The sequence below is a fragment of the Megalops cyprinoides genome, chromosome 25, assembly GCF_013368585.1.
Source record: "Megalops cyprinoides isolate fMegCyp1 chromosome 25, fMegCyp1.pri, whole genome shotgun sequence".
NCBI lineage: Eukaryota > Metazoa > Chordata > Actinopteri > Elopiformes > Megalopidae > Megalops > Megalops cyprinoides.
In genome coordinates, this window is record NC_050607.1 from 2,483,785 (window position 1) to 2,555,873 (window position 72,089).

General features: G+C 45.9%; 1 pseudogene; it reads right to left on the minus strand.

Annotated features, from left to right (window-relative positions):
• Nucleotides 1-6,827: 6,827 nt before the first annotated feature.
• On the minus strand, nucleotides 6,828-48,607 carry LOC118771906 (annotated as a pseudogene).
• Nucleotides 48,608-72,089: the final 23,482 nt, after the last annotated feature.

Genomic DNA, 72,089 nt, shown 5'->3' on the forward strand with positions numbered 1-72,089 from the left:
GGCAAGTGTCAAATGAAATGAATCAGGGATCCACCTTCTCACTGTTCTGTTTGTGAAGTCATACACCGCTGCCTGAAATGTCAGCATCGGCCTCGGTCTCGCATGCTTAGAGAGCTCTCTCTGAAAGAGACACTGGAGAGAGCAAACTCCTCACTTTACCTGCAATCAAAGGCAGGCTTCTGGATTTCACTAGATCATCTACCTTCAGGTGAGTTAAACAAATCAAAGGCATATTGCATTGGGAAATGTAGCTGTGCTTTTTTTTTTGCCCTCCTCAACCTTTTGACTATTATGCACACCCCAGGAGGTAGGATAGGAGGCAGAATCTCATCATCTCTTACAACAGCTGGAAACATCCATCTGAAAGGACGAAAGACGAGGGTGGATCACTGTTCCCCTCAGCAGGACAGTAATGCACAGACCACAGCCTAATCCTCTATGGAAAGGAGAAAGGGAGAAAAGAGAGAAGCATTGCTGGTACATCTTACTGACAGCAAATCCTAAACTAGCACAACATTAAAGGTTTGCCAACCACCACCGTGCAAATCCTGTTCTAGTGTAAAATTGCACTGCGATAGCGGCATAATGGCATTAATATAAAAAAAAAAATCAATTACCTTCTAACATGCTGGGATTAATCAGGTTAAACCCGGTCTAACGATGCCGCCATTACCAAGGAGATATCTGTGGGGGATAATGAGAAGTATAGAAGCAGTGTTTACATTGGATAATGGATGTAAAAGTGACCTTCTGCTCGGGGTGTCAGATTGTTATTCATTTTAGCACTCGGCAAGGCCGAAAGCTGGGGGAACGAGAGGACAACACATGGGATTGTTGTCATTTCTGTCACTTAATGAAGACAGATTTTGACCTGTATTTCATGAATAAGTCAGGCCGTCAGCCCCCTAGGAGGCAAACAGGATAAATTGATAGGGAACTGCTGTAACAAGGACTACATCATTACATCCACCACGCTAAAAGTTAACAACAGATATTTTTCTTCTTTGAACAAATCATCAGTGTGGAAAAATATTCTGCATTGGAACTGTTTCTAATACAGAGAATGGAAACGATAATGACTGGCATTTATATAGTGCCTTTCATCTGAGGATCTGAAAGCGCTTTACAGTAGATGAGAGCCAATGAAATCCAAGACCAGTAGGGTGTTCTTCACTCAGTGATTACAGGCAACCGTTTTGGGTCACAATTCTAGACACACGTAATTTGCAGTGAAACAAGTTTGCATTTTAATTGCCCAATTTTGTTTGTGATAAGTGCCCATGTGGCCACATGATCTTAACTTAACAGCTCAGAGTGTTTTTTAACTCATTTTGATTAACAACAAATATTATCAGCATAGTCATTATCAAGACTGGTAGCATTCTTATTACGGGTGGGCGCTGAGTGTCACATCACTTTGTAAAGATGTGAAACCTATTTATGGATAAATTGGAAAAGTTATAAAGATAAGCAGAACTTTGAGTAAAGGCTCCAGTGGTTATTTTCTGATTCTATGATTATAAGCAAAGCTCAGAAATACCAATACCAAGAATGCATAAATGAGACATTGAATAAGTTTGCACTTGGAGCCTACGCTTTTAAAAGAAAAATTCAACTGTAGCCATCGTTGTCATCGTTGACAACAAAAGCCACAAATATACCCTGAAGTCCATTAATCATGTACTGTTAAAGAATCTAAGATTATTTTTCAGCGAGAGGAAATTGTCATTGGTGGGTTCACTGCAACAGTAAACTCCTATGTCTACAAACGACATCCTAGTTACATTATGTGGACCATATGAATAGCTGCATTTTATGCTTTTAATAAAGAGGATAACATTAAAAGACACCAAGGTCCTCAATCAAATTTTAATTACTTTTTTGTAAGAGCAATTTGAATGGAGGAACTCGAGGTAGTCATTTTAAGTGGTGTGGAACATATCAAGAACAGCTCTTAAAGCTGTAATAATAAAAGAAAAAAAGAAAAGAATTTCATTAATTCTAATACATAATACATGTTAAATCACTCAGTTTTACTGCACGATGAATGAGAAAATAGAGGTTCAGTCATTTCATGGGAAATGAATTGTAATTAGATCTTTAATTACCATAAAATATTCACAGGCTTTGGCTTAATTGGTCCTCCTCTAGTTTGACTGGGGTTGAAAGGAAACAAATGACACAGTCCGGGGGAAATAACTTAAAGCTAAAACGAGAGGGACTTCACAGCAGAATCGGGAATCTCATCTATCTCCCCAGTGAGCTGAGCTGCGTCCTCCTCTGGGTTGTGTGAGGACTCATAACTCGATGAAAAAGCCCCATGTGTCTTTGTGTGATTCACTCTCTGTACTGTACCTCGCCACAGTCTCCTGGTCCAAGCCTCTCACCACCTCTCAGATCAGCATCCTGGAGAGAAAAAGCAATCAGAAAAAAATTAATAAGCAGCCCATCTGCATCCACTGCAGCATAATATTCCTTGTGTTGCTGTTATCAAAGACATGGCTGATGGTTCTTGATGTGACACAACCGACTGCATTGGATTAATTACATCCACATCAAAATACAAGCTGCCTCATGCATTTAAGATCCCTCGCTGACTGGCTTGTTGTACATCGACAATGACCTTGACTGGGATTGTCTGTGTTTGGAACAGATGTCTTTGAGAGGTGACTGTGATATGTCAGCAGTCTATACACTCCATCCTGTGCATTAAAGCGTACTTACCTGAAATCTGAGTCATGGCACGGGAGATTGAAACAGCCTTATACATCCAGAGACACGCGGAGAGGGACACCATTGTGGGTAATTACTGCTTTCTTATCCTTCCCATTTTAACACGAGGCCTAAAAACTCAGGGCAAGTATTGGGGAGAAAGAGATTGCTCCTCCGTGAGAAAGCAAGCATCCACAAATTGAATCCGCTCTCTGGGATAATGAAAAAAGGAATTTGTACTTTTCGCTGTTGGAGGGAAGCCGAAAGGTTATCAGCGAAAAATTTATAATGGAGCGGGTGCCTGAGAACTGGGGATGATGGCTGCGCTATCAGTTTGACATTTCTGTCAGGACGGCTATTTGAACCAGCGGATGAATCTGACAAATGCCAGCGCTGTCATTGGCCGGGTTTTAATTACACCTCACAGGGTGTTTCGGTGGCTGAGAGCGGGATTTAATTAGCCAGAGCAAAGGCTGCCGGCGCACTGGCCCTGCCGGTCGGAGCCGCCCACGCAGCTCAGCGCCACTGCGATGCCGTTTTAATGGCCTCCGTTAAGGAGAAACAATAAGAATTAACAAACAGGTTTTAGGTGTGTGTGCTCAGGGGCTGACTGCCATGCAGACTCCGCCGTCTGCCTGGATGTTAAACGCAAAGCCGTTCCTCTGAATGGGAACACCTGTATGGTGGCAGGTGCAGAAGCAGCAGGAATGAGTTCCGTTTAGCTTCTGCTTCCTAATGCTCGTTTGGCACAAAACTGATTTTTTTTTGGCGGTATGGTGCATTCAGATTTGCATGTAGTTGTCAAGAATCCAGTGAATTCTGCAGTTTTCCTGATATCGATCAGCTCCTTACCCCAGAACACAGCCCTTAAACAAGTGGCAGGGGGGCTAAGTTTGGCCTGCCTCAGACTTCCCCTGTGCTCATTGATTACTGGGAAATAACAACAAAAAAACGTATTAATATTCATCAAAAATTGTGACCACTGGGATCTCCAGCATAAGATTATGCTATATGCCTACTTTTTAATATGCACTGTTATTTCTGTTATTTATATATTATTTATATATTATTTGATTTCCTAGTCACTATATTTCATTAAATATTATTTTTACAGTGCTTTTTTTAAACACACGTACCTTTTCTACATTAATCCTTTACTATACATGAGCTATGAACAGAAGAACCATAACAGAAGGTAATGATGATACTTTAATAGGGTGCTTATCTACATGTACATACTACTTTTCCACTGAAGTGGTAAATGTTTGGCCCACCTGCACCATTTTTAAAAAATCTGGCCCCTAAGAAAAGACAATTGAAGAGCGCTGGCCTTGAAGGGGGTATCGTATCCATTTAATACTTTACTGCCAATTGTTGCTCTGAACATGCTTTTTCATCCATTTGATATCTTCTTTTAAAAGAGGTAACACCTTGAGTGGATGGCTCATTCAGGAACATTGTGACACTGACTGAATTCAGGGTTTCTTACCCAGCACCAGCACTGTACTAGTTAACATATAAAACAGATTACCATATTAAGCACAAACAAAAACATCCACAAGAAGGCAATGACTTAGGCTTTGAGATTTCAGAGGATATTAAAGATTTGCATTTGCAGACCATACTTCTTGGGGGTAAAAAGTAAAGAATAAACATTAACAATAGGGCTGACCCAGGCATCTTGCATGATTTGTGTACAATCGATTCACACAAGCTTATATTAGTCTAGTCAGAAATTGGCAATCAATATTCCATTTCCCTGGTTCCTATTCTCACCAAGGTGTTTACTTCCTGATCTTCAGGAAATATCAGACAATCCAAGGAGAGTGAGAATGGAGGGAAATGATTTTTACAGTTTCCAATGCAGCAACAGGACTGATAGACAATCTGTCACCCTTACTTTAGGGTATGCATCTAACATGCAGGAAAAAAAAAAATCTGAAAACAAACATCTTCTTTTCTTTGTTCAAAAGCAAACTCTGGATGAACTTTCAAAAAAACACACCATCAAAACACAGTGTCCAGACATTATATTCTATAGGGAGTCATTTAAACAAAGTGAAACCATATGCCCGAATCATTGCTTCCTCATGGTTAAAATGTATAGGGAGCCGTATATTAATATGTATATAATTTGATATTGAGAAATAAAGGAGGGTGGGATGGTGGGATGTTCTTCCACAAATGAAGAAGGGTTGAGACAGTGGGGCTATTGAGGTGATTTAGGGGGCGATACACATTAATGAACTGAACCCGCTCAAGCAGAAGACAATTTTCATTGAAATCTCCCTCTGCTTTGGTGAGGTTAAGATTCATTAAATGAGCACAGCTGAAAAGGAGGTGGGCACACTTCCGAATGTTAAGTTGAGAGCCTTTCTATTAAAACAAAAAGATTCTTCTACTGTGAGTTTGCATCCATGAATCTGTCCTTATTTCAAAAATGAAAGAGAAACCAAGAAAACAAAATGAAAAGATAACTTGTTTTCCAGGAGACCATAAAAGTAAACTCAAAATTTTTCTCTTGGCTCTTAGTTTTTAACAAATCACAGTTACATATTTCCTCCAATGTCCATCACCACATTGCCATCATTGAAATATAAATTTCACAAGTACAGTGTGCACAAGAACGAGCAGCTTGTTTTCTTTTAATCTCCGGATATCTCTATGTCAAAGTTCCATCTTTGAGAAAAGTGGCAATCGATGCAGTGAAATTGTTGCATATAAGAAATGTGACTAAAAAGCAGCATTAATATCTTGCATTATGGAGATTACATATCAGGCTGTGACATCATGGAATGATCAAACAGACTGATTTTCATAAAGATAAGCAATAATTTATTATCATTTATATTCCAATGAGCACAGTTACCACACATTTACCTGTCTATATGTATGCCTACCACGTGTCACTTCAAATAAGACCATCGACATTGACTTCGAACAAATACATGGTCAATTTACACTTTTCATTTACAGTATGTTCCTGAAAAACCAAATATTATATTAAAAGCGTATGAAAGTTTATGCTCAGCCATATGGCAGAGCAGACGGTAATTTCCAGTAGTGTTTCATTGCTGGATTGAAACAGATGAAGTAGTGCAGGGTGTTGTTTTGGCATTCTTGACAAGGTAGAAAAATGAACAATATAAAAAACCCTTAAGGCTCGTTACAAAACAGAACATAAATGTACATTACATCTATACACGCGGACATTTTAACAAGCCAAATCTCCTGTCCTTTTGAAAAAGTCACCAGCTAATATATAGCAATACCTCACAACACAACTCTGTGACATTGAAGCAATGCCATAACATTGCAAGAATGTCATACATCTGTTGTGAGAACGCTATGTCTGGGTATTAACTGTGTTAATAGTGTCTGGACAGCCCAACCTACACTAACCTACATTTGGACAAGTCCGACACCATTCGGAGATTGAAATAATAGATTTTGTACTTAGTACTGCAAGTGGCCTTTTATAAAGCCATCCCCAATTGATGTATATGTTAATATGCAGATTACTTGTAGATTTTATTCTGTGAGTAAGGATGTAATAATGTAGTTCTATCCTGGTAGGATTCCGTCCCAAAGCTTTAAACTACTACAGCTACTGAGGCTTTGAAACAAATCTAATTTTGATGAGCGTTTCAGATGAACAACACAAAAATACTGTCGGGGTACCATTGGTCTTTGATCACAGATTCCCATTGTGAGCGGGACACTTGTCTTCAGATGGGACCATGTTAATGTGTGAGCCTGTAAGCGTGAGACCTGAAGGATTAAGCGCTGGAGACTGCAGAGAATGCCATCCTTACCCATTGTACTTACAATGCAATCTAAAGGGAACAATAATGGAATAACTTTGTATAAAAGTACTTACGACAAAAAGAGAAAAAGGGAGAAACACACACACACACACACAAAAAAATACATTGAAGAAAAATGCAATGAAAAACCAGCTGGAAACAAATTGAGTATAAAATGTAGTTCAGGTTTACAAAGTGTGAAAAATATCTCTAGTTTTGTTTCGTTTGTTTTGTTTTTTTTTTTTCCTCATAAAAATGCCACATTGAACGAGGCAATTAAGTGTCGCCGCGGAGGGCAGGGCGGGGCCCTCACACGGTGGTGACGGACAGGAAGGCGTTGTGCAGGCGGGCGTCCTCGCGAGTCCTGGCCCCGTGGCTCATCAGCTCCTGGATGGTCATCCAGTTGTCCAGGATCTTCCTGTTGCGCTTCTTCATCATCTTGCGGTGGCTGAGCTCCAGGATGCTGAGCTCCTTGCGGCCCTCGCCGCCGCTCTGCGGGCTCTCCCGCAGGCTCTCCAGCCGGCTGCGCATCATGAACTCCCTCCTCCGCCGCTGCTCCCGCGCCCGCAGGAGGTGCTGCTTGCGCTCCTCCTTGCTCCAGTAGCGGCCCATCTTCAGCTCGCTGGCGGCGTCGTCGTCTGTGGTGGTGCCGCCGCTGCGCTCCTCACGGATCCGCAGGGCCCGCTCTCGCAGGAGCCGGTCCCGCACGGGCCGCTTGGTGATGTAGCGCGTGCCGTCGGCCCGTACCTTCACCTTCCACTCGGTGCGGGGCTCGGCCGCCCCCCCCACGCCCCGCGGGCCGTCCCGCGACACGCTCAGCAGGCTGAGCTGGCTCTGTGCGTACTCCACGGCCGAGCGCTGCTGGATCAGCTGCATGTAGCTCTGGTAGTGCCGCGCGTGCGCCGGGATGTTGGCGTGCCGATACTGGGAGCTGTGGTAGGGCGACAGGTAGGGGGCCGGCGGGGGGCGGGACTTGTCCCGGTCTCCGCCAGCAGGGGGCGCCCGGCCCGGCTCGGAGGCCTCGTCCCGTCTCGGGCTGCCGGGTTTGGGGGGGGGCGGCGGGCTGCTGGGCGTGGACGACCGTGACCACGCCGCACAGGTTCTTGCGGTTGGTGGCGCTGACCATCCGCTGCAGGGAGTGGTCGGGCGAGCGGTCCATGGCCAGCGGCGTGGAGCGGCTGCTCTCGGCCGTGTTGTAGGCGCTGGAGCTGTCTTTGTCCGAGCGCTCGGGCTGCTCGGTGACGGGCTCGGCGGTCTGCGGCGGGGCGGGGGCGGGGGCGGGGCCGGGGGCGGGGGCGGGGCCGGGGGTGGAGCCGGGGCGGCGGTGGCGGGCCTGCCGCAGCTGGTGCGCCTGCATGATGCTCTGGCACTCCCTCTCGATGCTGCGCAGCTCCTCGTTGAGCAGACGCAGCTCGCGCTGCACCCCCTCCTGCTCTGTCAGGCTGCACTCGATGGTGCTGCGCCGGCTGTACAGCAGGTCGTACTCCCCGCTGTTCCTGATCGCACACTTCAGCTCCAGCAGCTGCTGGAAGCGCTCGCACTCTTCCTCGTCCTCCTCTTCCTCCTCCCGCGCGGGGGGGGACTCGGAGTCCCGCCGCCCCCCCGCCCCCGGGCTCCGGTCGCTCTGCGTGTCTGTGTCTGCCGGCGTGTCCCGGCTCCGCTCCCCCCCGCGCCTGTCCCGCACGCACTGCGACAGCGTCCTGTGGACCCGGGCCAGGACGTCCTGCCCGGAGCTCTCCTCCAATCGCCCGCTCTCGCTCCCGGGCCCCGTTCCGCTATTCTTGTCATGGCTGGCGGAGGAGCAGTTGCCAGCGTCCGTTAAGATGAGATCTCCCTCCTGCGTTTCGGCCTGAAATTACATTACATTACATTATTGCCATTAGGCGGATGCTCTCATCCAGAGTGACTTACGTACAGTAGGTTACAGTTTTATCCATTTATGTACTGAGGCAATTGTAGGTTAAGTACCTTGCTCAAGCGTACATCAGCAGTGCCCTAGCGGGGAATCGAAACAGCACCCTTTTGGTTACACACCCAGCTCCTTACCACTACACCACACTGCAGTGACACAGCGTCAGAGCATGTCAGACATGGTGGCCAGGCAGATGCTAAGAGCAGCATCACTGATGGTATACAGGAGACCTGAGCGCAGTGCATATTTACTGCATATTTACAGCATAGTTACTGCCTCTGCACTCTGAGCCAACGCTGCTGCTGTGCTGCTGTGAAGCTTTCAGCACATAAAACTTAATTTTATCAGACTACAGTTAATTGATTGTTATGCCAACTGTGGTAACTTTCCATTCAAAGTATGGCGCTGTGTGCATAATTGAGAGATGTCTAATATTAACCCACAAATGTTTAATAATAATAATAGCCTTTTACTTAACAAATCCTTTCATTTTCAATATTGCAGTCATTCCAGTGGTTGTGAATATCCAATTCTTCTGATGTATAATATGCTAATAATTTTAAGAAACCCAAGATTTTAAATTATGATTATCAATGGTATGGTTTTGAGGTACTCACCATTCTAATCCATATATATTTGTATATCACAGGGAAGTAAATTTCTCTACATGTTCAAAGCCCTATTTGAAATTCTCATTGGCTAATTAAAAATTCCAGCCCTCTTTTTATCTACTGACAATAACCCATGATATTTGTCATATCTTTTACGAGCAGTTGAGCCATTAGAGTAAAAAAAAAACTGCATGCAAAATATTTCAAATAAAGAAACCGTGCAGGGCATGTTGTCTGAAGTGAACCATGTTTTCCGTTATCCCACTGTATTATTACATGTGAAAAGCTGTGTGTGAGACATGAATTTAACCTCTATGGAATAGGGAGAGAAAACCTTCCTTGTGCAATCTCCATCCGTCACAGATCAATACTCAGGTTACACTGGGGGCCTGGAGATTACAGCCCCATTGAACAGATACTTACAGTTACACACACACACACACAGAGACACACACACACACAGTACGAAATTCAGGCACAGCAAGGTAGGTCTGAAATCACCTTAATAAAATATATAAGAATAAGATTATCATTACGATAATCATAATCATAATCATAATCATCATTATATTCTAATTTGGGCAGCGCGTACTAAGCCGACTTTCAGGAGCAGTGCTGGATGTGCTGGGATCTCCTCTGGGCACTGCACAGGTGCAGAGGGCACGCCTCACTGATCTCTGATCATACAAGGGCAGTGGTTTAAAGGTCTCCTAGAGATGCTCTCTGAAAATGAAGCTGAGGGACAGTCCTTCTCAGCCAGTCTTGTGAGGGTCACTGGCTTGGTGTGTGCTTGGTGTGGCCATCTACACTCTCCCGCTGATTTTCCCACCAGTTACAGTAATGACTGCAGGACTGCTCCTGTCCTCAGCGGGATCCCAGTGACCACACGGCCCGTTCAGCTCCGCCCACCTGCTCCACGGCGATGCCCGTCTGCTCCATCTCCTCCTTTCGCTGCTCCTCCAGCATCTCCATCTTCAGCTCCTCCAGGAACTTGTTCTGCTCATCGTCCAGCCACCCCTCATCCAGCTGGGGGGGTGAGAGGAAAGCGGGGGTGGGGGGGGGGGGGGTCATTAGCTCCTGTACCACTGAGGTTCCTGTCCTTCAACCACCAACACCATCTTCAAGATGGCCACAGTGCAGCGAGGGTCTCATCATGGAATCACACTGCATCATAATAACTGGATATTAGCTGAGGCCCTCAGCCAGAGCAGCATGTAGAGCTTACCTTATAGCTACTATCTACAGCTAAAGCAGATTAAGCTCAAAGGTACAACAGCTTTTCACCATCTGATCAGTGTTACTTACCGCTATGCCACACTGCCATGTCTGCATGGAGTAGACACAAATTCTACTGCAGGTCCACCATAAGCAAGAGTGAAAATAAGCACTCTCCTGACACCAGCAAAAACGGCTACTGCAAGATCAGCCTCTTCTGTTCATCTGCACTCATGCTTTCTGAAGCTCACAGGGGTGATCGATAGTGCTAGATTTGGGTTCATTAGGACAGAGCTGTAGTGTGTTTAAATAGAAGCGATGCTCTCCTGGCATGGCTGCACTCAGCGGCTCAGTCTCCATACCCTGTGGCCTCTGCTCTCCCACGTTACCATGCCATTAGTTTTGATGCTTTATGTTGTGTGGGTAATTACTCTTGCGCCCCATTAAATATAAAACATGAAGTGGAGCTAATGGGCCAGCCCTCATTAGAGAGAGCTGAGCTTCATTTGTCTCTGCAACATCCATTCAGAGAAATGCCGGCATGTCCTGCGCGCCTCTTCAGCTTCCAGTAAATGCATGCTAGCGTCATGATGTCTTGCGTTAAAGTTTACTAACGGGCAGCTACAGGCCAGGAGGTGTTTGCGCATCGTTTTTGGCTCATCGCTGCAAAGGCACGGTGGTCCTCTGGACTCCGGATGCGGAATGCTGGTTTAACCTGTTGGACGCGTGACGCAGGGGTGCCCCCTCACCTGCATCTCCGGCCTGGCCACCAGCAGGAGGATGTTCCTGCAGTCCTCATTGGACAGCATGGTTACCGCCTCCTCCTTGTCCTGCACATCCTGGCCATTTATCTGCCAATCAAACACAGAGGGGAGGAGTCATTTCCGCACAGCTCGTGCCCCAAACACAGCCAGGGAATCCTCAGCCGAGTCACAGATACTCCATTTACTGAACAGATATTCAGCTTAGCGTGATTAGAATTGATTATCTCTGCCAATACTGAGGGTAAGAGCTGTCATTTCATGCCTCGTTATAAATATAGGTGGGTGTGGTCAAGGACAGATGAGCTAGCGTATCAGTGCAGAGAGCATGGGAGCAGCCAATCAGATCCTCCTAGAGACAGAAGTGCAGGGGACAGTAGGAAGGTAGAGCCAAATATCTGTTCAGAAAGTAGACTATCTGTGGTCCGGCCCACAGGAGGCGGCCTTCGCCCAGCAACCTCCCATGTAAGTGACTCCACTTCATTAGGTGCCTCTGGGAAGGGGTCTGCATTGTTGGGGGAGCTGATACTAACGGCAGTGCATGCTATCTCCAGAACCTTCCGGCACAGTCATTCTGCCTGCGCACACCGGGACAGTTACAGCAGCCCCTGCATTATCTCTCACTCAACAGCAGGGGCTGGTCCCTCTCATCTCCTCACACCTGCCCAGAGCTCTCCAGGGCAAACACACAGGTAAACTCCCCTTCAGGTGATCTCCACCCTTGGGTTCCCGCCCTGAGACGCTGTGCAGAGGTAATAACAGAGAGGCTCTCACCGGCTGAGGGACAGAGACACACGCGGAGCCAGGGGGCTCTCCTCTGTCTGGGGGGGATTCGATTCTCATTGAATACGTGACCATTAAAAATGAATGCACTGCACAGCTGTACAGCACTGGCTGTCCCTCCTTTGCAATGCATTGTGGGAGCTCAGTGGATACCTGTAGTATTCGATCCCCTTCTCGAATGCGGCCATCCCGGGCGGCGATGCTGTTCAAACCCACCTGTACAGGGCGATAAGCGCAGGGCAGTCAGGGAGGTGCAGGCGGAGAAAGCAGCCAATGCACACACATAGCAGTATGCAACAACGGGCAAAACGTGTCAGATCCTGTAGCAAGGCGTGACAATGCCTAACATTTCTCAATGAAAAGTCAGAAATGACTGATCCTCTCTGCACATGCACGTACTATTTCAGTGCTTATATGGAGGAATGTGCAGTTTATGTCTTATTATGGAGTATGTACGGGTTTAGGTTAGGGTCCTTCTCCATGTTCCACCTCTGAATGCCACTGCTCTGAAGTCATTCTTTAGTGGCGATGTAATGCATTGAACAAGAACGGCTCCATACAGCTTGTAATACTCATGGTAGCTCCCACAGTTCCTTCCTATCTACTGATCTGATGTTGCCAGTCATGATTACATACTGTACTGTGAGAAGTGGCTCTTTCAGATCCTGACCACCTCAGGCTCGTGACCAATGGGACTCGAAAGAGGGGTAGATCCGTTTGTTTACTGCCACTCGACTGGCGCTTTACTGGACTCTGTTCAGTCGGGGCTCCGGGTCTCGGCGCTGCCTCTTCACATTGCTCTGATCCTCAGCACGGTCTTGCTTACAGGACTCGATGCTCTACCTCTGTGTTGCAGATCACGTCATGAGACCGTCAGAGAGACCGAGGGAGGCAGGGCTGCCGCTGCAGTCCTCTCCAGAGGACACCTTATGGACACCCTGAGGGGGGTGGGGTGTACTCTAGCGCTGTGTCTGACACCGGAGAAGTGCTCCAGTGAGCACAGTGACAGCAGCTGTCTGTCCTCCATGACACATTTTCATCAGTTGACCATCTACAAGTTACACAATTAACTGATTCCTGTGAGGTACGTGTAGTCAGAACTGTTATTCAAATAAGAAATTCTGTACCTAAGATAGCGCTTAAACAAAATGTTTGTAATTCAGCTGTCAGTATAACGTCATTAAATGGACATTTGGAGCATGTGAAAGTCAGTATAGTTTGCAGAGTGAAAATCAGAGGCTGCCTTTCCCCTCTGTCTGGTAGGATTGGTATTCCCCTCATGATCTGCAGCAGATAGCTGGTGGGGCTGCACTGACTTCAAACACATTCGCCAGCAAGCTGGGAATAATCCAGGCTGAGACTCTGCATATTCCACCAACAACTACAAAAAAAGCCTCTCAGAGAATAAATACAAGACTTGGCTAATAAAACATGTGGCTTCTTTCTGTTGAAGGTGGTGCAGCTACAACAGTGCTGAGCATAGAGGAATCATTCATTAGCAAACTGCAGGGGAAGATAATTTATTATAGACTTGCACATACTGGTGTTCATTTCTGATTTCATGCCTACATGCACTATAATTCATTCTTCAAATATTCAGTGTTTTCAGTTGTGAAATGATATCTTAACTGAGGCACGGATATCTGCTTTTGTCACCTAAAGGAACAGCAAAACAGACAAATTGTAACCCAGAGCATGGTGGAAATATATTAAATGTCACATCTTATAAGTGATAAATATCCCCCTTCCCATTCATAATTTAGCCAAATCAGCATTTGGTGTGTAATGTTCACCATGACATTATATGAATATTAGAAGTTATATGTATTCCTGTTCACATGCGCTATTATGAATGCTTCTTTGTAATGACTGTGTGTTTTATTTCACGTATTTCTCAGGTCATGGAGCAAATACTTTTCCTATCAAACCTCACAGCACAACAACAAAAATTGCATTCCAAGCCGGCAGAAATATGATATACACGCATGCATTTATAATGAGGCTAATTTGCATTTCCTTTTATCAACAGTCTAAAAATAGAAGCCCTCGCTTTGTTCTTCGTTTCAAGAGCCTGACATCAATCAGAAAATTGTCGGCATGTTTACAACGCTCTGATGTTACCGGGAAGCCCTTTCGGGCTAGCTCTCTCTGGTGGGATGCAAGACATTGCACCTGAAGGTTAAAACAGCGATGTGTGAGACTTGATCAGCCCGCGTAAAACTTTGTTTGTCTTGGCAAGCAGCGGAGGAAATGACAAAATGTGCCATTTTACACTCTGCAGGAGACGGGAAGAGTGTCAGTCTCAACTAATTAAAAACTACAATTAAAACGTAAAGGGGGGGATCATTACAAACTTGACTTATTCTCCATGCTTGGTTCATTCTGTCTGGTTGTTTATGTGGCAGACTACAGATTTGACAGGGTTTAAATATTACAACAGTTGTAATTTGGTTAACCCCTTCAATGCCAGGAATGATGTTGTCCACAGTTAGATCATTTATTCTAACTACTAGGGCACTTTGCCTTTAATTTTGCACAAAGATTCTTTCATTTTTTTCAATTTTCAAAAACAGTGAGGACCCTGGAACGACTGGAATGACTACTGTATAACAGCTGAAAGATGTAATATTTGCTTGGATTTGTTAAGGACAAAGTATGGAGAAGGACAAAGCAGTCAGATGAATAGACAAGATGGGCTTGTCACATGTATCACTATCATGTACTGTGTTGTGAAATATGCAGGTATTCCCTGTTGCTGAGCACAGTGAGACTCTGCCTGCTTTGTGTGCGAGGTCCTCACCTCGCTGACGTATATGCCGATGTCCTCCTCATCGTCCGTCCTGTAGCAGACGGTCAGGCCCAGCTTCTCCTGGCTGTTCAACCTGCACAGCTCCACCTCCTGCAGAGACACCACGGGAACACGTGACCACACGGCCACAGCACTCCGGCTGGTGCCAGGATCAAGCCCTGACTGGTCACCAACTCGCCTGCTGTTGATAACCTGCTGTTGTGTGTTTTTCCCTTAAACTGACACCACTAGCTGTGGCTTATTCCAGCTGCACGGTAAGTGGTTTTAGTCATTACTTTAAATACTGGTCAGGCAATTAGCACACAGCTGCACTCAGGATCTAAACTGCAGGTGCTTTGAAGTGGCTCATAAGAATGGTTTTGTACCATTGTGATTTGCTGATTATTATTTTTATTTTCTAAATAAGCTGTTATGCTAATGATTGCTGATTTGTTCCCCCAATGGAATGGTGTATATTCTGCAAAAGTTGGAAATAAATATTCATTTCTTGTTCTTTTGAGGATCAGTGCTTGTGAATTTTGTTTTCATTAGAATTCGTGAGATTTTCACTCAACCGACGTACAATGTCTCAAATCCCACAACGTTGTCAGGCACTCCTAGGAATTCAAGGAAGTTCTTCTCAAAGTCCCTTCAAAATGAAGATTTACAAAAGACTTTGCATTACAAATATATCTACTGCCAGTCTCTTCCTGTCTCTTGTTGTCTGTATGTGTATATGTATATTTGTCTATATGTGTCTTAATGTATAGTAAGTGTGTCTCCTTTTCCCTGGATACTTTATACGGTGTCTTTGTGATTATGAAAAGGGATTTTGTTACTATAATCTATAATTATTATTATATATTTTTAATATATTGGAAAAAAAAAACAGTATGGGATTGTGTGCAGAAAATATGAACTGCCATTGCTATGGTAACACACTTTACATGTTATTATCATGGCTTCCCATTTTAACATGTTAATTCCCTGCGACTTTTGGGTGTAATTAATCTGTAAATGTCTGTCTTCATTGAGATAGCGTGCCCTGTCTGAAATAAGGCGAGACTTGCTATTTCCCTCAGCTCAGCAGGTCACCAGTAATATATTAGTTATTAAAGTCAATATCAAACGAAATTCAGACTGGATTCGCACCGCACGGGTCTTTGATTACTGCTGTGCAGGCATTTGCATTGGCCTACACAGTTTTAATCTGCGTGCCATAGCCATTAACATGTCAGCAAAGTGACTGCTTCGCTTTTGAAACAACTCAACAGACAGAAGAATAAATAATAATACAGTGGTCGGAAAAAGTATAATTCCCATTACCCGACTGAAAACGTGACCAGCATGTTTGTGGTTACAAAGAGTTAAAAAAAAAAGCTACACTACGGACGACGGCCTCATTTGTAACGGGTCTCAAAGTGCTGTGGAGGTGAAGGTCTCCCAAGGACTCATACAGGGGGGTTTGGCAAATTGAGAAATTCATTTCCCATGACAGCTCAGGGGTTGGCTGGTTACAAGAGTGGGGCTTGTCAGACCCTCTGGATGAAAGAGCGGGGAGCAGAGAGGGGGAGGCGCGGGGAGGCGCAGGGAGGCGCGGGGAGACGCGGGAAGCGAATGCAGCAGCTGCTGCGAGACACCTGATGTCTCTCCGCCGAGGCCCGGAGCGCTGCCTCTCCTCACGTCTCGCGGTCTGCGCAGCTACATGCGTCACGATGTGACAGACCATCAAAGCTTCCTCCAGCCCGGGACCCACGCTGCTAATTGCACCCAGCCTGCCCCTTCTGAAAGCCAGGTGGGAGACAACAGCCCCAGCTTCTGCCTTCTCGGCCCTCTGACACTCTCGACCTGACAAGCCCTCAGATCTTTAATTGAACGCTCCCACGGACAGAAGCGACTTCAAAAATCTGTCATAAATTGCACCCGGTATGGGAAATGAAAGCAACATTCGCCCGGGGGGCTTCCCCTGAGGACAGGGGGGTGAAAGTGGCAATAAATTTGTGCTCAAGCTTTGCGCTGCGCGCAAGAGACATGCCGAATGGAGAATTAGTGTTGCTGAGACAGTAGAAGGGAAGGCACTCCCAAAAGTTTTCACTGTGAAAAACTGCACATAATGCTTCCCTTCCATGCGGGATACTTGATCACAAAAGCTTGTAAATATGTCAGAGAGCTACTGAGACAGATGGCACCATAGCTCTATGTTGACGCCCCACAACGTGTGCATTATCAGTTGAAATTGTTCATTGTTTAACTTTTTAAACATTGTTTTAACACTGTTGAGATAATTATCTAAATCTAATCCAGAGGGGATGCTGTGAACTTCTGTGACAAACAAACTCACAACACCTTCAGGATAACAATTAAAAACACCTCAGTGCAAAAACCACACACCATGGCACTGAAATGACTGTTTCATGCAAATCGCATTATGGTGGTTCTACCTTTTTCTCTGGGGGTTGGCAGTTTGGTCTGTTTTACTGTTCTCAGATCAGCCCAATGCACCCTGGACTCATTACCCTCAATCTGGCAGTGGAGGAGGAGCCATTTACACAGTTCACTCATTGTTCTCAAATATACTGCAGCACAATGCAACTTCATTCGAACAACTAAGTTTCACAGAAGGCTCTACAGAAGGTCTTCCACCCCCATCACCCCCCGCTCTTACTCACTTGGCCACCCCCAGCATGGAGAAATTTCACTGCCATTCCCCACCCGGTAGGCAATGATCCCCCTTCTCCCACACCTACCCCCCTCTGTCCTGCTGTAAATATACAGGCTTGATGTGTTTGCTGTAGATACAGGTTGCCTCTGCCTTCTAGCTGTTCATCTGCTTTGGTCAAATCTGGGAGAGTGCAGAAAAATGTGACATGCACTCCTCTGACCTAAACCTTTTCCCGCTTCCCCCTTGTTACTCTAACCCCAACCATTCTGAGCTTCGACTCTGCCTTCATTTGACCTCTGCACCAAAGCCCTTAAGTACACTTGTCCCTGCTCATATAGATAATTAGTTAATTAATCAGCCAATCAGGAGCTGGGGGTGTTGCCACATTCTCATGCCAGCTTTACTTGAGTGCTGCTCCCACACTGTGAGCGCTGCATGAATGCTAGACCTCCCACCTGCTCTCGTGTTTACATCACATCCTCTACAGTGCAGGTCCTGCTAATTGCCATACTCTATTTAAACTGCCGCTAGGCCAATGATAATGTTCGCATTGCCTCCAGATCCCCTTTGATCGCTATAACATTTCTTCTCTTATCTCCTTTGTGACACTGGCACCATGGCAGACACTGTCACTTGCACACTCTATGGGTTGAGACAGCTGGGAACCCATGACAACCAATTTCTATGCATGTTCTCCGCCTCCTGGTTTGGGCCCACTCCATCAGATCCTGATATCTGGCTCTCTTCCTCTGACTCACATCACCCCCTCTCTCCTCCTATGGAACAGTGAGCTGGCTGCTGGGTTTGGTCCAATCACATGACCAGATCAGGGCTGAGCTCAGCCAGTGCTATGCACTCTGGGAAATTCCCCAAATTTCTTGCAGTTCTCATCCATCCCCTGCCTCCCCTCCTCCTCCTCTCTGCCCTGTATTCTCTCACACAATCCAGTGCCTTTGTCTTCTCTCCTCTTTCATTTTCTCCCGCTTCCTTATTCTCCTGTGTATCTGAGGCTGACTGATGTGCTTGATCATACCTCTAAGGATAGAATCCATCCCCCAATAACTCGGGAAATCCTGTCAGAATGTGATGCAACGTTGCCTCTTTGCAACACAATCGTCATTCTGCATCCTCCTGTTTCCCCCACAGCTCAAGATTCAGCCGGTAAAATATCACATTGTGATTTGATCTTAAGCCCCTTCCTATTTGCAGGGCTCTCCCAAATCTTCCTCCTTAATACTAACCGTAATGTGCAGGCAAAATATACGCAGTACCCATTACCCTCACAGATTACAGGATATATGTAAAGAGCAGAACTGATCGATTCTCATATAGGAAATATATGAAGATGAGGTTTAGCCGACATCTAAAAATAAACCCGACTAATTAACAGAATTCACCCAAGGCAAATGATAAAATGTCTCATCTCTTTCAGCTCAGACTTAATCACCTTCTTGTTCAGTGGAATAAGCCTCCAGTTACCGTTTAATTAATAGGTACAAGTGGCGGCAGAAAATACCTGTGGGTGAATTAATAAAGAAAACAGATGGTGGGGATTAGCATATATAGGATAAACCAGCAAGGCAGGAGACTTGATGATGGTGCTTCTGACTCTGTACTTGGACCGTTATTTTCTTGTGTGGCAATACACTCTCTTAATGAATTGCTTCAGCTCCTGGGATAGAAGAACCGTAAGGTGGTATAAATCAGAGAGGAGGATTAGGGCCTCCTGCTCCATCAGACACCAGCCACGGCCTCTCCTCCAAAAAAGGATATCCTTCCGCTCACATTTCACTTGCCAGACAAGCTCTCAGTTGGGAGACGGCCCTGGGTGACTGAACGAGGCCCGACGCTAAGTTAATGGCTGTGATTGTGTGATTGTCTGAGATTACCGCCCACTGTCGGCACGCCTCGGGCACTGTCCTGATAATTGCGGTTTTGATTAACAGGAAGTGAGGAAGCGGGACTGAAGGGCAGGTGACCGCTGCGGGGATGGGGACGCAAGGCGGAGCCTGTCTCCATGGCGCTGGTTTTGGCACGTCCAAAATACTCCTGACAGCGCTGTCAATCAAGAGCACTGTGACGCTCACGCATGCCGAGCAATACGTAAAACCAGGTTTATCATTATTAATATGGTTACATACAGCGTGGGGACAGTCTGGAGGACCTGTTCAGTCCTGTCACTTTCCTGATTCAGAGTGACTGGATATAACTCACACTTTACAAGTGGTCCACTCCCCCCAGCGGGATATTTACTATGGCAATTCAGTTTAAGTGCCGCGAGTCAAGGGCACCACAGTCCGACCAATGAGCTGGCACAGTAAGGCTGTACTGCTCTCCCCTTTAGTGAGGTGAGATGCTGAAGTGGAGAGGGCAGGATCGGTATTAAGCTGTCAGAAGCAGGGGGCCAGATTGTAATACTAAGAGGGAGAAGGCCAGACCAGACTAAACATTACATTACATTACATGTATTTAGCAGACGCACTTATCCAGAGCGACTTCCAGCATAATAGAGCATAAGTGTATTCATTCAAGTTAGATGAGCAACAGCGTCAGGCCAGGCTAACAACACTCTCAGACCAGTGAGTGTGAGCATGACACCATTCACGCCCTACCTCTTGTGCAATCTGAGTAGGCAATGGAAGCCAAGTACACCAGAGCACAGAATCTAATTTTATTACTCTGCCAGAAGGACAGGGCTAGACCAGACCAGACCAGACCAGACCAGCCCAGGCTCATTATAAGACTGTTAGAGAGAGAGGGCAAGACTGGACCAGACCAGATCAGGCTCATTACAAAACTGTTAGAGGGAGAGGGCAAGACTGGACCAGACCAGATCAGGCTCATTATAGGACTGTTAGAGGGAGTGGCCAAGACTGGACCAGACCAGGTCAAGCTTAATATAAGACTGTTAGAGTGAGAGAACCAGGCCCAGATGATCCTCACACCTCTGTCATAATGAAGGGTAGAGTGGCACTGGGGAGAGAAACAGCCCTTCTCCAGAAAAGCTGTTCTGTCACAGCTGTGGAGGAGTTAATGACACAGACCTGCGCTCACTGGACCAAAGACACCCATTTCTTCTGCATGGCTGACTGTTCCCATGCCTTATTCATCACCACGACAACACTGTGGATCAACATGATTTATTCCCAATCAGAGGCCTAGGAACGTCTGCCTAATAAATTATTCACCAATGTTAAAATCCCCCCTTCAGTAAATTTTAACAAGTGCTGATATCTGATAGCATTGTGTTCCAGCACAGAAGTATCTGAGCATTTGTTTTGAGGCTGGCGTCCCTTTATAGTGATATCACTCATGGCGAGGAATGAGGACAGTGATTAAGTAACATATCGAGTCTGAATGGAGCTTTCCTCCAATGTGCACCTGTTATACTAAAAGGTGTTGTATAAAAACAGAAACCTTGAACAATAACCAATGTCCCAGTTCTTAATTTCTTGCAATGTTATCATTCAATATTTTATCTGACTGGGTAATTATATCTCAGTAGGAGTGCAATAGGGAACAGAGTGTTTTTGGGTGAGGTATTCAGCTTTAAGACGCCTCAGAAGATATTATATGAGGGAAGTGTTAAGTCAGTTAGCATGGAAAATAACCTCCCAAGCGTGAAATAAAAGGTAGCGTAACGGAATGAGCACGAGACATAATAAGATTTGTTAATAGAAAATGAGTCTGAAAGAAAATGCTTTATACATATTTGCACGGGCTTAATGCGGAGCATGGAGACACAAGTGGATGGGCAAATCTCCTCAGAAGAAAGGAAATTATTCCGGCTGGGTGTGCGGAGGCATTCAGAAAATGTAAATGAAACAAAGGGAAATTTAATCACTGCACATCGCTCACGCCGCCACAGTTTGCGTGCTCCTCAATGACTCGGAAACAAAGCACATTAACGCAGCCGAGCTCCACGGCTTTGCCGATCCAGACAGCTGAGCTGCCGTAAGAGGCAGTTTATTATCTGTCTAATCAACGTCTGCATCCGAGAGCCGGCCCTGATGATGTAATCTGTCAAACGGGCCCAGGAATCTGCGCTCTCGTTCTGCACCGCTGGAAAACCCGAGCAGGGAATTTGTTAGGCACCTTGATCGAGCTGAGCCTACAGGATCGAGGCTGATCAGGATCCGGGGTCTCTTCTGTTTGATGAGTTCACAGTCTCCACGCTGTGTGATCATCACTCCTTTGCTTATCACAGGCCCTAATCTGGAGTGAAGTGCATTGAATACATTTTTATTTTACCTGTTTATTAGGCTGTAGGCTGCTACGCTAGCCTCACTGTAGCTGGGCTATTCTGGTGCTCACGGTAACAGAAGGTATATACCTTGCAGACTTACAGAAGGTAGAGAATGCTGACCTCTGACATCCCTGGAATGGATCCTGGTTCAAGCCCACAGACATTAGACACAAATGCAAACCACCATTTTCACCTGCCCTTAGCAGCATGATTTGGTTCACTAACACCTGAGCGCAGAGAGCGCTGACAGGGCATAAATAAAGCAATTTGCGTTAAGTGCCGTACTCAAGGATACAACAGCAGTGACCGACCTTGGGTTTGAAGCTGTAACCTCTTTTTCATTGGTGTAATCAAATACAAAAAGGTCATACACAATCTGGATCAACAACCATTCCCACCATGGCAATCAGCTTGCTGTCAATAGAAGACACTCTTACAGATGTGCCCAATCAATGGCCGCAGATTACAGTGGACAGCGCCTGCCGGGTGCCCCCTGCTGCATGGGTTTCCTCTCAGCGGTGAACCGATAAAGGGCATATAAAGGGAACCGGGCTGTGCTGAGAGAAGCAGACGGCGGCGCAGTGCGGATGGCTGGAGCGAGGTGCATGCTGCTGTCTAATTTCCGTTTCCCTTCCTAACGAATTTCACAACCTGTGAAGCCCAGTCCAGCCTATGAAACCTCACCTGTCACCCACATCACCTCAGGAAGCTGATCCACAAAGTCAGTTTTAACAATGTTCCCGGGAGGGGCACAGGCACGTGGTATTGCTCCACACCGGTGTGTCAGAGGTTATTAACGCCGTAAAAGAGACAGGAAGCTTAGCCGAGCCGTACCTCATACTCAAACTCCTCTCCTCTGTCTCCATCAGCCGGGATGTGGGACAGGTATTCGCTGTCTTCGTAGAACTCCTGCTCCATGGTCTGGAATGAGTGGCAGCTGTGGACAGAGAAGGAGTTCAGTATAGCACATCCCTGTAATGAGTCTCTCTTCAGCGCACAGCAGACAGGGAACATTTCCTCTGTCTTTGTGCTGAGACGGCCAAACCTGGTGAAACAAAGGGGACTGTCCCTCAGTTCAAACAACTGTTTTATGAGAGGGTGAGAGTGGGTTCTAATTAAACACTGTGGGTGCAGAGAATGGTGCGTGCTCACTCAATCCAAACTCCCTTTGTGCTTTTGCAAAACTAGTGAGAAAATCCCCTCACATGTGGCAGAACAGAGAAATGTGTTGCACCCTCACATTGTCAAATATCATTTGTTGCTCCCAGAAGAAAACCTCAGGATTCTCTGCAGAACAGTTTGAGCACAAAACTCCCCAAATCGGATAACAAAATGCAAAATATAACCACTGTCTCCTCACACCAATAAAGCAAGCACAATACACATGATGACACAAAACAGTTTTACAATGAAATTACAAGGAGAAAATAATGAATTAAAAGATTATATTATTAAAATATGAATTGCAATTTTTTTTATTACTGCGTAAAAGAAAGATTAACGGGTCCTCGTGTTTACTTTTTCCATTTAATACTTCTCAACGGACCCATAAATGTTTGAAAAATTGATGCAGACAGGTTTACTGGAACACCAGCCCATCACAAAGATAAAGCTGGCGTGGTTAATGTTTTATAATATTGTACCTTTTCCCAAGCGTGTCTGTTTATAAAATCCAGGTATAGTGTGGAATTTTAGTGTGTCTCCTTGCCTTGGGAGAGATGGCACATGCAGAGGCCTGAACAGCACCGACACAGTGTACTGAATCCCGGATCTGCTGATCCCAGGTCAGGCCACAAATCATTTTTACTTCCCGTGTAGGGTGATCAGTCTCGGGACAGCGGTGGGCGAGGGATGGAATGGGAATAAATGTTGCGTGATGTGGCTTGCTTTTATTAGTCCATTGGCTCTGAACCCCCTTGCAAACTTCCCCATTAAACCAAATGAATTTGTTAAGCAGTATCAATTATTACACAATGAATGAGTTCTAAAGGCAAGACACACATGGAGGCATCTTGTCTTATTAAACATGTAGTCTATATGCATTTTTGTTTTTTTTTTTAAAGATCTGCTTCTTGGTGGTACCCTTGGTATGTCCAAGTAAATCTCTCAATTAGTGCACATTGTGACTTCTTCCAGCTAACTTAAAAATGATTATTTTAATCAATTTATTCAATCTACACTCATTTAGTCCTTTTACATAATAATTGTGATCTGAGTTGCACTTATATTGTCACAGAGCTTCCCTTTAGGGAAGTGATCTGGTTATGTTTCAGATTGATGTCTAAACAGCAGCTAGATACTGGACAGTGCTGAGGACGTTCTGGTCAAACTGATGTAAAGTATCTTCCTCCTTTAAAAACAAGCTGATGGGCTATTCACTTTCATTTATCAGTGATGATGGAGGAGGAAGATAACCTAATTGCAAAATCGAAAGCCAGAACTCAAACTGTACATCTAAGTTTAAAATGAGAGTGGAGGCAAACGATGAATTAGACAGTCGATTATCTGCAGGACACTGTATGGTATTAATCATCCACTTAACGAACTCTCCTACCCTCCGACAGCCACCACTAACGCAATAGCTTCATGTAAAAAGCCCTTAAATACACAGCATTTACATACCACTGTCCTTTGGGGAGAAACCTAGATATACTTACAACACTACATTTCATCTTGTCCATAAAATCTCTCATTCTTACCAAGGACAACTAATGAAAAAATTATTCTGTCTATGACACAATAGGGCCCTTTTTTCAGCCTTCACCCAGGGTCACAGGATATACTCTCATTGTTTGCTATGGGGAGGACATGATCAGCAGCTATAAGCACTGACAGTAAGTGCGTTAGGACTGGGCCGGCTTACCTGTCGGACAGCAGGAAGGGGCAGATGTCAGGCAGCGGGGGTGTGGCGGGGCGGAGCTTGGACAGGGCCATGATGTGCTCGAAGGTGATGTCGGTCTGTGTGCAAACGTCCACCAGGTGGACTTCCTGAGGGTTGCCATGGCAGCGGGAGGCGGGGTTCCGCCGCAGAACCTGCACCACGATGGGGTCCTTGGCGCTGCGGAAGGCCTCCACCGCCTCCTCGTGCGAGGTCTTGGAGAGGTCTTTCCCGTTCACCTGGGGGGGGAGACAAAGGAAGGACCGCAGGGGTCAGCACACACCAATGCTCTGAACTCCCCCCCCCCCCCCCCCCCGACACCCGGCATTTAACGGCACGCACACACAGATTCAAACCTCTCTTACTTAATTTACTGCTGGTTCGTATTCAATGCACTTCTAATCACACACAGTCTGTGTGAGTTAGAGCTCTCCTTACTGAGTGATGAATAACAACATCCCCGTTCCTCACTGGAAATAAGGATGTTTAGTAAAAAAAAAAAAAAGGACCTGAAGGTGTGAGAGGAAGAGGTGCAGCCAGGGTATTTTCTGCTCGGTACGGATACTATGGGGTCCAGCCTGGCTGTTTGCAAGCTGTGAGGCCAACAACATGGACTACTCACCACAAGAGAACTCTTAGATTATCACAAAGCGAATGACACCCCTCACCCCCCAAACAGACACCCACTGTGAAAATGATATCATTACGATAAGAGTTATTCCTGTATGGTGACTGTACATTCAGAAACAATTCTGAAATACAGCCCGTGTACATAGTGTCAGTGCTGACACAGATATTCATGGTTCTGCGGCTTCAAAAACAGATACAAAGCTTCTGTAGTCATAACCTACAGTGACCAATTACTTCAATAATCAAAAAACAAATCCTAATAATAAAACACAACAAAATGGCAAAACCAATGGGAAATTATTCCAAAGACCCTCAGTAGTGCTTATTGCTTATTCCTCTGGATATTAGTATTGACGGAAGACAGCAGAGACACATACAACAGTTCCACACCAGTGACCCAACATCTTCAATGATCAATTGGACAGAACAGGCCTCCGTTTGCTGATGGGATTGAATACATGTGTGTGGCAGCAGGAAAATAAAGAAGGCATCGCTCCATTTAGCTTTGTAATGAGATCGAAACGAGACAGCCACAACGGCGTACCTCAGGGAGCGGGGCTGTGTTACAATAAACTCAAGATAACAAGTCCAATCTCTGACTGTAAGGTCAACCCAGCACTGCTCTCAAATCACAGCACTCACAGTGAGATGTGGCATTTCATTAACAGGGTATGTCTTTCAAAGTATCTTCCATAAAACAAAATGATCAAAAATCATACCCGTATTTTATCTTTTTTTCCACCCAAATATATTCCCCAAATTGAGTGGAGGAAGGAGGGCAGAAAGAGGGTAAGTCTGGGGAATTTGCAGACAGCTGCAGCGATTTGCCTGAAGGCTTTCAGCCCCGTGCCAAACACAGGTGTAGGCTGGACGTGTGGGTGCATATGATTGGCCGATGAGGGGAGGGGCCCATCTCCTGCAAGGCAGCAGCAGGTATCACAGGCCTCGGTGGCTGTCAGGGCAGTGCCAGCTGTGGGCTGTGATGGATCAGCGAAGGACCGCTGTCATGCCCTGTCATTTAGGAATCTCTGGGACGTGGGTAGGTGGTGACCAGACAGATTTCTGTGGTGCCACCTTTGAAAAAAAGTTTCTATAAACTGATTCATCCAGCTGCTCTGAATTGCCTCATGACAAATACATACTGGTATACTCAGACAGCTGTAGCTCAATACAGCCAGTGAAAGTTCAGAGGTTTCAAGAAATGATTCCCTTTAGAACTGATTGCCTACACCTGTAATTGTGAATGTAAAAATCCCTGCTGATATGTGGAACAGATCCTTTACAAGCGTTATAGTATTATTTACTTACTCTGGACAATTTATGTATCCTACTTCCTAAATATTACTCATTTATATAGCACGTTCAGGATAGGCATCTTACCTGAAAGTGCAACAGCAGTATCCCACCTATGATCTGAACCTGCAACCTCCGGGTCACAGATCCAGCTCCTTTAAACACAGTGCTACACTGCAGGCTGGGAGGCCAACACCAGATCTGTGAATTTCTGCCAACATACCTGTCCGCTTTAGTGCTGGAACGCTGACAGTGCAGAACCATCAGTCCTGTGTCCTCAGGTGCTCCCTGGTGTGTGTGACAGTGACCTTTGTGTGAGGTGAGACTGATAAAGTGGGTCAGAACTCTGGGAAGGAGGCCCAACAACACGGTAGCACACTGCCACAGGACATAGTGGGGGGGGGGGTGATACGAAACCTGGCACCGCTCGAAAACCTGCTTTCTTTCAGGACCAGCCAGCGTCAGCACTTGCTAAATTCTGCAGCACACAAAGTGCCCTGAAACCTGGCTAAGTGTAATTACCTCACGTCACTCGCTCCAGCTCTCTCGGCTGTGGGGCCGGACTCTGAGAGATTAGACACTCAGGAGTCAGGGCTGAGAAACGCATTGTTCATGATGGTCTCAGCGCTCCCCATGGTGGCATCTGACCTGTGAGGGCTCTGTACCTATCACTGGTGCAGCACAATATTGAACCTTATCGAAACCTGTGAAGGGGGAGGGGCTTATGTACCACTGTAATGAGCGCCAGATGGACTAATTAATCCACAATCAACAGCAGAATATTAACTAAAGCGCACGGCAAGGCATATGAGGGTTTGATTATCCCTGAACCTAATGGGGCTTCTGTTTTCATCAGCTTGTTCATTGCTGCCAGATGTGGACTGGGCGGAGTGGACCACCACGAGAATGAGGCGCTGCATCTATCTCCCATGATGCTCTACTCCTGCCCTTCCCTGTCCATGGACAACACAGAGCCGCATGATCAACCAGCACAAGACAGTAATGATGGAGGTCTGCCTGTTATACGTGCCATTATACAAAAGCACCGAGAAAAGGAAAGGTGATTGATGTGGAAGATAAACAATAGCTTTCGTTAATCAACGCCATGACTGGTGCTGGTAAACTATAACATAACACACATCCATCTCTTTAACTACTTAGTGACATCCTGTATTTGTGTGATGATGCAATCAAATCTGTCTACTCACACTGGCATCACCAGTGACCAGGAACCCTTGTAAATGCAGACTGTATGGATCCATATTCACCCATAAACACCCTCGCCATAAACAAAGCCTGTCCTTAATGAATTACTTAGCAAAGCATACTAATGACTACTGAATAGTTTACACACAAAAACACAACAGGTGTTCAAGACTCCATGTTCCTCAAAGAACCAGTAAATATCCTGATTGTGTTGTGCCAAGACAAACCCATGAGCTACGCCATCACATTCATTCCAAAAAATTCATCGCACTGTTTACAGCCAATGAAATATGTGTGAACTTGGAATGTGAGAATGTCTGGGGATTGGTGAAAGTGATAAGCTCCGTGGCTGTCCATCTGTTTGTGTGTATGTGTGTGTCTGTATATGTGAACAGGACTAGTGATGAGACAGCAGGTCTTCTAACACAAAATCCCTTTAACCCCAGGATCCTAAACCTAATCCTATAGCCCAGTCCGAGACCAAAACCCACACTCCTCCTGCGGAAGCAAAACCGACATCTCCTGATGTCTCCTGATGATCTATACTATAAAACAGAATACGAACAACTCATTGCTTATTATTGACTCACCGATTCAGATTTTTCCAAAGCCTCAACTAGGGTGGAAATATTAATATCAATGTGAATATAACATGTTACACAAATAACTTACAATGATCAGGGAGAGATATATTAAAATTAAGATATATTAAAATCACAGGAGCAAAAAAAACCAGGTACCCTAAATATAGGTACAGAGCAACATTTACCACAGTAAATGAGCACCAAGCAGAATGCTAAAAATTAGCCATACTGTGCCATAGGGACAGTTTCAGCTGAAGGACAGCTGCATTCAAAGGGAGCTGCTGTTAGAGACCTGCTCTGAAGCCAAAGTTACTGCAGAATTTAAGAGTGGGAGGAGGACCGACCCTTAAAGCCCCTCTGCTGCCAAGGTTTTGACTTTTTCCTCCCAGGGTCTTGGTTCAATACCTTAACAGACAGAGAGCAGAATTTACGCAAAGATCTGATTTTTAGGACACTGGCTTATTCTGTAAGGCTGAATTTCCACTGTAAGCGCTCCTGTTTGGCTTGTTATTCGTTTATTTTTTTTTTAGGCGTGAACGCTCAGAGCTGCTAATGTGTGATGTATAGCAGGCAGCAGGTGATTAATGTAGCCCTATAAAAGGAAATGGTGGCGATGCAATCAGCTCTCGGTGATACTCTTTAATACTCCATTAACACTTTTACGGCATCAAATTAACCACATACGCAGCTTTGCAGCGTAGGAATGCCAAACTACGCCTCAGTGTAAAAGGTTTATTTGTAGTTTCAGGGACTTTACACAGCCTCCTCATGTTTTACTTAGAGGCAAATGCGTGTCACAGCGTGTATGAAAATTACAGAGTCATTAACTGAAGTAGCGCTCAATCCACAAATTTTTACATAAAACGGAATGCTTATTAAATATTACTGTAACAGATTTAACATACGGGAAGTCCTATGTTGACAACAGCTATCAGCTTTAATCAGAAGAGCCTCACTACCAATGTTAATACCTACTAACTGATATGTCACAACAAGACTTCACTAACAGAGACACTGTCTTCATCTCCGTGTATGGGCAGGTGATGTGTGAATGTCCTGGAATGTGCTGGAATGTCCAGCTTTTCACTAAGCACAGCTCTCACTCACAAGTTTCTGTGTTTGTCCTGTTTTACAGAGGGGGTTGCAGGAATTTTAAATGCACGCAGGGAGAGGGCAGTGTAGCATAGTCGTTAAGGAGCAGGACTTGTAACGAAAGGATGGTGGTTAGATTCCCCACTGGGACACTGCTGCTGTACCCTTAGGCAAGGTATTTAACCCACAACTGCCTCAGCAAATATCCAGCTGTTTAAATGGATAACATGTAAAAAACTGTAACCTATGGAAGTTGCTCTGGAAAAGAAAGTCTGCTAAATGACAATAATGTAATGTAATGTAATCAATTCACCTTTTCACCAAAAAGACAAAAACAAAAATACAGGATTGTAGTGTCCAGGAGAGGAGAGGAGAATGTGGAGCTGGGGAGAGGCTGTGAACTCCAGGAGGTTGTTTCTGACGCCTGGGACTCCAGTGATATGAGACGGCTTCCCCATCTACCATGGCTCCCATTCACAGCCCTTAAAGTCTCATTTCAATAATAAGTGTCAACCTAAAATATGACCGCCACTTCGATACAGTAAAGATGTTATGAGTATATAAATCACAGAGACCATGAAAGAGACCATCAAAGGCGTGACTCTATCAGCATGGAAGTACAGTAAAGTGACTGGGCCACAGGGGAAATTTGGCAATCCCCCCAACATCTCAACCAGAACCAAGCACTGGCCCGCCTTTAACCCTTTAAAGCCTGAAACGCAGCAAACACAATGCCTTGGGTCATTTGTCACACTCTATCCTGTTCCCTGTAGGGCAGTGGGGGACAAATTTGACCTATTTTCTCACTCAACATGCTATTCACTCATGTATTGTTTGCATGTCTTCCCAACCTCCATCTTAATTGCCTTAACTTGCGGCCTTTAGTGAGTGTTTTTGTCTTGGGACAGAGGTTAAGACCTTAGTGAATTCTACTGAATTGTATAAGCCTGGGTGCATACTCCTTTGAATTACGTTTGTAATTCATTGTTATTTTAAATTGAGAATGTATTCTACTTAACTCAACTCCACTGTCACATGTACCCATGTAATCATGACACCTCTGCTAGTTCTACTGGGGAGAAAAAAATTACAGGTGTGTTTCTGGTTACAAAACATACATAAAAACGTTGTGCCTTCCTGAACATATTCAACATAATTTTATTTCATATTGAAAAAAGTTCACCCTACACCAACAGACATCCTTCCATACATGCCGAATACACTGCATACCATTACTGTCTGAATGTGCTTTCATAAAACTGGTAGCATTTGGTGTTGTTTTAGATCAGTGCTTGCATTGTGCTGATGGGAGACCACATGGTGTGCCCACGAGCAGGCACTTCTGAGAGCTGAATGGTCATGTTCACCCTACCAGTGGCACACAACCATATGTGCCAATGGGAAATGACACAGACCATTAATTGCAAACACAAGGCAACCTGGAAATCGAGGCAGCTTTTGTCTTTCCTGGTCTTCCACTGCAATATTGCTGGTTTAATTCCGCCAAATTCAGCACTCAGCCGACACATGCTGCCCATGTAGGGTTAGTCAGCTAGAACGTCCTCACCGCATGGACAGTGGGGCCTATGTCATCGACAATACCAGCAGCAATCCTCACAGGGCAAATGCTATAATATAAACTGTGGTGTCAAAAATATTTAACGTCTACTGAAATTCCACACACTCATGTTCGGCATTTTCACCTCAAATTGAGAGAATGAGCTACTTTCCATTTAACCAGATAATTACACCAGGAGGAAGGCAGTTTTTTTTTGCCAATTAGAGACAAATTATGCAAATATACAATAGGGTATGTATCATTTTTCAGCTGTGTTAAGTGATACTCCATGCAGCACGTCGTTTGGAAGTGAAGTTAAATGGAGATTTAATTGTCCGAGGTTAATGAAACGTGTATGACTTGATGAAATCTTAAGATGAGAAGCTTGCTCCTCTGCTTTACTTCCAGTCACCTCCTAAGGTTTTTTCCTTTTGAAAGCTAAACATATATCAAAAGAGAAACACCTCATGCTGGCAACTTCTACACTGCACGTGTAATATTCTGTGTGGAATAGTGAAATTGTCTTGGCTTGGAAAATTTTTTTTTTTTGGAGAGCTTCCTGTACTGTAAATGTAGCAAATCTGGGGAGAGGACCACTGATTCATCTTTTGTAAATATATTAATTTCTTCTTGACATCCAGAAGCTCTTCTGTGGAAGCACGTATACAAAATGACTCCACTCAACAGAACTACTATTGACCTTGGCTTTGAAGCTTGATTAATAAGCAATGCTTTTTATTTCAATTCACACGATTGTTAAACTTGTGACAAAACATAAAAAAATAAAATATATATATATTCACTGCTATTCAAATTTATTACTATTTAGCAATTAAACTATTAAGCAATTAGCTGGTAACTTATTAAATTACCACATTACTACTGCAAATTATGCTCCATGGCACTTAGATTGAACACCCCCCCCCCCCCCCCCCCCCCCCCAAAAAAAAAAAAAAAACAGCTCTGCTTAGCTTGGATTAGCAGCAGGAGCAAGCAGGAGACAGGGAGAGAAGCAGGAGACAGCGAGAGAAGCAGGAGGAGACAGTGAGAAAAGCAGGAGACAGCGAGAGAAGCAGGAGGAGACAGCGAGAGAAGCAGGAGGAGACAGCGAGAGAAGCAGGAGACAGCGAGAGAAGCAGGAGGACACAGCGAGAGAAGCAGGAGACAGCGAGAGAAGCAGGAGGAGACAGCGAGAGAAGCAGGAGGAGACAGCGAGAAAAGCAGGAGGAGACAGTGAGAGAAGCAGGAGGAGACAGTGAGAAAAGCAGGAGACAGCGAGAGAAGCAGGAGGAGACAGCGAGAAAAGCAGGAGGAGACAGCGAGAGAAGCAGGAGGAGACAGTGAGAGAAGCAGGAGACAGCGAGAGAAGCAGGAGGAGACAGCGAGAGAAGCAGGAGGAGACAGCGAGAAAAGCAGGAGGAGACAGTGAGAGAAGCAGGAGGAGACAGCGAGAAAAGCAGGAGGAGACAGTGAGAGAAGCAGGAGACAGCGAGAGAAGCAGGAGGAGACAGCGAGAGAAGCAGGAGGAGACAGCGAGAGAAGCAGGAGGAGACAGCGAGAAAAGCAGGAGGAGACAGCGAGAGAAGCAGGAGACAGCGAGAGAAGCAGGAGGAGACAGCGAGAAAAGCAGGAGGAGACAGTGAGAGAAGCAGGAGACAGCGAGAGAAGCAGGAGGAGACAGCGAGAAAAGCAGGAGGAGACAGTGAGAGAAGCAGGAGACAGCGAGAGAAGCAGGAGACAGCGAGAGAAGCAGGAGGAGACAGCGAGAGAAGCACGCAGCCTCTGATAGAGCCCCAGCTGCAGTGATCTGCGCAGCGTCTCTGGAATCAGGGTGAGATTTGCGCTGGAGCGCAGCTCCGCTGATGAAAGCCAGAGGAGAGCAGTTTAGAGGGAATTTCATTAGAGCGGCAGCTGAGGGGAAGCCTGCCTGGGCTGCTGTTTGTTTGTGTTCCGCGGCGGGGCTGAGAAACCCGCCGTCCGCAGCTCGCCATCTCTAATGAACCCGGGCGGTGTGTGATCAGCGCGGCTCCCTGGCGCCTGGCCGCCGCTTCAGTCCGACCAGCCTAAATAAACAATCAAGCGCCGGGCGCATCAGAGCTGGCCGGAGGAACACAAGCCGAGTGCCGAGCGGCGATCGCCAGGATCTGCTTTCATCTCCCACTCACCACATCTCTCTTCAGCTGCTCTCTCATACACACATAAACCCATCTACTCTTCACCTGTTCCAACCAGCTGAAAACAATGCAAGAGGACTCCTCAATGCATCTCTGCACCTTTAATATTCTAAGACATTCACCCACACAAATTCAGCAAGGTGGTGTTTCACTGTGCTCATTCACATTCTTTTATCACACGTATCTATGGGTGACAGAGTATTAATGAGAGGTAATTGCTGTAGCCTTTTGTTAAATACACTGTAGTGAGAATGAGGCAACAGAAATACAGGTTTAAATAAAGGTTTAATTTTTTTCCGGACGAGGCAAAATTTGTTGTGGTGACTCTCCTACAATGGTGTCCAGCATCTGGCATTGGAAGCAGTTAGTTCATATGTGCGTTTCAGCCGTTTCTTTAAGTGACTGCCAATCTCAAATTTCAGAATTCAGCTGGCAGGATGAACCGATATGGTGACATAAACCATCTGCGCAAGCTGCCATGGGTAATTAGAAGCAAAGCAAATAATACCAAACACTTGGTCTAAAAGCCTGCAGCCTCCTCACTCACTGGTCACTGTGATGGAGTGTTCCTTCAACACGTCCTTTCGTGCCTCTACCTGCGGAGTAAAGTTTGGAAGGTGCTCACGGGTGAATGGATATCAGCGGTTCTGATTCTGGACGCTGGACACTGCGTGGGTACTGCTCCAGATGGACCCAGTTGTGGACAAAGCCAGCCTTCACCCCTATGCAAAGCATCTGAACCCGCTATGAGCTGGACTAACGAGCCTGATCATTTGCATGCATGCCTAGCGCTCAAAGTTTCAGCAAACAGCGCATTACGTGTAATTTGCATCGGATAAACACCATTTACATAATGAGAGAAGGTTGGGCACATGAAACAAAGACACAGTTTCTCTATCTGTCAGAAGGGCCTGCAGTATCACAGCCAGTGAGGGTCTCATTACAGAGAGACAGAGCTGTGGGGTGAGGCGTGCTGTATGATCACATATAATAATCCCTCAGAGTCCAACAGGTCAGGCCAGCCCACTCAGCTGATGAGCTCTGATCAGCACCAGCTGGTAACTGGGAGCCAGCAGGGGTCTCTATAACTCCCCAGCCATAGTGCGCCCCCTCCCCCCCCCCCCCCCCCGTTCCACATAACCCCACAGAGGGGTGTTTCTCTGCTGTAGCACCGTGAGGTCGGTGTGTCGTAGGAAGTGATGTGGTGTTGATGGGAGAAGACAGGTTGCTGTCAGGTGAAATGTCCTGCCAAACCAGGGCCATTAGCAACAAGCCGTGGAGTGACAAGTGGAAAACCAGGTGCAGGAAGATCACCTGGCATGTACAGGGTCTTCACAAGTCCACCTGCTGAACCAGGTTCCGATAAAGAGCCAGGGTAGACTGCATTCATTCAGAGGCTTTGAAGACATTAACACTCACAGGACAGGTGTGACAACACAAAAAGACTAGCAAATTCAAGAAAACAGCTTAGCCTAATTACAGCCAACACCTCAGAGGACAACGGGCTGGAATTAGCCATGGGGGCTTCAGGCCTAACACCATTAACCAATTCTGCCTCTTTCATCCCTTTAAAATAATTGTAAAATCTCATTAATGAACAGGGAGACAACAGCGTGCAGAGAGAGAGAGAGAGAGAAAGAGAAAGAGAGAGATAGAGAGAGAGAGAGAGAGAGAGAGAGAGAGAGAGAGAGAGATGGAGAGAGAGACTGAAGTGTGTCTGACATGAAAATGCTCCTGTCTGATGAAGAGTCAGGTTGCTAAAGCGCTGTTGGAAGCCGTTCCGATGACGTTAGTATCTGATGAGCTTACAAAGGCTGAACTCAGGGAATCCACACCGCCCAAACCTCCTTCAGTGAGAGGTATTTCAGTCACTGTATCACATTCCTTTCAATCACCTCACTCAGTATTTATATAAAGCAAAGGCAGTGCTTAAGTCTTTTCTAATATTATTGTATTTATAGACTTCCATATCACCACAACTGTGCAGGTGTCTTAGGTCCGTGATGTCTTTACCAGTTTCCTAACTTTCTGAATTCCCTTGTGACTTTCAAAAACCAAGTCCTCTATTAATGAACTCTGCTGAGCCTACCTCAAAGAGCTGAAGATGTGTGTGTGTGTGTGTGTGTGTGTGTGTGTGCGTGTGCGTGTGTAAGGCTGTACATCTGAACATCTGTGTGTCTTCCTCAGCTCTCTCTTACTGCACCTTTCTCATCACCTTCAAGCCAGTGGATGGAAAATCCAGATATCCAGAGAAATGGAGAATCAGATTTGAGTGCTTTGAGAAGAGCTTTGAGAGCAATAAAGCGAAGCCTCTTCTTCACTTTTTATGATTGCACAGTATAAAACAGAGGAAGAATATACTTCAGTACTAGATGGATTTTACTAATACTATAGTAGCTGTAAAGTCTATCCATGCATTTCTTCCCGACCTCTGTGGGGTGAGAATAAATTAAGAAAATCTGCCCCCTTGGCTGAGATGTTCCTTCATTTGGCAGAATGTGAGTAATTATGGAAAGCTGATCGTACTTCAAGGTTTAAAAGGCAATGAAGGAAATAGCTCCAGGAGTGGCTTCTATCTTTTCTTGGTCATATACAATTAAAGACCCATGTTTAAGCAATAACACTGCAACTACCTACCAGCACAGAGTAGTATGGTAATTTCATTTCATGTATAATAATGGTACAGTAAATCATTAAAGCAAGCCTTACAACCATTATTACATTTACACATACAATTACTCTATTAAAGCAAACTCATTTCTTGGTATGGTACCTTTTTGTTTCCTGGACTGAATTTGTAGCAAACTAAGTTTGGTCACGTTCATCACTATTTGCCAGAGACAGCAAACATCTGGAAAATCTTGACTGTCACTAGCGGCAAAACGTTAACCAGAGATGTACTAGAGGTTTACCACTAGATATTTATCATCCACTAAGTGCTGGTTGTTCCTGGCAAAGTGTGTGCAAATAGTGGGTAAATGCTGTTACTGGCAGAGTGAAATCCAATGCTCCACTGCTGTGATTAGGAAACTGGACTATGTCACATGCCATGCGTCATAGGATACGCCAGACCAAGATGCTGACTCACTGTGGTCTGTAAAGTATCCTACTGCAATGGCTAAACGCTGTCTGTATTCGTAATGATTCTCAGTTCAGTTCTTGAGAATGGAATAATGCCTTACCATTCATTCTCACTGAGTATTTGCTCCTTGCTCCTTGAAGCGCATGTTCATTCTTACCGTTAAGCTGGGAGAAACTTAAAGGCAAGAACTGGGACTGCCAAGTCTTGCAGCGTTGTCTCAATTTTCAATTCAGCATCGGCATTATTTCTAGGTGTTGAATTTCAACCCGCCACAAACAGAATCCCTGCCCGATCTAATTGCAATCTTTTAACTAATTAATTGCAACTGTAGACCTTGCAGATGTTCCGTCTTGGCTGAAAACTGCCAGCTTGTTGTGTCTGATTGTGACCTGCAACGGAAAGTCTCTGTGAACTCTTGGGCTCTGTTAATATACTATCAACTCCTTGACCTTTGCCATTGTATGATCTTGAGACCTAAAAGGGCTTTAGAAGTTCCTTTCAATACCTTTGAATTCATACATTTTAGAGACTTACTCTTAAGCTTAGATTTTTCCGTACTTTAGTGTTATTTTCCACTCTGACAGTTTGCAGCAGAGCAGGCCCAGGGTATTGTGTAAACCAAATCTCTCACTCACTAAATTCTATGTTTTGTGCAGCAGATGAATAATACATTTTGTCCAACCGGAGAATATATCATTACAGAGTAATGAGTGTCTGTATAAATAATGGGAGTTTCACAGAAACGCAGCCAAGGATGACACAGGTTATGACAAACCGCATTAACAAGCAGTTTATTAACGAGCGCGACAGCCGCTACACGGCAATTACCATCTTTGTGTAACCACCACAACACAATTCGCAGATCAAGTTTTCGCCGCGTGTAGCACCCGCTTTTGTCTCGACGGGGGCAATATTTCTGTTGTTATGAGAACGCCGCGCACCTCCCACAGCGCTTTGTGCAAGAGAAGCTGAATTCAGCAGCGCGAATCTCGCCCGTTTGATTAACGGAGTCCGGCTCACATTATTCACATTCTTCAGTGTGAGCTCATCACATCTGAGGCTCAAAAGCAGGAGCCTCAGGACCCAGACTCTCAGCTCACACGCTCAGGTACCGGTCCCCCGATTACAGCAGCAGCCTGCAGGATGCATGCCAATATTCACCGCACACATCCCCCGTCTGGCTCTGAGTCCTCACACTAATGACCCTAATGAAAGATCCTTTTCTGCGCGAGAGGGCCCTGGCATTTCTGCTCCTGGGAGACCGGTCGTTTAATTCCCAGCCAGATTTACGGGCTGATTAAATAATGCAGGCGGCCTGCAACATGCCAGACCGCATTGTCTGAGGTGCCCTCGCAGCACCGTCCCGGCACCATCGTGGCCGCACTAATCTTTAATCTGCAATTAGGCAATCACACGGCCAAAAAGATAGCTGCACCCGGCCGCCGGGGCTACCGGCCAGACGATCCATCTTAATAAGGCAAACCAGGGGTCAGCAATTAAGGCCAGACTTGTGATTGAGCCCAGTGTATAGAAAGGTTACTCCTGGGTAAGAAAGCTGGAGGGAGGGAGTGGGTGGTGAGCAGAATGACATCTGTGCCCGTATTAAGTTCTCCGTACCTGGCCAGGCGGTAACGGAGGAGGGCTTCGGACGCAGGGCTGGGGGGGGTATCTAATGGATCAGGTCTCTGAACAGCACGGGCTCCAGGAGATCACTCTCCACGGGTAACAGATGCTTAATTGGAGAGCCGTTCCGCCAAGCTTGAGCAAGCACTGCGACCGTTAGCAAGTAGTCAGGTGGCTCGGTGGGGGCAGTGCCTGTCTTTGGTCTTGCAGGTGGACTCCACACCTCCACACAGAGGCTTTTTTCCTGCTGATGAGGCCACCAGGTAGACAGGGCCCATCTGCATCTAGGGTTCACGGGCAGACTAAATGGCCCCCACACAACTGCAGAGAAGGGCATCTGCTCCAAATGCACCCCCCATTTCAGAATCAGATGAGACTGGCTGCTCAGGTGCCAGTGGCTCTCCTGCTGTGTTTGGATAACTCTTCCTGTAGGCATGACACTGACTGGAGCCAGGAAACCAAGCTCATTGGTACACAATTATATGAGCAGTTATACACAGAAAATATGAGCCACATCATTAATAAATAAGCCAGACCAAATGAGTCTGTCCTGTCTTGTCTCACAAAGGTATTTTTTCTCTCTGTATTCCATGTGACATATAGAGTTCATTGCTCCCTGCTGGAAACAACCAGGGCAAATGCTTTTTACAAAATCAGACAACCCCTCTGCCCTGGTCAACATCCTGCCATGAACAGAGGCCTGGTTTGGGGTGTGAGGCATGAAACTGTTGTCTCCGGCTCCTCTTTGGCTACAGTTGTGCAGGACCCCAGCACCTTTCTCACTGCACAGATGGGTCATGTGCCCATCTCTGTATGATGGAACTCAGTGTGTCTCCTAAACCTGTTAATGGCCCTGAAAACCCATTGGTTTAGAGAGGAGAGGACACCGTGGTCACTGTAATTTCATCTGAAATGAAAACACCTGCTCTCCCAGCATGCTCCACGGCCCACGTGAGCAAGTGGGGACTCCGTGGGGAAGCCCGAAAGGCTGACAGATCTGGAACCTGTGGTCATTTCAGTGGAACAAAGAAAAGCCACGTACAAGGACACCCCCTGGAGAAGACGATGATCACTGAGTTGCTATCCCACTCTACAAATTTAGAAAGTCATGCAGCAAAGTCTATGGATTTCAAGACATCCGCTTAGGCACTGCACCGGCACTGGATAACAACAGCATTCTTGAAATGTGCGATGACTCGTAAATGCAATCCTGGGATGGTTAATCAAAACCTGAGCAGAGTGGGCCAGCAGTGTAGCACAGAGGTAACCCAAAGTTTGCTGGTTTGATTCCCCACTGGGCAAGCTACTTAACCCATAATTGCCACAGTAAATATCCAGCTGTATCAATGGACAATATGTAAAAGTTGTAACCTATGGAAGTTGCCCTGAAGAAGAGCGCCTGCTAAATAATGTAATGTAATGAGTGCACTTGAGTGTTGTCTGTTCTTTGGTGCGCTCTGGGATACAGTACATGGTTCCTTTGTAGTACGCTCAGACTCAGGGGTACAGCAAGCCCAACGCATGTGCAACACATTCCTCCGAGTGCACCGTCTCAGGGCGATACCCGCCTCCTTCACTCCAGCACCAGACAGACCGCCACGGCCACTGGAACAGAACCGATATGAGTGATGACGTGTTGCCTGGTTACTGACTGGAATCTGATCCTGGGAACACACCTTGAAATTGAACAGGGGGGACTGGTGTTGTGATCTGCGGCAGGTTATCCACTGCAGTATGGGTCCAGATCATTCTGCTTTGCCTACCAATGCCGGACTGGCAAGAGCATCCAATACACTCTGCTACTAATGAAGCACCTGGACACAGACCAGCATACCTTCCTTCTTAAAAATGGTATTAGGTGCTGAAATGTTTGTGACTGTCCCCCATTTAGATCAATGTCAACAGGTTTGGAAAAAAAAACTTTATTGGGCCAGTGGTAATTAAAATAAAGGCAACAACAGTCCATCATTCGGTATAACAGGAGCAATTTGTTATGTATGAGCAGAACAGTGTTTCTTTACTGATCTGTAATTGAATCAGGTGGTGTGTCACAGTTTGGCATCAAAGCTTATTGGTCTCTTCGATAGATTTTGCAATCAGAATAAATTACCTTTGCAAAATGCCCGGGTCAGCTGGGGTTACCCCTGCATTGACAGGGAATTGATCTAATTTTGCATTGAGCTGATTAAATACACATTTCAAACCGTCTCAATGACAACAGCTCATTCAGACAAGGACAGGAAGTGTGTAACCGCAACTGAAGCTCTTAGACTCGGCTCATCAAAACGCGCGGCTTCTCTCAGTGTCATATCAGTCACATTACCCTTGTTAATTCAAGTACAACAACGCAGCAAATGCTGTGATGTATACTCACACCAAGGCGAAGGCGGTGAGTGCTGTACCGCTAACAGAGGCTAATAAAAGCTCTCATGTCCAGACTCTATTGTGGAGTGGAGCCTTTAGCAGCACTTTAATGCAAATGACTTCTCCTCGGCTGGCTTTGTTGGGTATTCATTGTGCTCCTTATCGTCTCTCCCCGGAGCTTGGCGGTGCGGGCTAGGGGCGCGGAGGTGTGCCACCAGCGCCGTCACCCCCTGTCACTCCTGTCTTATCAGGGCCAGCCCAGAACGCGCCCCCTGACCCCCGGGGGCGGCGTGCCCGTCTCACCCGCACCGGCTCTTTGACCTCTGACCCTTCCCGAGCATCACCTCTTCTCAGGACGTCTCTTGTGTTTCTGTGACAGACCGTGGGGGTGAGGGAAGCCTCCACAAGAGGCTGTGTGACTCTTCACTTCCTGTCGCTGGAGGAGCGCTGGAGGAGCCCGCTCCTCTCTTACCCACACCTTCTGCTTCCAAACCTCCCACATTAGAGATGGATATCTCCAGGCGGAGGGCCGTGGAGGAGCCGCAGGCATGGTAACCGGATGGTGCAGATAAGGGGCGGATTTGTCACATGCTATCTGATTTGCTCAGGTCTGATACCCATCGGTGTGCTTGAACAAAAATGATTAACACGCCGAAACCTTTCGACAGGCTCCGTACCTGTGCAAACAAGAGTAAACAGCAAAGAAACAGCTCAGAACCGAGCGAGGTGTTAAAGCATTTTTATCTCAGTGTCTGCACCTACAAATCCCGCGATAAGCACCTTATAATAATCAGCTGCTTCAGTGAGCTTCAGAAAGCTTCAGAGCTGTGATTTAACAGTTCATATAGACTGCATTTCTGTATGATGACTGACAGTTGTGCTCCTACTAGGATGTGGTCTAACACCATCCTGATGTAATTAAGTGCACCATGGTTACTTCCATAAAGCATCAATATGCAAGAGGTACATTTTATGGAGACCAATGAGATCTACAAGATATGCCTTCATATAAAACTGGCCAATCAAGGTCTCTGTTGAAGGCTGTTGAGAAAACGCAAGCGTTCAGTGCGTATCTGTGTCTGCTGTATGGTAAGCCACAGGCTAATAATGAATGAAGATTACCCACCTCCTAACACACACACACGCATCACACCTCTACTGAGACTTGGGTCAGATTTGGGTCTGTCTTCAAACGGATGCACTTAGCTTGGCTTAGCTCAAACATAAAAGGACGTGACTAGTCAATTTTAATTGGACAAGAGGAAACCTCCTCTGCAGATAATGACACATTAATGAGGGTGTCGTCTGCCTGTGTAAATGAAGCTAATCGCACAGCCACAGAGGGACAGCCTCTCACGTCTCTTCCTGCCTCTCTGTCTAAAGCCATGCTGCCGGGGGGAGGGTGAAGGCCTGAGAGCACAGAGCCATGGCAAATGTAATCCCAAATGTCCTGCTCTGAAACAAAGGGAACACAACATTACTGGAGATACCAGTCACATTTACATTACATTCATTTCGCAGACGCTCTTATCCAGAGCAGCTTCCCGCACAAAAGAGCAGAAGTGTATCCATTCAAGTTGAATGAGCACCGGTGTCAGACCAGGGTAACAACATTCATAGACCAGAGAGTGGGAGCACAACACCATTCAAGCCCTACCACAGGTTAACTTGTGCAAACTGACCAGACAGCCTAGAAACTATGGGAAGCCAAGTACATACCACTACACATCACAGTCACTAGATCATGGAATCCAAAACACTTCGCCAAGGTCAGTGAACCGTTTTTTTCGCTAAAGAGGCGTAAAACTACATTCTCCATTAGAAACCCAGTGGTGAGACCACGCGAGAAGAGGAGCAGCTTTTACTCACACTCTGAGATAATGATGTCATTGTGATGTCATCCGCTTCTCAGACACGTCAATCAAACACATCAGCCTGGCTTTCCAAGAGCAAGCCCCTGCTGCCAGCATTTTCAAAGGAAGAGCGACTGTTGAAGAAACAACTGTCGATGTGCTATGCGTGTTGCCTGTACAGAGCGGCCCAACCTAAAGCTACACATGATCAATTTGACTGTACAAAGATGCAACTGCGGCAGCGTGAGGGAACAGAGCACTGGACTTCCAGGGAAGCACAGTCTGCCCTCGGCTTGGCAGGGCCCTCATAAATACAGACAGCATCGGCTGAGAGATGAAGGAGATTTGAGGGAGCAGTAAACCAGACTCTGAAGAGCCCCCCACTCCAGGTCAGGGGCTAAAAGGATTGATACACAGCTGAAAAGGTCAGCCGCGCGCTTATTGGGATTTATAAAAATGGAAAAGAAAAAGGTCAACGCATCAATTCCCCGTTAGATCCTGGGATTCCCGTCCTAAAGGAGATTTAGTGGACTGGCTGATAAACTCATTGAGAGTATATCTTATCCCGTCTCTGGGATAAGCTTATTGCTGGGCTTTACCATGCTAGTCTGTGTAGAATTCAGAGGAAAATCTTATTCGGAGCAGGAGGTGAATGGTTGTGCCTTACATTACAATGACATTAAGTAATCTAGATATTTTTAATCTCCTGGTAATGGATATACAGTTCATATACATGGTTTATGTGTCTGTGCACCTCCAGTATGATGTTCACTACATTCTTTGGTAAACATTTGATCGAGGAGGATTTGATTACTGACTGCACTTGCTTACTCAATAATGACTGTGTGAGTGTTTTTTATGTGCCTCTGATCTCTCATTTCCTATTCAGATTTATGTTGATAAAATAAATCTGTTGAAAAAAGCTGAAACTTTTTTTGATATGTGGGTTGGTCTACTGTTTTATTCTGGAGCGGTTTTACTGCCATCTTAGTCAGGGCTTCCTAGTTGAAGAGAATTTGAATTTCAATGGTTTAATTCCTGGTAAAATAAAGAATAAATAAAATAAAAAATTGATCCTTGCTTAGTATTTCAGACTCTACTAATTCAGTATACAATCTACATTAGACTTGAGTTGGTGGTTCGTTATGAGTTGAGTTAACGGTTTGCTCACATTTTCTCAGTCTGTAAACTACCGAAGAAACCCATTTAATATGATCCTCCAATGGTGGAGATCATACACGCCCCATAGGAGACCTCAGCACAAAGAGTCATGATTTCCCCTGCAATCAAAGCCGGGACTTTGACATATCCAGACCCTGATTAAAACGGCGAGGATGACATATGTTATGAGCAGGATCTGCGTGATGAACGAGACTGAACGCTATCAGCCGGGATATCCGCAGTTAATGTGCTGTCATTGCGCCTTAGCGATCGCTCCAAACCCTGTGTTATATCTCAGCATAATATTCCTGCCGGACACAGGATCAATCAAGCGACACATTTTTCTTTTCTCCCCTTTGTTCTGTCCTATCAGTTTTAATGGGGGAGGCCCATCATTCAGAAAGATGTAATGGGGGCGGAAGATTGATGAGTACATTTGTAGCTAACAGTCAGGAGATAGAGCCAGCTCCTGTGGGGTGACACAGGAAACCCAAGGTTCAGCAGCACCACTGCACTGAAAACCATTCCTCACACACACATACACATGTACACACGCAGTGTATACATACAACACACAAACATATACATACACATATAGACACACAAACATACAAACATGCACACACATGCAGATATACACATGTACACATACATGCAAATACGGACATGCAAAAGCACACACAAACACACAAATATGAATATATGCAGACACACACACAATCACACACACACACATACAGAAACACACAAACTGCATGTGTGAATCCCCTGTTCTGTGGGACATCATGCCACTGATGTGTTCAGCTCTGCTCTGCCTGACGGGTACAGCCTCAGACTCCTCTGCACTGTCTGACCCCATGCACTGCTGAGGAGGTGCCAGGGCAAAGCCCGGGCTGCAAGGTGCCTTTGCACCTCCCTGCTATGCGCCACACGGACCGGGCATCTGCTTCCACACGCCGGCGGGCCAGCGTTTGCCGGAGCCGGACTCCCGAGAGTCCCTCCTCACCCCGGGCTGAAATTAACTCCTGCTCCGCCTCATTTGAGACCTGTCACTTCCTCTTACCAAACGACTCCGGCGCGGCCCTTCAGATGAAGTCCGCTGGGCAGGAAGGCCAGCTGCCAGTGAGGCTGAAAGTGCGCGCTACCCCTGAAGAACAACGAGTCGCGTTGAGGTGTGTTAGAACGGCCCTCGAATAGCATACAGCCCTCATTTCTTCACTGGAGACAGAAGTGAATGGGAGCCGTTTCACGGCGTGCTCTAATTTCACTTGTGTTGACTGCTGTAGGGACCGCGCCATCAAAGAACCAAATCCCGCCTCTCTTTTCTGCTGTCGTGGCTTAAAGGGGTGGCATTTGTTAGAGTATAAATTTGCTCCATTTCTGATTTATCTGTCAGTTAACAGCGGGGGCTGGGGCTTACAGGCCAGTCTGCAATGTCTCATTTCCCCAAAGCCTCAGAGTCGAACGGAACAGCTTGACTGCTCCGCTGCCTCCGCACTGGAATGTGAACATCTGCGTAAAATTGGGAAACTGGAGTAGGAAAATGACGACAGCAAGACATAAAAACAGAACACTGCTCCAAAGGGGGAAAAACCGAACTGGTACAAACTGTGGTACGTGCTATTTGGTTAAGTGCCAGATTTACAATGCAGACCTGTAGTAGCGAATCACAGCATCACTGATATTCACAGAATTGGCTGTTAGCATAGCCTTGCAGTAATAAATTGATATGACCTCTGACCTGGCCATTCAAGGCCTGAGAAGCCTCACTTAGCAGCCACGTCTCAGGCCACAAATCAAGCCTGGCGGCCACTGTGCTGCAAACTGAGATAATATATGCATGAAAATTGAGCAAACAAAAGCAGCGGGTGATTCACTAACCCAGTCAGCACGTGGAGGGTGTTTCCCATTACATATGGCAATGAGGCAGCTGTAGGAACAACTCCTCCCAGCAATTGGGGGCAGCCCATACTTAAATCACTTCAACGCAAGGTTGTCAACAGACATATAGCATATGGGGCTAGCTGAGTGAGGCTAGCACCTGCTCTCATCCAGCCATGAGCGCAAAACCTTAGCTCTGTGGCTGGGTTCTGACTAAGTGATGGGTCAGACAGCCAGGCACATACTGAGATCTGAAGTCTAAAACCTCCTCCACAGCTTCAGGACTGACCAGTGTAACTGCAGCAGACTGCTATTCAGGCCTAGGTCATATTACACGCATAATGTTATACTGTTACACAGCTCTGTTCTGTGTTTGCTGAACTGCTACTGAACTTAGCTACTACTCGTCACTCAGTGGAAGTTTTTCACTGTCATCATGAGGTGGACAGCGTGTGAAATTCATGAGAGGTAACATTGGTCAGAGAGTAATTCTCCATATGTGATGGATTCACTTCAATTAACACAGCTATTAAAAGCACAGACAGCAAGCTGGCCCATATTCCATTTCATATCATTGGCACTTTGTCCTTAATGCTGATTTAAAAATTGATCAAACGACAGTGGATATTATTTTTTTACCCACAATACTGTGACTACAATACATTGACTTCAGCGACTGCTGAAAGCAGTGAGAAGTATAAAACAAAAACACACATAACGACAACATTTATTAAAACCTTGCACAATTATTTTAAAGTCAAAGTTAAGAGCAAAGCACCACGGCTAGCTTGAATCTTGCCCCATATGTTTGATTAACCACTTTCTAAACACTAAACATTTTCAGCATAAAACAAACTTTTTTACGGGTTACTGAAAGTATACCTTAAACTGCTATGACTGCTTTCTGAAATCCATCCTCACTGTGAAAGCAAATCTGGGTCACAACACATGCAACAGACATGAGAGTGGCTTAAAAATGCCAATGAGGTCACTGCTACTTCTCCTGCATCTCAAAAACACTTTTTCCTCCAGGTTAAGTGGATCACCGAAAGAGTTAACTAAGCTTGGAGCAAACTGAAAAAATCCATCATGTTCAAGTGTCTGGAAATGAAGAGAGGAAAGGTCCTGCGTTCTCTCTCCTGGAGAGCTGGCTGTACAAAAGACACGTGGAGCAGCAGGGATAGCTTTGTGCAGCACTGGAAGTGAGGATATTCCTTTGCAGAATACCTGCAGCACTTATAGCAAACAATAAGACCAGACTCTCAGATCCGCCGGGGCTGGAGGATCAGAGCAGCAGCAATCGTGTGGAAGTGAGTTACACAGACTGCGAGCGAGGGAGAATTAAAGTTAGAGAGAGAGACGGAGAGGAACAGTGGGAGAGTGGCAGATGGAAATAGAGATGTGGATAGAGAAGAAAAGAGTAAAAGGGACAGAGGGAGAGAGGAAGAGAGAGAGACAGAGAGCGAGCTTGGCTGTGTGAGCGTTGTAATGCTGTAATGACTCCTAACTCGCCGGTTTAAACAGCATGCTGCACTCGGCAGAGCCACACTGACACACTTCCAGCAGCGCTCCAGCCGAGAGCGCACTCTTTTGTCCCTCAACACCCCATCGGCATGACGCACAGCTCCGCCGGCTCCCCCTGCTAGCTCCGGAGAATCTTCATAGCTCCTCCAATTCCCCCATTACTCCGCTCCCCTCTGAAGCACCTTCTCACGCTCCCACACACTGCGAGAAGAACAGCGTTCACTGCACTGTGCTGCAAACCCAGCCTCCCTCAGGTCTGACTCTGACTAACCTGACGGTCTCCCAGCTAAATACCAACACACAACATCTATTGCTTCATGGTGCACGAGTGGGCAGGCATTGTCATGTCATTTTCCCTGGCGATGCCCAGCGCTTGAGCCCCACAAAAGCCTGCTGCTGCCGCCAGCAATTAACAGCGTTAATCCTCCATTTCCACTCCGCGCTTAGAAAAAGAGACACTTTACATCTAATTAATGCACAGAATGCTTTTATAAAATAGCTAATGAGGCTGTGATCACATTAGCATGAAAATGTTCATTAGGACAGCGGGGGATGGGAGGAGGGATCCGCTCCGTAAGTAGCCTGCTGTGAGACGAGCTGCACTGGGGAGCCCCGCTGGAGTCAGCCAGCTCCGGACCCGCGGCCGGCGCAACTGAGCGCGTGCAGACCACCCGCGCAGACAGCGTCCCTGATTGGTCCTTCAGAGCTCTGATCCAATCCCACGCCGTGCCCTGCTGACTCCAGCGGGCCAACAAAGCTGCCGTGACAGATCCGCAGGAACAAAAACAATTGTCACGTTTCTTCACTCGCAGAAAGTCGGGAGCGTACAGGCACGCTTTAACCCCGCTTTCCTCCGTCACACGCGCCATCTGAGCGAAGGTCTTTATTCAGCCTGAGAGCTCCCTGATAAAGTACCCACCAGCCAGTTCAATCGAGCCACAGTGCCACGCTCTTAGAGCAATGTTTCAATGCTGAACTCAGTTTCCTTCGAGAGATGCAGATGAAGTGTTCATTCACACATTGACCAGAGGCAGAACCAGAGGTGGAAAACCCCGGCTTCAGAAAGTAAAAGTCCTGCCATGTATTTGTTCTAGCCATTCACTAAACAAGGTGATTTCACTAATTAGCTCTTCTACCTGGCTGAAGAGTTGTGCTAATTAAATTCAGCTGATGTAGTGCATGGATGGAACAAATACGTGGCAGGACTTTTACTTTCTGAAGCCGGGGTTTTCCACCTCTGGGCAGAACATTACACATCATGAGGAGAACTCCTTCAATGGGCAGTGTTCATAACTGCAGTTTAGACCAAAGCTTTACAGAGGTCTACAAAGCCACAGTGAGAGTCTTTTCAATTCAAGTGTGCATGACTATACACTCACATAATACAATTGTAACAGACCTGAGGTGAGCTCTGCCTATGTGAAGATAACCACTTTAATTCAATATTAATAATACCCTCACATTCTCCATCCAGGTGAAATTGACCCTTTTTCTTTTCACTCAAAGTGCTCTCACTTCCAGAACAGAACTGTTCTACTGCTGAAGCTGCTCCTACATCTGCTGCCCAGGTAAAGAAATAAACCCCTCTCTTTCAGCTGAAACTACTGCCACATCTGCTGCCCAGGTTAAAAGAAATGACCCTTGTATTCAGCTCAAAATATTCCATCCAGGTGTCCTGTAAATTAGCCCTCTCTTTCATCTGAAACCCCTGTCACATTCTCTGACAGTCCCATGCGCACACACACACAGACACACACACACACACACACACACACACACACACACACACACACACACACACACACACACACACACGCAGACACACACACACACACACACACACACACACACTCAGGTGACTGAGGAGGGCGCGGAGCCTCAGGTAGCTCTTACCTGTGCGATCTCATACAGCAGTTTGTAGTGCTCCTCTCTCCTGCGTAAGGTGCACAGATTGCAGCCCATTATAGTGGCGCGCGGACGCCCCCGTGGCGGGCAGGCAGTGGATCGGACGGGGCGGCGTGTCTCATCGGTCGCTCCCGCACACGCGGACACACGCGCCGACGCATGCGGGGGTCCCTCCTGGAGCGCGTGACCGAGTCAGCGGCAGCAGCGGCAGCGACAGCAGCCTGCTCCTCTCTCCCGCGTCTCACTCTCACACACACTGGAGCTGCGGCTCCCGTTCATCACAACACACCCCCCTCCCCTCTCTCTCTCTCCCTCTCTCTCTCTCTATCTCTCTCTCTCTGCTCGGCTCCGGCGCACATGACTACACACATTCCAGCTCATGAATAATAAGGAGGGGGGCGCTGATTATTCACGACGGGGGGCGGGAGAGGGGAGGGGTTTCGAGAAGAGGAGGGGAGGGGGTGGTTGCCAGAGATTCCCAGCATTGCGCTGGGTCATTAAGGATCTGCCACAGTTAAACAATGCGTTCCTTTGTGCTAGTGGAGCCCGGGTTTCCTCCAGCAGAGAGAGAGACACATTAAGGAGAATATGCTGAGGAGGGAATATGTTTGCAGTTCTTGCTCATAATAGCATTTACATTAGTGGGAAGGATTTTTTCAAATGGCACCAATTAAACAAAAACAAAAGAAATGATCAATTTAGCTAGTTCCATGCAAAAGGCGATTATTTCTCTGGTGGAGAAGCAGACAATGTTTAAGCATGTAAGCGCTGCAGGGATGGAGTTTGTGCAGCGATGCAGTGTTTCATTTCTGTCAATATTTGCACTGTGTCCTTTACATTTCATACCGTTCAGCGGGGGAAATCATATTTGCTAACCGTAAGGAGCAGATAAGAGGAATATCACCAACCGTGTAATCATTCTGCCTCATTCATCTTCAGACCCAGGGGACATTTATATAAACTAGGTCTGCATCAAGCTGACCTCTATAGGGTCTGCCGTGTTAAAAGACTGGCTTGTAGAAATTATGTCTGTGCTGTTACTCCTTCTGCACCCTTATGTTTGACATATGTGTTCTTGCACCTCTTATTCACGCGTCTATTCGCATCAAATAACATTCCCACAGCATTTCTGCAACATTGAAACAACAGCCGCTGGGTTTGTTATGTGCCAGGATGGGGTAAACAAATCTGTTGCTCAAAATGTTGCCGTTACTTGTGTCAAAGTAAGCGTGCCTAAAAATCAAACTCAGACAAAAAACAGAAGGCCCCATTGAAAGAGCAACAGCGACAGAAGAGAGTTTTGTTTAAAACTGAGATAATTAAAAGAAAATGGATTCGGCCTTAACCATGGGAACGGGATCGCTTTTTAGAGGCAGGATGCGAGGCTAATGAGCATTAATTGGTAACAAATTGGCTTCTCTGCTCACAACACCCTGGCAGAGTGGAGTCGAATTAAGAGTAGATGAGCAGCCATCATCTGGCTATGGGACTCCCCTCGGGGGCACCGTAATCCCATTTTCTGGGCCTTCATTTTCCTAAACAGCCTGGAGCCCAGCCAAAAGCTGCTACCTACATCCAGCAGCATCATTACAGTTAATACTCCCAAGCCTTGAAGATCCCTGAAAGCTACCTTTCCCGGTTGCCTGGCGATACCAAATCCACCCAGCGTCATCCGCTGAAGTGTCAATTTCACATCAAAGGGTTTACAAGAGCCTTCCCGCGCCGGCAGGGATGAGGGCGGGATATTGAATTCACACAGCTGCGTGGAACAATGCGTGGCTGCACGCCGACACGCAGACCGTCACATCAGCTGCAAGGCTGCGCTGGAGCGTCTGCATGCAAAAAAACACACAGGCTCTTACTCTGCAGGAATCTGCTTCTGCTTCTATGGTCAAGGCTACAACAGATCCTAGAACAGCCTTGCACATGATCCAAACTAACATTGAGCAGTGTGGATCCCACTGCTGATGCTGCGGTCAATGACCTCAGGTCAGTGTGTCTATGCCAGCCTCTTTAATGGCCGTTAATGTCCATCTAGATGAACGGACTTGGCTATAACTGGCTCCAGAGTTTGCAGCTCAACACACGGAGAACACTACCAAGAGCAGGGATGGAATGGAAAGGTTTACTTAAGGTTATCAGCCTGGACTGTGACTGAGAAACACTCCAGCTTAGATCTGCCAGCTGAAAGTTTGAGTCTCATGATAACATCCACACCTTCTGATAGCCTGTAATAAGCTGGGATAAACATGAATATCAAAAATAACAGACATGCTTTCTGGTGCATAACCCACTGCTTCTTCACCTATAGCTGTCAGGTATATAACTGTACAGGAGTTTTGCAGAGCCCAACTCTATATGAATCACAGATGAAAGAATGAGTTCATTGGAATAATTTTCTCTCTCCTATATAAGACCGCTGTGTGGAATATTCCTTTTCTAGGAGAGCAGCCGTCCAAAAGTTATTCATCACAGCATCACCCTGTGCCTGTCAGAGCAGAAAAGGTCTTACATTCTGTGTTCAACCGCACTAACGAGCCTCATCAGAAGGACCAGGGGAGGAAAAAAGTCTTGCTCCATTTCGGGGTGAAATCAATTCCTACCCAAGACTGTCAGAGCTCTCCTCTGCCCATAGCCCTGCAGCAAGGTATGAAACTGCTGAGAGTAATCCAGGAATGACAATGCCTCTGACGCACGATACCTGATGGGTCTCCCTCCGCACCTGAGGGGTGACAAACAACTCAAAACTCCCCCTAAATGACCCACAGAGAAGGTCTATGCAAATGCTTCAAAAAAAAAAAAAGCTGCTAACACCAAACACCAAATACACGCACTGACAAAGCTTACAAAGGTAATCACCACTAGCCAAAAGAAGCCCAACACAACAACATATCATCCTACTAAAGATTAAACAGCGAAAAAAATTTACCACTGGAATGATAATGAGCTTCCCAGGTCTAAACCATACAATGAGGCAACGTGAAAACTGCATCACTCGAAACTGGGATGCTAAATGTATTATGAGTAGAATAATCAGCTCAGATAACACGAGAGAGTGTCATCTCCTCAAAGGAAGGCCCTCCAGGCCAGTGGTTATGGTGCTGTCTGCTTATCATACTGCTGATCAGCGCACAGGCCTCTCAGAATAAACGCCCAACATCAGCTCCACTTTGCTTGCGCTGTTGTCTGCAAAATGCAGCTCTTCGCTCCTTCAGCATTTCCTAACAGATAAATGGTAACGGTCCCACAGTACAGGAGTGAGTTCATCACAGGAGCTTCACTGGAGTTTGTGCCGTTTACCTGCATACAAATAACTAGCCCGATACAAATATGTCGCAAGGTCAATTTATCTCCAATTGTGTATTTTGGGAAAAGCCTGACAGAAAAAAAGCTTTATGTGATTCATCATAGCCCAAAGTGGGACATGAACAGGGCACAAACAAGCCAACAGCGTGAAGTAGCTTTGCCAGAGGTGGTGGGGGTGGTGGGGGGGGATAGATCTGTGTGAGGGAGCAGGCTCCCTGGCACATAATATGGGCCTCAGTGTAAAACAAGCTCACAATCCTTCAGCCTCCCGGGAAGTTCATTAGAAGCATAATAACAAAAAAAAAAAAAAAGAATTCATTCCTGGGAAGGTGACTACATTTGTGAAGCAGAAGTGCGGCTACCTTTCCAAGAAACAGGTTATTTCATTTTTCTCATGGGACACAGAACTCCAAGAGCTTTCAATATACACAACAGACAAGTGCAGAGTGCCAGGATTCATTTCTACAGATGGCAGATCAGTGCTTTTCCAAACCGTTTTAAGCCTTTGGTAACCTTGACAACAACACCTCGGAGCGTGCTGGCAAAAAACGTAGTCACTGATGCATTGGGTCTTGATACAGCTTCCTGGAAAATTGCCAAGCACCTCCAGTTTGATAAGTTTCTTAAAAATAAAAAGTGATTGAAAATTTGTTTTATTGTGTTTGAGAAACCTGTACTCTTCAGGGTCGGTGTGTCTGAACACCTCGGAGACTGTGACCCGGTTTCCAGGAAACGTCTGGAGATCTGAAGCAATCCTGCTTGGCTCACCAAATTTGATCCGTTGTACTGCAAACTCTTAGCAATGCAAAGACTGTATGACAAGCCAACAGCTGCAATGTGTGTGTGAGGGTAGTGGCTTCACTTCGCTGGTCAGCTTTCAGCGGCCTTCCGATTTGTACCTCTTTTCATGCCACTTTATTGGATGCACCTGTAAGTTTCTCTGGATAAGAACATCTACTAAATGAGAATACTGTAACATAATGTAAGTATAATTCCTCATGATACAAGTAGCTACAAATTCAGACAAGCAGTGCTTTCTTAACCAGTTGCTGTTACCGGCTACTCCTACACTGCTGCTGTACTGGTAACCCTTTATGAGTGGGAGCGCGATGTTGGATCTCTTTTATGACTGAGCTGATCAGCCTCTGCCTCTGTCTTCTGCAGTAATGAAATGGTCTCCGTGGCTGTCGTCCAAAGGGCTTGAACACTTTACACAGGTGGGCTCTTCAAAGCAAATGAGATCAAAACCCACTGAAGCCAATGAGACACATTTCACAGAGACAATTAATAAGTAAAGTGCATGAATCATTCATTCAGTCATCAGCATGACCGTTGCTCTTTATATTTCAGTAAATGTGATCGTACTGGTTATGTTGTTTTACACTGTCTAAAGGCAGTAGATAAACATTCACCCATTATATACCAACACTGACTTTACTTGTACATTCAAATTCTAATTTGATTCCAAAAATGAAGTACATTCAAAGAATTCCTGTGACCCCTGAGGCTTCACACAAAAATCTCGAACCCTTACTGAATGATAAAATAAGATTATTACATTTTGAAATCAAATTTGCTTGAACCAGCAATGTGCAACAAAATAGAAAACCTTTTCTTAATCAAGAGCCTAACCTGAGGTGATACATTAGGTATGCTGTTTATAATACACGAATCCAGCCCACTTTGACATTCTGAATCCAATTACAACAGCACTGTGTGATCTCAGCGTGAAACCTCCTGAAGCATAGAGTGAGATGGGTGCAAACAGGTGCAAACAGGTGTTAACAGGTGTGTGACAAAGCTTATCATGCTTAGCTTAGTGACTCAGTTTTTGGGTGGTTAGAGCCCAGCTGTTTATACAGTATTCCACCTCCCTGACTACATGTAACGTTTAAGAGCCCATGCTGAGACAGCATCACAGTCATGTGCTGTGAGGTACACGGGAAACAGGAAGCCACATCACTTATAGTGCGTGATAAACACAGGAAGCTGGGAAGCTGGGATGGTGGAGCAGCAACCCTAACCAGGCTGTACAAGGTGAGGAGCTCAATCTCTGTGCTGCATTCAAACATTATCAAAATACACCCTCAGTAACCACAATAACGCTCAACACTTGAAATAACCACTGACAGGAATACATCACGTCTCTGTTGGGAGAGTCCGCAGGCTGACTGAGTGAGAACCCTGGGTGTAGTGCATGGTCAGGGTGCAAACGGTTCGGCCGCTGTAACCCTACGCCCTGACCGCTTGGAGAGGAGAGGAGCTGCAGGCCTGACGCACTGTGCAGTGTCACATTACGCCCCCCCGGCACACGGAGCGGCAAGTTCCCAGGGCTAACGTTACTGAGGCCTCGGGCTGTCTGCCATGTGTCGGCCGGGACCCTGGCTCTCACACGCGGGAAACCTAATTGTGCAGCTGGGATAAATGTGATTAGAGGGGACCTCTCCCCTCCTCTCCCCCTCACACTCCATCTCTAAAGCTCTCAAACTGTCACAAATCGGCCCGTCTTAACTGCCGGTCACATCTGTGCCTGTACCATCTCTCTGCATGTCTGCTCTTAATAAACCCGTACCAGGGCAGTGTGTGTGGATGTGATGACAACCGGGGGAAATTATTCAAAAAAATTGGTTCCACTCCACCGTAAATTCAATTCAGCTCTTGCTGGGGGATGGATCCCCGCTCGCACGGCAGGTGAACCTCCTGGAGAAGTGCTCGTCTCACCACAGTAATTTCTCACGTCAGCCCTAAAATTGAACAATTTCCTTCTTGTCTCCCAGATTCATCCTGATGTGACCGTAACTTTATCAGCTGCCTTGTTTTCAGACAGAAAGACAGACACAGAGGGGTGATCACATGACCGCCACTGGGCGGAGCTAATCACAGAGCAATCCCAACAGGACAATCTAACATCCTGAGGGATACGTCGCTGTTTTCGGGTATCTAAGTGAAGTCAGTCTGAACCAGCTCTCCCGTACTGCACTGCAATCCCCGCTCGTATGAGCGACCTGACTGCAGTTACCTCACTCAGCAGGGGGGCAGTTAATAAATGTCATGGGCTCTCTGTTGAACGGCTGGCGGGTGTCAGGTTTCTCTCCCATCTGTCTCCAAGAAGCTCGGGGCCACCTTGTCTGCCCCTCACATTGTCTGTGATGGAGTGCCTCTTCTAATCCACTGCAACAATTTAGTGGAGCAGCCCCCGCCAGCTGCCCCTCTCTCTGTACAGGTGTTTAGCACAACGAGGAAACGTCACCTTGGCTCAAAAACGGAGCCAGTACCCTGCAGAGCAGCAAGATGAGAGACCCGCCCACATCTGGACAAATGCAGAGTTAGAACCCAGCGGTCGAACCAAGCTCTGATTGGCCAGACTTCACCTTGGTCTCCGCCCCTGCGTCTAAGTTCAGTGTAGCGAGGCCATTCTTTATCTTGGGGAGCTGGGAGGTTGTTTTTCGTTGAGAACTGAAGGCCTGGATCTGAACTCTCACTGAGGAAGCTGGTGAAATGAGTTTACCAAGAAGTGTTTGTGTGGATCTGCCACACAATGTGGAGCGAGGAGGACCTGGCCTCAGGCTGGCGGAGATTTCACTCTTCCAGGCTCTGGATGCTATTTTCCCGCTGTCCCCGTACTACTGCCCACCGAACTGGCCTCAGATCCCACTCACCCTGTTGGACTAACAGCCTTATCTCATTTACAGCCAGTAAACAGTACAGCTATCTGAGACAGTGGGGCTCCCCAGTCTGTCTGAGGCTGGCGTTTGCACAGGACAGCTGTGGTCATATGGCCGTTTCACTTCCAGATTAGTGATACTTCATCTCGCGTCTCACGCCTACAGTCACACACAGCTGAGCCTCACGGATGTCGCGTGGCGTTCTTTGAAAGGCATCCTTCAATTCACACGTGGTGCACAAACACACTAAATCCACTCAGGTGTGCTTTACTTCACTGAGATGCTGGCTGCAGGTAACTTTTAATGTCCTTAGCTCTGCTCTGAATTCCCAGTGCTACCATCAGTGAGGAGTTAGTTTCATCTCCTTTCATCTCTCTAATATGCGACTTCTGGTCTCCTGTACTGAGGCATCAGTGTGATTAGGAAACATTCAAACAGCAATCGCACATCTTGAGGGAATGGATCTTCGTCCCTTTGATTATGTAAACAAATTAAAGCCAAAGTGAATCTGACATGTGCAGAATATTTTTTACATGACAGATCAGACCCCGCCCCCCTGTCTCCACCGTTACTGATGCAGAGGATGCAGCTGCACAAAAGCCCTTAACTGAGTCCTGCAGGATGCTCTTGTCAGAAAAGCATCTCCAGGAGTCTAAAAATGCTAACTGATTATGCCTGCATTTGTGACGAGCTGCTGCTCTCAACCTTTATTGAGTCTGTGCTTTCGACAGAACTTTTGACAGGGTGCACTTTTGCCAGATGACAGCGCAATTTCATTCGGCCTTCCAGCCAGGCAGACAGCCTTTCAAGCCAGGCTTTAGCAACCTGGGCACAAACAGCACATGACTAAGCTTCCTCGCTGATATGCTGTCAATGGGACACTAACAGGCCTGTCCCACTGGAAGCTCTGGTACAGGCATGGTGTCACTCAGTGCCCAAAGCCAGGGGGCACCAGCACAAAGCAGCCTGCCCATCCCGCTGACAGAATGGGGCAGACAAAGGCGACGTCAAACACAGAGGCATTGATTTCAGACTGTCTGTCTGCTGCCGGCCGAGGGGCAGTCAATACGGTCAATGCACTCTGGATTGTAGAGCACGGCTCTCTTCCTCCCAACCAAAGAAAACAGATCTATAGGACAGTCTGTGTAGAGGGCAAAAGGGGGCACCACTCTGACACCCACAGGCAGCATTGTGTGGGGTATGCTCTGATTCCCACTACACTGATAATTACTGTAACACTAATAAACACTGCCATAAGCTGATAACCACTGATAAATACTGAGAAACACTGTGATATGCTTATTAATACTGATAAACACTGATAAATACTGAAAAACACCACAATATGCTGATGAACACTTATAAACACAAGCTTCACTGAGGCGATGGATGGCAGGCAGAGTTAAGACTCAAGAATCAGCATTATCCTGCTCTGTTTGTGCTCCAGTTTCACTCCTGTACAACAATGTATCCATCACCATGGATACTGCCTCACCTATGCAGAAATTATGATAGTCTTCAGGGTAAGGTGTGGTAGGACTTTTTTTTTTCTAAAAAAACACACTGGAGACATGAGGACAATTTTCTAACAATTTGTTTGCAATATTTTGCCATTCATCTCTGCACTTCACAGTTTCATTTTGAAATAAGAGGTAAAACAGGGATTTTATTCAACTTTTGCACCAGCTACCACGCTAAAATTGGGTGTAGCGAACCTGTTTCTGTTCCATTTACAGAACGAAAAGAAATACAGCGAAGCAATAATAAAATACCTCAAGGTGCATCATTCTGGTGGTTTTTCCAACTGATTTTGGCAGTACATGCTTTTCACTTGACCTTGGTGGAAAAACAATTTGAAAACCTATTCCTGTGCCATCAAAGTCAAAGGTAAAAGAACTCGCAAAAGTTATATATCCATGGGAGAGATTCTTTCAAAGACTGCAACGAAGACTGCACTCTTTTTTTTCTTATTTGCACTTGGAGTTAAGGAGCAATTCTTTTCATCTATTTTTAATGTCTGAACCTGCTTCAGCTTGACAGGGATATAGACAAACCATATTAAAGTTACCACTTACCAGTGAAACAAGACAAATTTACATGCCGCACCTAAACTGTGGGCTGATGCGTTCTCACTCCAAAGCAGAATAAAAAATGACTTGGCAGAAGCAATTTGCGGGTACACCTATCCAGGAGGAGATCTCTTCCCTAGGAGTCCTTTGTTTACTCTATAATTTGACTTGAGATGGAATAATTCATCGTGTTCTTCCGAGCGCGAGGCCGCTTGACGAGCACATCGTCGCTGTGTCCCCCCGCCCCTCTGCGTCTCTTTCTGCAGGAGCTGATGCCGGGGCGTGGGGATACGCACCAAATCGCCAACTCTCACCTAATCCTACACAGGGTACGACACCGCCACCGCTCCCACTTCCTGTGACACAGCGGACAGATTGCTTCCCTTTGCAACCGCAGTACCCGGGAGGCAGAAATCTAATTTTCTGCCTTCCTGATAACAAAACAATACAAAAAAAAATGGGTTGAAATGATGCATTCAAAGAGATGTACTGGTGTCTGCATTTCAATTTAGATAGCACCACTCCGTTTGGGCTGATATTGAAATGAACATGGGAAGTCACCGGAATCTAAACCAGAATGCAGCCAGTATATCACAGCAAAATATTTGTTGAAGCCCATAAAGTATAACTACCTTCACCCACAGACCATGGTAATTTACTAACGCACAAAGCGAAAATGTTGTGCTAGGGCCGAGGCATGGCGAGCTGAGCTTATTGGTCAAAGTGTTAAACAGCCAGAGTAAGCTTGTTTGAAAAACAGTACAAGGTCATGACACAGAACAGAGCCTGACCCGAGGTCAACTTACCAGAGGGGTCAAGGGGCCCTTCTTTTTTATATGTTAATGGGGGGGGTCAGAGTATCGGTTTACAGGCCTCTGTACCCCTCCCACTCATTCTCTGTCTTTCCACAGAGCGTTCAATTCACTTACAGCACAAAAGCACTCTCGCCAAACAGACATCTTTGAAAGGAGGCCAATAAAACCAAACCAGATGAAAAGCTGCAATTTGAAACACTGCTGAAAAGTGGTTCATGAGCGCTCTCCTTTACAACCTTGGGCTATAAAAGGCAGGTCCATGGATCATGTACGTTTGCATAGGTTTCTATGCGTTTGCAGTGGGGCAGGAAGGACAATGTGAAAGGCAGTAGGACTCAGCCAGGAAGCAGCCCGTTTCTGACTGCAGCAGCTCGATAGACGCAAAACACGAAAACCAACCGGCGGAACAGGGGATGCCCTCATGCCAGTGGTGCCCCAGCCTCTTCAGCAAACCCTGTCTCAGGGGGGACGGCCATTGATGTCCCAGTTATCACGAACACCAAATTATTGAACGTCAGATGATGGAGTGTCTGTGGAGTGTACCGAGCAGCGCTCTCCCGAATGGATGTTCCAGCCTCCGTTGTCACGGCAACCGCGCTGTTTGACGGAGGTTGTGATGGAGAGGAGTCTTCGTGGGGGTTTGCCCGTGCAGCAGCGAGTGCCACTCGCCAAGCCTGTGCATCCTGTAAGTCAGCCTTCCGTTGCCTGGATTGGAGGGAAAACCACACACACAGAGGCTGAGACCTCGGCCTCAGAGGAACAGAGCATGCTCCTACAATGCGCTCCACTGGCCAGTGCAGGCTTGCATGTCCTTAAGCAAACTGCTGTAATTCTACAGCGGCTGCCATGTGGAAGATACGTCACCCTGGCCATCAGAGGTCATTGAGCCTTTAAACAGATGTCCTCTGGTCAGGGAGAAACTAGAGAAATCAAACACCCTCGGTGCCAAGCACGGTCAGGGCATCCTCAGTGCACTTCCATTTCTGGACGTCAGGTCAGCGCATGTTGAGTGTACTTCATGGTTTGTCTTTCTCTCAGTGAGCCACACTGCACTCCCTGAAAACACAATGTTAATCCACAGTGCACCGCAGGGAACACCTTCCAGCAGATTTAACAGAAGAGGAAGCAGTATTTAAAATCAGCCAGTGATAGTGTACGGGCAACAAAATCGAGCCAAACTCCAGCACATACAAAGAAGCGGTTTGTCTGAACTCATTCTCACATACTGCGCCGGGCTATTTTAGAATTTCATAACCATGTAGCTGCATATATTTGAAGCAGGTCCTGTTTTAATGCAGTTATGTATTATCTTTTATGTGCACACTTCAATTAAGTGCAAAACTTCACAACAATACAGACCATATATAATTATCAACCGCATAAATTCACACATTTGCTGTCAAATCTCAGATGCTCTGAGAGTCACAGCATGTACAGTGGTCCAGGACGTATGCATTCATCGGGAGCTGGCACACTCATAGCCAAGAGTATTCTTATGTGCCTCACACTGATACCTGTCTGCCCTTTATAAAATTAGTGATTCATATTGAACCATCATCTTAGTCATGGCAATATGAGGATGGCACACAAAAATCAATAATTCTGCTTAATCCACTCCTAATTGCCTAGGTTTGCGTTTGAGCAGCTCGTATAACTCCGAGGGATTTTCTGTGGCAGCTTGGGGATGAAATCGTCCCGATGCACACAGGCTATTGACCTGGCCACCTCAGATTAATCCTCATTGTAAACACGGCGCGCTCTGTTATTAAGGCTGAGCCCTTTCATTAAGGGGGCGGGGACAGATGTACACAATCAGGCTGACAGCGACTCGCTGGGGGGGCCCATTTTCCCCTGAGTGTCGGACAATTACCCTCGGGGATGACTGACAGCACTAGGGTGACCAAAACCCCCCCAAATTGTGCCATACCCTGGTTTCTGGTAAATGCAGGGAGAGGAGGTTAGGTCAGAAAGCCTACGGCTGTGTGGTTAATGCTTTACCACTGAAAGTTGGCTGATTCCTTCAATGTGTGTGCAATTCTTAAACTCAAACACTTGAATGAAAGTAGTGATTTGTTTAGTGTGATGGCCGATAGCTTTTTGTGCGTTTACCAATGCTGCGGCACTGTCCTGAAGATGGCGGGCAAAGAAGGCAAGGAGACAATGAAGCCCTTTCCTCAAGGGGAGAGAGGCATGCTGGGAGACTGAGGACTTGCAGCCAATCACTTACTCTTTCTTAAGGACAAAGAGCTTTGCAGTTAGCCTGAATCTGGACCTTTGTCTGGGCCTCGACCCAAACACCGGGGTCACCACTATCACCCTGGGACAGTCAAAGTCATAAAGCCATCGGTCCCCAATAATGCCACCAGCCAAAGCGGTTGATACCTCCTGTTTAATCCCTCACTGGGGGCCTCACCCTTCGGTCACTGTGTCCCCCCTCCCCCTGGATGAGATTTACCGCCAGCCTTATTGCCTCGTAATTGCTCATCTGCCGAGGAACAGCGTCAGTAATGTTCTGGGCGAGATCTCGTGGTGTGTATTTTTGGAAATAAAGGTCAAAGTTCATCAGCTCGAGACTACAAAAAACCCGTCATGGGAGACAACATAATTCAGACCCTCAGGGGGAAAAAAGTCACACATTGGGCGCATATGGAAAACCAATCAAACGGAGACGTACCAGGCAAATGTGATGAAGTACAAATACATCTCAAACAATCAAAATAAAATCTAACCAACTTCAAACACATTTATATGCCACAACACTACAGCGATCCCTACCACCATCAACCATGAGTTAAGTTAAGCCAATGGCACCTGTGCCACCACAAATGGCATGTGTTTTATTACTGTTCTGTTGCATTAAGAATAAGAATAAGAAATACTTTATTAATCCCGAAGGAAATTTGAGTGTCACAACTGCACGGCACACATCAAAACAACAAAAGAATAAATTGAGTAAAATAAATAAAGAGGTATAAAATACAACAAATAGAAAGAAGTTTGTGCAATTATGCATTGAGAAGTTATCATGCTTGTGCTATGATTATATACATAGTATAAAATGAATTATGAAACAAGAATAAACAAGAGTAAGGTTATTGCTATTATACAGTATGAAGTGCAGTAGAAAAACAGTTATTGTTGTACAATATGCAAAACAATGATAACTGTATAGTGCAAATCCACTGCAGTAGGTTTTAAATTTGATGTACACGCAAATTTGCTCACTGTGAGATGAAGACCTCTCAGCCACCATACCTACATGCTGACGAAACTGGTGCCATTTCCACAGCAGGAAGAGAATACCTGACACCTGTCACACTTTCATTTGGTTTGGAAACTTTGGTCTGACATGTACGATAACCCACACTGTAAGGATCCATTACACCAGAGAAAGAGACCAGCTTAATAAGGGTTCTCAATCAGGCGAGCAGAAAGGCCAAATTCAGCCCTTTTCCTGCAAATAGGACTGTAATGGCTCTTAATGGCTCTCTATTGTAGCCAATAAACAGGCCACTGGGCTTGCACACACACCTCTGACTGCCTGACAGAGCCATCGCTTTGCGCCTCCCTTGCCTTTATCATCACTGATGACCCTGTCATCTATCTAATTAGGCCCCCTTTGCTAATCACACTGAGCACTTTCCTGTGTCCGTGTGTCCAATGGGTTATTACCAGAGCTCCCTCCACACGGGCTTTGTTGAAGTGCACAGGCAAGGATTTCCGAGGTCATTTTATACTATAGACATGGTTTACATTCATTTGATCCTTGAAGAGCCCGTACTGAATGTTCCAATAATCAGACAATCCAGCCCTGGTTCCTCTTTACTGAAGCATTATGTGAAACTCCAGTTATTTCTGAGTGAATAATGACTCACTGTACAGAGATCAGCATTCAAAACTAATTATCTGTTACAATTCATCCAGGGCTCTTAGGATCTCCTTTATACTTACTGACAGAAAATGACGAAGTAAAAAGAAAATGAAGTAATGGGATCTAACCGTTGGTCTCATGGTCAAACATTCAAATAAACGAAGATTCAGTCTCTTCCCTAATATACAGACAAAATCACAGGATGCTAATAGGGCTGTCAGTGAAACACACTAACAAGGACAGATACAGAAACAGAGAAAACACCCCTGCCAAAAATGTGACATGGGCACTCCATGAACCCTGAGGATAACTGAAACACACCGCATCCGATGCTGTGAGATTCTTTTCCTGCGCTACCCTGATGATGAGAACTTCATTATATAAGTCACACTGCTGTGCAGGGTTTGCACAACCCAAAGCTGTAAGTCCCACAGCGAGAGAGAGTATGCTCAGAGGTTTCATTTTAGAAGAAGAGGAGGTGAAAAAAATCGATAGACTGAACATAACATTATTGGCTTCTCTCTGGGGGAATCCAAAAATAAAGAAGCAGGTCTACACCCACACCAAACCATGCTGTTTATTACCTCAAATCACTGCAGAGAACTAGCAGGGCAACATCTCCTTGCACTGCTATACACACCACTACAGGATCTATAAAGAAGGTCCCTTTAAGTTAGTACTATATTAACTTAAATATTACAGCTACATCATTATTCACATAATTACACCTGCTGGAGGGTTTTCATTGCTGGTTGCTGTTCTGAATTGAGAGGTAATGATTTACACATTTGATTTGATACTACATCTTCCAGTCTATATTAGAGGCTTTGTCACACTCGTACACACAATCAATTTCCTGCTTTTGACATTTCAAGCGCTCTTCTTGCCATGAAACCCTCAGCAGGATGAGAGATTTCACAATGTTTCCAGTATTTATTAACGTTTCTTATTTTTCTCAGCAGTCGGTACAAGCCTGTAAACCGGTCACATGACATGACTGCGGTCCAGGCACGGCAGAGCACTGATCCGAGCCATGTAATCAGTCCTGGTGCAGAAGAAGGCCCGTTTTCTCACACCGTGGAAACTGTGTTTGGGACAAAGCATTTTATGGGCAAACAGAAAACAGCAAACAGCAAACAGCGCAGGAGTTTCCTGCTGTGCTCTACAACTATGTGATCAGGATGACTCATCACATCAGCTTATTCTCTCCTCAGGACACAGCTCTACTACAGCAGAGACGCTGGCCGTACAGAGAATCACATCAGCTTATTCTCTCCTCAGGACACAGCTCCACTACAGCAGAGACGCTGTCCTGCACGGAGAATCACATCAGCTTATTCTCTCCTCAGGACACAGCTCCACTATAGCAGAGACGCTGTCCTGCACGGAGAATCACATCAGCTTATTCTCTCCTCAGGACACAGCTACACTACAGCAGAGACGCTGTCCTGCACGGAGAATCACATCAGCTTATTCTCTCCTCAGGACACAGCTACACTACAGCAGAGACGCTGTCCGTACGGAGAATCACATCAGCTTATTCTCTCCTCAGGACACAGCTCCACTATAGCAGAGACGCTGTCCTGCACGGAGAATCACATCAGCTTATTCTCTCCTCAGGACACAGCTCCACTATAGCAGAGACGCTGTCCTGCACGGAGAATCACATCAGCTTATTCTCTCCTCAGGACACAACTCCACTATAGCAGAGACACTGGCCGCACAGAGAATCACATCAGCTTATTCTCTCCTCAGGACACAGCTGCACTACAGCAGAGACGCTGTCCGTACAGAGAAACACATCAGCTTATTCTCTCCTCAGGACACAGCTGCACTACAGCAGAGACGCTGTCCGTACAGAGAAACACATCAGCTTATTCTCTCCTCAGGACACAGCTCCACTACAGCAGAGACGCTGTCCGTACAGAGAAACACATCAGCTTATTCTCTCCTCAGGACACAGCTCCACTACAGCAGAGACGCTGTCCTGCACGGAGAATCACATCAGCTTATTCTCTCCTCAGGACACAGCTGCACTACAGCAGAGACGCTGTCCTGCACAGAGAAACACATCAGATTATTCTCTCCTCATAGCTGGCTCATAGGCCTAAAAGCATCTACAGCAAAGTCCCCATTATATTCACTTTTATTTTGGCTGGGGGCTGCATTCATTCAAACACTTTCCCCCTAGAGACAGACCAGTCCAAGGTTCACTCATAAAGCCTGCCGACATCTTGTGCGTCGCCCTGGATACAAGCGTCTGCTAAGTGAAAAAAATGTAAATGTAATGTAAATGCAAAGCAAGAGCAAGCAGAAATGTGAGGTCACACGACGAGCTGGCAGCGTGCAGGAGAGCTGGAAACACCGTATTCCAGTACAGAATCAAATGCCGTATCAATACACGGTTTAGCTGGAAACTGTATTTCGCTGCCAGACCGAGTATCATAACAATACACAGTAGAGCTGGAGGCATGGTGTTCCAGCAGAGAACTGAGCCTGTGGTGCCATGACCCGAATCCACCTGTCCTGTTCACCCTCCTGCACATCTGAAAAACCCATCCTCCTCCTGTGTCACAATCAGTCCGCATTAAAACAGATCAAACCTTTCAGCATGAGATGGGAAGAGTGAGTCCAGCCGGCTCCAGCTGTGCAGGTCTCAGTGATGGAGTCTCCTGTCTCCCAGAGCCTGACACACAGAACACCATTCATTCCCACTGCTATCTGTCTCAGACTGGGACATGAGACATGTCACCAGCAGTACGGTGCCTAAGCCTGATGACATATCAGGAAGCATAACCATGCAGTCACTCTAAACCTGTCAGTCTGTGCCATTAATAACATAAGCAAGCTTGCAGGCGCACTGTAATTGCATTTGGGGGGTCAAAGAAGGGTCGGGGGGGCATTTCTCACCCTCCAGCAAATGAAGCAGAACTCTCACATGGCCAGCGCTTGACCCCCCAATTCCAGACACCATTGCCTATGCCACTCGAATCCCCCTGCAAATACACCTGCGACCTGAGGACTGATCACAGACTGAACGCCTCCCTGAAACAGATGAAAAACAGACACGCTTAATCCAAAGGCTGCACACCCCGGGTCAGTACCACAGGACATGGTGCCTCAGTGCACGTCCTGCAAGCCGAGCCAATGGCATGGACATGACCTCTAACGTGACAGGCAACTGGAAGTGACTGAGAAGGGCAGAACTCACCCTGGAGATGAGAGTCTGACTGGCAGTGTGGATTTAAACACAATAAGAACCATTGTGAAGATAATCATTTCTCTAAGAGGCAGAAGGGAGGGATGTTGTCAGTGGTGGTGGTGGTGTGTGTGTGTGTGTGTGTGTGTGTGTGTGTGTGTGTGAGTGTGTGTGTGTGTGTGTGTGTGAGTGTGCTGAGGGGGGGTTTGTTCACAGAACTGCACCTTCTCACCAGCTAAAAGGAGCAATTAGGACTGAGTGCTTCAGTAAAACAAAGGGAGGTTTAATCAAAACAGGAAACAACAACACCCTAAAATGCTGTATGCTAGAACTGAAAATGGGACAAATTACAGTGGCCTGCCTCTAAATCATGAACGAGTGAATGGAATAAATGAGTGAATGGGACTAAATACAACCAAAAACAAATGATTTTAAGTTGCAGAGTAAGTGCATGACCTTCGTGCATTCATACATTACAAAACTGGCAAAATAAATATCCTATAATTATAACACCTTGAACAAACATGTGGCAGTGAATAACCAGATATGTAGCAATTTGGATAATGTTAGAAAATAGTAGTCATGTAGCATCACAAGTCTATATTTAGATGCAGTCATATATTTGATAATGCAGTTTTTGGGGGATAGAATGCAATTCTTCACTCTTTATAAAGATGAATTTTTCTGTCAATAGCATATGGGTAGAAAGTCTTAGCACTCCACACAGAATATGACTTTCCATTACCAGGAAAAAAAAAATCATTCAGTGCTTTTAACAGAATCTACGACCCCGGCTGTTTCCATTATCCATTTAACAGCCCTTAAAAGCAGGATTTATTTCTGCAAATTAGGGCCTGTATAACACGATAGCATCATGGATCATAAACCTTGAGTCAATACAAGGCAGGCCTGTGTGGTTACATGGAGAAATACCTGGCTCTCCTCTCCTGCTCATCTGACAGCATTATCAGCACACAGAGGGAGCAGCTGTTCTGAGCGGGACTTTGCCCCGGTCCTGCAGCCTCTGCAACCTCCGCATGGTCCCACAGCAGCAGTTTGCTCATTGGCCTGTTAATTTCAGTATGTGTGGCAGTAATTGGCTATTTCGCGCTTGCGAGCGTTGAACAGGCAGAGGGTAAAGGCCAGGCAGCGGGTCTTGTGCTGCAGTCATCCATCAATTACCACCAGGCAGTGCGGATGACACCACATCTCCAGTCCAACACTTTCTGAGCCCCCACTCCCGTCCTTAGATGATCTATGAAAACACTGGGAAGGTGGCATTGCGCTCAGACTGCGACATCGCACGCGAACCTGTGAGCCGCTCAATTCTCAAGCCTCTTCTCCGTCTCTGAAAGAAAACACAAAACACGCTTGTGTGTTTTCCAAAGACACGTTTGTGTGTTTTCTAAAGAAAGCTCTACCTTTGTGCCGGTTCTGTAGGCGCCAGCCGCCCGCTGAGAACCGTCGTGTTCCCTTTCATCCGAACGTCTTGATGTGCACAATAGATGGATTAGAATCATTGTGCTTGGATGCTGGGGGATGCAAGGGGATACCTGAGCACGATAAGCCGGTTGGCAGCTCTCTAAACCTGTCTGTTAAAAAACAAGGCCTTGTTTTGGAGACCAGTAAAGTCTCAGATCTGGCATCAGATGCTGGGTATGTATACAAGTGACAGATTCACACTGTCGCTGGTATTGTTTCCATATTTACATAAGGCAACAAATCCACCAAGACATGGGCCAAAAATTAGCATGACATCTCTCTCACAGAAGTGCTGCTCTGTATTTCACCTGTAAAACACAAAGTCATGACCCCTGCACTGTACACAGCCATTCTAATATATTACATTACACTTTAAAGCAACTTCATAAGGCCTTTTATACAGCATATAACCCTTCATAAGCATGGCACTGCTTTATTAAACAGTGACGAGCAAATGCAGCCCTGTATGACTGCTGACGTAGTGATATCCCCAAGGTTTCACATTTTTGGTGTCATTTTTTTCATGAAATATGACATCCTGTCTGTCATCATCAAGCACTTGTTCATGAATGCATTAAAAAGTGGTAATGCCACACTAATTAAGGTGTTATGTATGCTTTATGAAAGTGTAATGTAATGTAATGCAATCTACAATCAGTCTAAAGCATGACCAATCTCTCCTTGTGTAGTCGGATTGAAAGCTGAGAGAGTGTGGAGATGAAAACCCTTTTAGAATAAAGGCACATTCTCCTCTTTGCCATAAGATTTCTGCACTCTCCTGGATGACCTGGTGCACCCAGAAGCCATCTTGCTTGGAAACAGGCATACAGGCAGATAAGGTACAACACTGCCAAATGTCAAGCTGCAGCATCATACACACACACACACACACTACATACATGTACACATTGCACACAGAAGCATACACACACACACACACACACACACACACACACAGGTAATGCAGACACAGGAGGGCCATCACTCCACAGCACCATGAGTCTCAGAGGATGGATGAGGAGGATAATCTCTCTTCCTAGTTGAGCGAGTAAAGTGGCATCTTGGTGTATTTAAGAGCAATGTTACGCAGGCCTCTGAGGCACTCTCTCAGCCCCGGCACCATTATTTATGTGCTGGCTCTGCCAATTAGTTTGGAGAAAATGGGCAATCTTGTGACCAAAGTCCCTGATAGAGAGGGAGTGGAAGTGAGACACACTGTGCAGTTCTTTATCTCACCTTTCTTCACTAAGTGGCTCTACTCCACCAGATAAAACAAAGTCACAAGGAAAAAAAAAAAACAATGAAATTGTTGTTCATGACCATTTTACAATGAATTATTATACACTTTAAGATCCAAACTCCCAGAAAGTGATCGTTTCAATTTAACTCCAAAGTTCCCATTCATCTGCATTTTAATCTGTAACTGGGACGAATGGCTAGACTGCTTTTACTAACTAGTTATAACTCTGGGATTTCAAGGCACTGTGGAGCAGCTCATTTAATTCCGCCTGCCTGGTATTTCAGCATTAATGCTAATGCTCTCTACACACATGTGTGTGTTCTGGGCCTGTCCATGATCATGCTGAGGATATCAGCCAATGAACCGATTCACTCTCCAACAATGTCAAAGCGGTGTGAAGGGCGACGGTATTGGATTTACATTTATTCATGATCTAATGCATATCGGTTCAGGAGCTGCAGGAACGGATGATCTTTTTCCATTAGGACAGCTGAAGGCCTTCTGCTGGTGCCTGCTTTCCTTCATGCATCCACCCACTACATAAAACCTCCATCTGAAATGTGCTTTCCATGGGTCAGACAGCAAACAGACAGGACAATTACGTCCAGATTATTCTTGTTAATGAATCACATTATCATATTCATCTTAAAAATGAATACGAGATAAAAAATGAAATACAAGTCATTCTTATTTCCTCCCCAAGAGTAGCTAATACACTGATGACAGAAATAATATTCTGCATGGTATTCAGTATCTATAAAACAGTATTCTATGCCAACTGTATAGAGTACACACCACCACCGCACAACAGGTCAAACTTACAGTACACAATTACTGAACCAGACTTTCCATGATTAATAAATGCAAAATTTAATAATTTCTCCATCTAACAACAGAAATGAAGGGAGCGGCATCATTCAAAATCTGGTCCATGGCAAGGTGAGGAATCTTTGACATGGCTGCCACTCAATGCAATTTTCTCTCTGGCTTGATTGAGTTGTGTTCTGACAGGCCATGCGGTTGGTCCTGGGTCACAGTCCGTTTGGTAATTTGCTCTGTTACGGCTGTGAATATTTCTGCAGACTCAGTAATCTTGCCTGGATAGAGATGTTTGATGTTTGAATAAAATCCCTTTAGTGGAGGCTATTCGCGCTCTCTGTGGACACAACAGTGTAAAGATTTCATCTGACTGAAAGACTACAGCTCTCTTAAGACAGCTACTGCGGGATAATTGCAGCTATATGAATTTAGCAGCAAATTTAGGCAGCTTTTAGTAGGCAAGAGTTTAATTGAGACTGCATTATCTTGTATATAAAAGACAAATAAAAGAAATACATGAGGTGGTGCAGCTTCACTCCTGCACCATTTTCCGATCTGAGGAGAGTCGTTCACTTGTTATGTTCTCCTTCTATGGTGCCGGGCAGAGAATTAGCTCATCTGGCTGACTACTGAGAGGGTGCAGTCACTCCCCCACAGACAGCAGAAGTTACACATGGAGGCCCTTAAAAGACATCCATGCTGAGAGACTGACTGAGCAGCGGCAAGCAATCCCACCACCGTTCCTCCTTATTGGCAAGACCAGTGGACTGTTCATAACTGCTAATTGATTTTAGGAGAGGCGAGCTGGTAATGCACATGCTACAATTCACTGGGGCTTTCTGTAACCGAATCCACGCCTTCATGGTGGCTGATGACCCTCACGGATGTGTGGCTTGCACAGCGGAGATTCAAGGCCCTCGAAAAGGCACACGCAGTATTAAAATGGTTCACACATTTCACCGGTGTGTTCGCCAGTGACGTCCCATGTTCCCGACCTTCAAGGCAGCATTTCTATCAGAAAATTTACATCCCTTTACATCTTTTTATTGAGATTTTCCCCAAATATTCTCTGTGTAATGCATCTGGCAGTAAAAAGTCAGCATGAACACAAACCATATGTGTCCATTAGGCTGTTTCTGCTGTATCTTTCCACTACTGAAAATCTGTACTATCTACTCTTTCACGATTAAGCTGACAGCGACAAGCGGATAAAAAAATTCAAATGGCTTTGTATATAATGTAATTATTGACATCATCCTCATGGTAGACTCTTCCTGATCAATGTAACTCTACTCAAGCAAGTCCTTTGCTTGACAAGATGCTATTCTTTGCAGCTCACGCTGGTTTCATAGGCCACAGTGGATGAACAGTGTAGTCTTTTAATAACACTTTGCACACAGAGCTCAATGCATATCTATCCTATGCAAGGGAAATGCAACATGGTTGTGTTTTCGTGAAATCTTTTTTAAAAGACAAAAACATTTTCAGAACCACTAATACAACCGACTGCCATTACTGCTTGTTCGCTTGTAATTAGCCTTCCATTGTCTGGTGAAAAACAAACCTTTGTTTTTGGCTCCCTGTTCGCACATATCTCTTAATAGTCCAAGTTTGATCTACTGTAGAAGGAAATGGGATTTGATGCTTACTTGCCTCCACTCTCATAACATTTTAATATGCTTTGCTTATTAAATGCAGTCTGGGCCATGTTGATCATCAGTAAGTGGGATATAAGTGCATCTGTTCAACCCACTCAGTGCAAGTACAGCCATTTGGATACAACACACTGCTCTTTACAACTGAGCACGTAACATAGATTGAACATAAGAGGATGCTTGTTGGGCAAATGTGATTTCTGATGCTCCCACATGTCAGCAGTGCATAACCTTTCAAAAACACAATGAAATTTATTTTAGCAATTAGCTGGGGGGTTTATGGAATTTCGGGTTCATTAGCATTTATTACCTGTGCGTTATTCTCTTATCACGTCTGACCACTTCATACATGCGGTACAGCATCTGATTGGCCGTCTCCTTGACCATGTCATCACACACCACCATGTCCCCCTTTTCATGCCACACCCAGAGGGCTTGAGTTGTAATATTCCTTTTTTGCTCTGAGCTCTGTTAAGTATGAAAACTGAGAGCTCTGGATGAGCAACACTCAGAGCAAGAGAACTAATTTTTCAGGTTGCTTCTCGTGCCTCTATACTGTTGTGATGTTATGCACTAAAGAGTGTGCAGGTAAAAGAAGTAAATACAGTCAGCCTGACTGAAACAGGGCCAGCTGCAAACTGTGCAATAAATCAGAGTATGCAATTATCCAGCATGCGATAGGCCATAACGCAGTCAACTGTCATTTCACTTCTTACCCATCCTGCACATGGTTCAGGTTTATTTATGTGTCCTGAAATGCAAAAATGAAGATGCTTAAAACATATTTCACGACACACCACTGCATTAGTGTAAGGGTCACAAATCAACCTCTCATTATTTACACGTGTAACATTTTATATTGCAGAAGGGAAGAGGATGGGAAAGGGTGTAATGACTTCACTCCTGAACACACTGGAAGACGACAGAGACTAAAAAACCCTCTCTAAATGAAGGCAGCCAAACAATCCCTTACGCTAAACAGCCAGCATTTGAAACATCCATCGATTACACCTCAAGGACGCTTGTTGTTCTTTTGCTAATAAAATGATGTGGCATGTGGCAGCTGCATACGAGAGCGTGTCTCAACGAGGGCATCAGAGCACAGATAGACAGGCTGTGTCTGACAAAGGATGCAGACGGCTTCATTTATCTGGGTGTCAGGTACCGGTTGGGTGAGGGAGCACCATCTCCACGTCACAGCCCTGTCTCTCCAGAGGGAGGGAGCAGAGATGGAGGTCTCATCTTAACCCTTTCTGCCCCTCTTTGGTGGATGATGTGGAGCGTTGTTAGCACAAAGGGGGTGGTGATTTCCTTATTTATCATATCTTCCAGATAGGTAGGTGTAGATGAAGTAATTACACTGGATGAGCAGAATGTGTCCTTCGTCAGATCATTTGACCAGGGAAGGGACCAGATTGATTTCCCAGGGAACAGATTCCTGTTCATCCAAGACCTCTCCCAGGGGTCCCCAGGACAGCAGGGGATCTAACCCCACCAGCATGGACTGGGTCATCCAGGGGTCATCCCGGGGTCGGAGGTCACAGTCATATGGGGCCCCTTTCCATACTGCATCTTCATACCCAGCCAATGGAAATCTTTTACAGGGAAGAGGACACGCTGCACTAGACTGGTGTATGGCAACAGCAAAATTCAGCTCCGTTCAA